Below are 72,089 nucleotides of genomic sequence, written 5' to 3' on the forward strand. Positions count from 1 at the left end.
AGTTCAAATTCTAGCTCTGCCATTTACTAGTTCTGTGACCATAAACATTTATTTAACCATTTTGTACCTCAGTTTCCTCATTTGTAAAGTGGGGGCAATAATACTACTTTATGGAATTGTGAGAAATCAAAGAATCACTTAAAACGATGCCTGATATAAAGCAGTCATTTGGTAAATGTAAAATACTGTTATTACTTTTTGGACATATGTTTCACTCCACAGTTCATAGCTATAGTTTTAACTAATGACATACATTCTTTTCATCTGTTTTTCCTGAGCATATTAATCATACTTATTTTAAGTATTTTTTGATAACTAAAATATCTGGATCCATGTGTCTATTTCCAACTTTTTTCTTTATGGTCTTTAGCAACTGTTTCTCTGTCCTGGAATGCCTGCTAAGTATTGATCCAATTTGATCCAGACGTTGTATTTCAAAAATTAGAGAGCTCTGGGGTGAAATCTTCCACAAAGAGAGGCCTTACCTTTTCTACTAGAGAACTGATCACTTTAATCCAATCGAAGGTAGAACCAACTGCAGGCTGCATTACACGTTTTTATTTTTAGAGCTGTTTTTAGTTCACAGAAAAACTGAGAAGAAAGTACTAAGTTCCCATTTGCTTCTTGCCCTCACCCTTGCATAGCCCCCTCCATTATCAACATCCCTCACCAGAATGGTACGTTTTAAAAATAATTTTTTTACTTAAGTACAGTTGACTTATAGTATTGTATTAATTTCTACTGTAGAGTAAACTGATTTAGTTTTATATATACATATATATACACATATATATATGTGTGTGTGTGTATATATACATATATATATGTATGTATATATACATTCTTTTTCAATTTCTTTTCTGTTATGATTTATCCCAGGATATTGAAAATAGTTTCCTGTGCTATATAGTATGACCTTGTTGTTTTTCCATTTGGTACATAATAGTTTGTATCTGCTAATCTCAGACTGCCAATCCATCCCTCCCCTAGCTTGCCCCCTTGTCTGTAAGTCTGTTTCATAGATAAGTTCATTTTTGCCATATTTTAGATTCCATATAGAAGTGATATCATATGGCATTTGACTTTCTTTTTCATACTTCACTTAATATGATCATCTCTAGGTCCACTCATGTTGCTGAAAATGCCATTATTTCATCTCTTTTCTCATGATTGAGTACATTCCATTGTGTGTATGTACCACATCTTCTTTATCCCAGAATGGGACTTTTTTTAACCAGGGATGACTCTCCATTGACACAGCTTTAATCACAAAGTCCACAGTTTACATTATGGTCCATTCTTGGTGTTGTACCTTCTACAGGCTTTAACAAATGTATAACAACATATATTCATCATTATAGTATCGTACAGAGTAGTTTCACTGCCCTAAAAAATCCCTTTTGTTCCATCTATTCTTTCCTCCCTATCCTTAACCCATGGAAACTACTGATTTTTTTTTTTTTTTGTCTTTTTAGCTTTGCCTTTTCCAGAATGACATATAATGCATCATAGTTTTGTGAGGCTTTGTTCCATCTCTATAGTCCATGGGGTCGCAGAGAGTCAGACGCAACTGAGCTTCTAAGCACAGTGATCACTTCGGAGCACCACGATTCCATCTCTGATCCATCTCTGTTCCCAGGCAGTAGCCCTCTGCTGTAGACCGGATGTTTATGTTCCCCTCAAAATTCATACGTTAAGATATATTTTGTGTGTGTGTTAGTTGCTCATTCATGTCCAGCTCTTTGCGACCCATGGACTGTAGCCTGCCAGTCTCCTCTGTCCATGGGAGTCTCAGGCAAGAATATTTGAGCAGGTTGCCAAAGTCCCTTCTCCAGGGGATCTTCCCTACCCAAGGATTGAACCCAGGTCTCCTGCCTGCAGGTGAATTCTTTTCTGTCTGAGCCACCAGGGAAGCCCATTATGTTGAAATCCTAACGCCCAAATGTGGTGGTATCAGGAGGTGCAGCCTTGAGAGGTGACTGGGTCGTGACAGAGGAGCCCTCATGAATATGATTAGTGCCCATATAAAAGAGGCCCTGTAGAGTTCATCCCCTCTAACATCTGAGGAAACAGCAAGAAGATGGTCGTCTGTGAACCAAGCAGTTGGCCCTGACCAGACACTGAATCTGCCAGACTCTTGATCTTGGACCTTCTACCCTCCAGAACTATGAGAAATAAATGTTTAAATCACACAGCCATAGTGTTTTTGGTATACCCATCCCACCCAACTAAAACACCTCCTGGGGTTCCACCTGGGTACTTGGTTCTCACTGTGTCCCTGTCCTCCTGGTGAGTCTTTTGAGTTTTCCAAATCTCTGCTCTACTTTACAGAGACCTTCTGCTTAGTTTAGCTTGATCCATGCAGCATTGGAACCTGGGAAAACAGGGTAAGTGTTAGACTCGTTTTTGTAATGACCCTTCTCACTGGCATCCCTGCCTCAGAAAATTCCAATTTTTCTCTCTAGCTCCCCAGACTGCTAAGAATTCTGCTGCCTTCTCTGCCCTTGGTGACCTCCTGCCCAAATCTCTTGCCTGGATTCCTGGCCTCTTGCCAGGTACTCAGAATTGGCAAGTGCCCGAAAGGAAAAATCAATTGAAGAATGTCAGCATTCCTCTCCAAGTCTCGTCCTTCTCCAGAATCTGATTGCTCAAGTCTGAGTTTCCCCTGCAGTTCTTCTTTGCCTTCAAACAGGTGCTGTTTTGTATATTTTACGTAGCTTCTCTAGTCATTCTCAGTGGGAGCATTGGCCTTCATCTCAGCTGAAAGCAGAAGTCCTGACATACATTCCTGACATGCGTATCCATATTTTCTCATTTATTCTACTATTAGCAAATATATTATTTAAGAATTATATCTTGTTTTTAATCATATAAATTATTATGTAAATTATATAAATATATATAATTTGTCTCATAATTATAATTTATTCTACTATTTGTTATTATTAACAAATAATAGACTTTAGCCAAGCAATCTACCTACATGCTTGATTTTATGGGTGATTTGTCTTTCACAAGTATGAATTTGTACTTTAATTTAGAATGTCACTATATTAACATCTTTGATCATCTGTTATGTAAATACTTACGGAAGTTTTCATGAATTTATTTAAAAATGAATATTTAATGGTCATAATCACCATATTTTATGTACTGTACATGAATTTTAACAGAGCAACAGAATATATTGGGGAAATATAATTTTTTAAACTGAAGTATAGTTGATTTACAATTTTGTGTTAGTTTCTGGTGTACAGATACATTTTTTTTAATAACTAAAGTTAATTTCAATCTTGAGCTTCCATTTTACTTGGGTGGCATAACCTTAATCTCAGTCGATTTGAGGATCTCCCTAGGGTTGTGTTTAAATAATGAGAGGCTTACATAGTGTCAAGGATGTCATGGTGTCATAGATCCCTCAGGGATGGGAGGGATCTCAGTGTCATCTGTCCATGAAGTATCTGCCCACATGGGCATCACCTGTCCATGATGCCCTGATCCCAGAGTCCATGATCTCTGACATGACGCCATCCTGTCTCCCCATTCAGTGGTCCAGCCTGGCATTTCTTGACCTTCATTCTTATCTGTGAAGTACCCTTTAGGTCCACTGGCTTTCTCTGTCTACTTTGTTTTCACCCTTGAATGCAAAGGAAACTTTCTGGGGATCCTAAGCCAGCCCAGAGGGAAGAAATGATCCCCACTGCCTGGGCATGCTATTTATTTTTTCTGTAGGGCTTTGGTGCCTCCCTAGAACTAGGATCTGACTATCTTTTGGATCGATTTTCAGTTTTAAAGGCGAGATAGAGGTATACTTCACAACTTTCTGTCCCAATATTTTGTTTATGCCATGAGTGCTTTGAATTTTCCTAAAGACATAAATATTTGAAATTCAAAATCCAGGCAGAATTTTCTTTCTGTTGTCCTATGCATTCCCTGGAACCTAGATAACATATTGACCTAGCTGAAAAGGGGAAAATGAAATACTAGAGAGAAAAACAAAGCAAAACATTGGTTACTATTTCAAGAAAGTTACCATGTTACCTGTGTATTCACTTAATAGACTCTTACTTTCTTATTGAACTTCTATTTTATGCCAGGCAATAGGCTAGACTCCAGACTGTCATGATAAATGAGCTGCAGTCCTCAGCACACAAGAAAGAAGCAATTTCAAGATTTCTGGTTAAAATATGGCAGAGTAACCACATGTTTTCTCTCTCCCCAAATTACATAAAATTAACGGTAAAGAGCTTTTTCTTTATTAATAAAAGCCATGAACTTATGAAGGCAAAAAATGAAATAGTTGTAAACAGAGGATATGACAGCAATGGAATGTTGGAAACTAAAGTAGGTGGACCAGTGGGAAAACTGACTTAACAATTGAGCCAAAGCTGGCAGTAAGGAAAGCGAAGAAGGCTGATGTGAACTACAGAATCCCAGGAATACTTACAACTATTAGAATAAGGGTGTAGGAGGTGATGACAATAGGAGGATTAGTTGCAGGCAGGTCTGTAAAAGAAGTTAATTAGCAGCCCAACTTTTACTTTCTTGGTGAGAGTGTGGTTGAGTCCTCTGTGGGAAGCCAGACGAAAATAAAAGCAAAGAAACAGTGAAAAGATGGGAGGTGGGAAGGAGGTTCAAGAGGGAAGGGACATATATATACACCTATGACTGATTCATGTTGTTGTATGTCAGAAACCAACACAACACTGTAAGGAAATTATCCTGCAATTAATCATAAATAAATTTTTTAGAAATTAAAAAATAAATAAAAGAAACAATGAAAAACCAAATCAGATTGCCATACAGGTATGGATAGTCTATTCCAGGCAGTTTTTAAAAATTGTTTTATTTTTAAATATGAGCAGACGGCAGTGTTGCTCAAAATTCTCCAAGCCAAGCTTCAATAGTACATGAACCGTGAACTTCTAGCTGTTCAAGTTGGTTTTAGAAAAGGCAGAGGAACTGGAGATCAAATTGCTAACATCTGCTAAATTATTGAAAAAGCGAGAGAGTTCCAGAAAAACTTCTACTTCTACTTTAATGACTATGCCAAAGACTTTGACGGTGTGGATCACAGCAAACTGTGGAAAATTCCTAAAGAGATGCGAATACCAGACCACCTGACCTGCCTCTTGAGAAATCTGTATGCAGGTCAGGAAGCAACAGTTAGAACTGGACATAAAACAACAAACTGGTTCCAAATAGGGAAAGAAGTACATTAAGGCTGTATATTGTCACCCTGCTTATTTAACTTATATGCAGAGTACACCATGAGAAATGCTGGGCTAGATGAAGCACAAGCTGGGATCAAAATTGCTGGGAGAAATATCAATAACCTCAGATATGCAGATGATACCACCCTTATGGCAGAAAGTGAAGAACTCAAGAGCCTCTTGATGAAAGTGAAGGAAGAGAGTGAAAAAGTTGGCTTAAAGCTCAACATTCAGAAAACTAAGATTGTGGCATCTGATCCCATCATTTAATGGCAAATATATGGGAAAACAGTGTCAGACTTTATTTTGGGGGGCTCCAAAATCATTGCAGATGGTGAATGCAGCCATGAAATTAAAAGACAATTGCTCCTTAGAAGAAAAGCTATGACCAACCTAGACAGCATATTAAAAAGCAGAGACATTACTTTGCCAACAAAGGTCCATCTAGTCAAGCCTATGGTTTTTCCAGCAATCATGTATGGATGTGAGAGTTGGACTGTGAAGAAAGCTGAGCACCAAAGAATTTTGATGCTTTTGAACTGTGGTGTTGGAGAAGACTCTTGAGGTCCCTTGGACTGCAAGGAGATCCAACCAGTCCATCCTATAGGAGATCAGTCCTGGGTGCTCATTGAAAGGACTGATGTTGAAGCTTAAACTTCAATACTTTGGCCACCTGATGAGAAGAGCTGACTCATTGGAAAAGATCTTGATGCTGGATTAAAGGTGGGAGGAGAAGGGGACAACCAAGCATGAGATAGTTGGATGGCATCACCAATTTGATGGACATGAGTTTGAGTAAGCTCCAGGAGTTGGTGATGGACAGGGAGGCCTGGCGTGTTGCAGTCCATGGGGTCGCAAAGAGTTGGACACGACTGAGTGACTGAACTGAACTGAAGCAAGTTAGGGACATTTGTAGTATATGTGAAGGCTTCCCAGGTGGCGCTAATGGCAAAGAATCTGCCTACCAATGCAGGAGACATAAGAGATACCAGTTTAATCCATGGGTGGGGAAGATCTCCTGGGAAGGCATGGCAACCTACTCCAGTATTCTTGCCTGGAAAATCTCATGGACAGAGGAGCCTGGTGGATTACAGTTCTTGGGGTTGCAAGAGTCCAGACAGACTTAGGGAGGAAACCACCACCACGACCACCACCAGTTTCTTAAAAAGAGGTTTTCCCGTAACGTGGTCCTTTTCTGCCTTGGCAAGCTTCCTGTTTTTGCCTTTTCCTGCCTTCCAGCATAGAGCGGAGCGAGGTGCCCTTGTTCCTAATTGCTCCCCTGAAGGCCCAGCTCTCCCGAGTCTGGGCTCAGCGTCCAGTGCTCAGTTCCTCTTCCATAGCCATCCCACCTGTCTCTCAGGCAGCCCCAGTCCGCAACTGTGAAGCCCTTGTCAATATATTTTCCTTCTTCGTCTCTTTTCTCTGCCCAAAGCCCTCCTCCTCCATCCTTAAGGGATTCCTGCACGATGAGTCACACATGGCGCCCTGCCCTCTACCCTAACTACTTTGTTCTGCCTCCAGTTTTTTTTCTGGGGTTTTCTGCTGCGTGGAGCGTCCCTGTCTTGCAGAGTGCTATTAATATTTGGACAGAGCCTGTCCAAAGTGAAGAGAGTTGAATGCTGATTTCCCCACCCAACTCAGCTGAGAACCAGTGGGTATTTATCGTGGCTCAGGGGCTGGGGTTTCCTTTTCTCAAAGGTAGTATTTGGGAAAATATTTGGAAATATTTACTTTGTTCCACTTGCGTGATGTGAAAGCTCTTCATATTTGGTTTCTGAATTCCCAGTTTTCTCCTTCTGCAAGAGAGGTTATCCTTTCAAAAGGGAAACATGATTTGTTTTGGTGTTATGCACTATTTTTTTTAACATCTTTTTAAGATTGAGCTAAAGATGACATACAGTAAAATGAACATAAGTAAATTGTGATTTTTGATAAGTATTTGCACCCATGTAATTATAATAAAATCAAGATACAGAACCTTTCGGTCCTTTCCAGATTTTTTTTTTTTCCTCTTTCAGTTGTTAATAGCTTCAATCCTACAGAAAACTACTCTTGATTTCTATCACCTTAGCTTAGTTTTCATGTTCCCAAACTTCATATAAGTGGGATCAGATAGAATCTTTCTTTTGTTTTGCCTCTTTTTCTTTTGCTCAACACATATTTGAGACTATTCCCTGTTGTTGTGTTCTTTTTTTTACTGCTGAATACCATCCTATTATATGAATATACCACAGTTTATTTATTTATTCTCATTTTGATGATCATTTCAGTTGTTCCTACACACCAGTCTTTAAAATGCAAACTAATTGTATAGAAAGAGTGTTACAGTGGAGTGTGTTCTTCATGAAATCAAAGTTACATCCCTAACTCAGAACAGACTGGTGGTGACCAGTGACAAGAGGAAGTGGGGAGGGGCGAGCAGGGAGGGGATTAGAGATGCAAGCTATTCTGTGTAAAATAAGCTATAAGGGCATGTTATATAACATGTGGAATATAACCAATATATTAATTATACATGGAATATAACCCTTAAAAATTATGAATCACTATATTGTACACCAATATTGTATGCCAGTATTATACTGTACAGCACCTATACATCAATTTTTTAAAATTACATCCCTAGCTGATTATCTAAAATACGGGAATTAGATTCTCTGTATCCTATAGAATCTGATTACTGAAAATAGATGCTTGAATGTCAAACAAGAATGTCCTGGGAATTCCCTGCTGGTCTACAGGTTAGAACACCGCACTCTCACAGCCAACAGCCCGGGTTCCATCCCTGGTTGAAGAACTAAGATCCTGCAAGCCAAGTGGTGTGGCCAAAAAAGAAAAGAAAAACAAAATATATTAATGTTCTCTTAATTTCCATCCTGAGTCTTTAAGGACATATTAAATAATAATAATAGAATTTTGAACTCTTACTTTGCATATTACTGTATGAGCATTAAGTAGTTAATCCACTACTAACCCATAATTAGTTTTACTATGTTTCAAAAAGAAACTGGAGAAATAAAAGGCGGTTGGTTGGTATTGTTTAGACCCCTGAGGACTGAGTTAGGAAGACCAAGCCCCTGCACTTGAAACTTGGGTCTAGAATTTCATTCATGTCGACCTCTGCAAGTAAACTGTTTCAGTTGGTTTTCTATTGCTCTGTCACAAATTATCCCGAAACAACCTTGCTGGCTTACAGCAGTAAATGCTTTTTATTTCCTCATTTCTGTCGGTCAGGAATTCAGGAGCAGCTTAGCCAGATGAGGCTCATTGTCTGTTGTGAGGTTGCCATCAAGGTGTTGGGACACAGGGCCAGAGAAGTCTTTTATTTGTTTGTGGCTTTACTTGGTCTTCGTCGCTGTGCTCGGGCTTTCTCTAGCTGTGGCCCGTTGAGGTGCGCTCTAGTCGTGGTGCGCAGGCTTCTCACTGCGGTGGCTGCTCTTGCTGCCTAGCACAGACTCCAGGTGCACAGGTTTCAGTGGCTGCAGCGTGTGGGCTCAGCAGCTGCAGTTCCCGGCTCTGGAGCACAGGCTCAGGAGTTGCGGTCCACAGGCTTAGTTGGGACTCCCTGATAGCTCAGTTGGTAAAGAATCCACCTGCAATGCAAGACATCCTGGTTCGATTCCTGGGTCGGGAAGATCTACTTGCGAAGGGATAGGCTACCCACTCCAGTAGTCTTGGGCTTCCCTTGTAGCTCAGCTGGTAAAGAATCCGTCCACAATGCTGGAGACCTGGGTTCAATCCCTGGACTGGGAAGATCCCCTGGAGAAGAGAAAGACTACCCATTCCAGTATTCTGGCCTGGAGAATTCCATGGACTGTATAGTCCATGGGGTTGCAAAGAGTCAGACTCAACTTTCACTTTCACAGGCTTAGTTGCTCCATGATGTGTGGGGTCTTCCCCGATCAGAGATAGAACCCATGTCTCCTGCACTGACAGGTGAATTCTTTACCACTGAGCCACCAGGGAAGCCCGTAAGAAGAGTCTTAAGAGAAAAAATTGAGAAGATGCTCAACAGTGGGCCCTGAGGAGGAATAGGAACTCACCAGGAGAGCTAAGAGAATGTAAGGGAGTGTGTTTGAAGCAGGCAGAGGAGGTAAATGCAAAAGATGGAGTTTTAAGTAGTTCATTAGCAAAAAAAATAGAGAGTGTCAGTAAAGTTGGAGAAAAATTTCTGGAAGGCCTTTGTACTTCCTGCTAGAGAATTCGGAATGTTTCCTAGAAGGAATTTGGATTTGCAAAGAATCTATTGATTTTCGGCATGGAGTAACACAATCAGATTTGCATTTAGAAGACAAATTAGAGAGAAGAGAAACTAAGAGGTCAGTAGAAAATGATTGCTGTAGCAAATGAGTAGAAGTGAGCCAGGGCAAGACAGGAAGGGCGTTATTAGAATCTACCACCTTAAATGTGGTGGTGGCAGGGCTGGTTAGGGAAAGTGAAGAACCCAGAAGCATTGCCTGGATTCATCACGAGTGACTGGTTAACAGGGGATTCTTTAACCAGAACAGGGAATGTGAAAAAATCTTGGAGGAAAAATGATGAATTTGGTTTGGATGTGTTGGTTTTATCTATGGCCCATCCTGGCTGAAACATGAGAAGCAAGCAAGTAGCTATGTGAGCCTAGAGCACAGGAGAGAGGTCTGAGCTGCAGATGAAGATGTGGAAGGGTACTTTGGTATGGCTACTATTCCTGACAGAGGAGCCTGGCGGGCTACAATCCATGGGATCGCAGAGTTGTGACTGAGCAGGCACACACACACACACACACACACACACACACACACACACGGAGCAAGTAAAGAGAACACCGGAAGATCTCTCCAAAGCAGCGAAGCAGTGTTTCCTTAAACAGCAAGATTGGGGAAATTTTAAGCTAAGGTTACATACATAGTCATGAACGGGCTTGAGCAGAGGAGAATTCAGCATAGAATTGGGGCATAGGTCAACAGAGGCCAAGCTTTAGTAGATTGAAGTCAGCAAAGGAAGTCAGGAGCCTCCTTCTATCCTCCTCTTGGGTGGGGCTTTATTTCCTGCAGATCTCAAAGATATGTAGCAGATTGTTGTGTGTTCCTTGAGGAGGAGCTAGGGCTCTGTTTAATGCTGAACTATTATTTCTTGTAGCCATATTTTGCCACAAAAACAAAGCTGGTCTCTGAGACAGGAAAATGAAACAGAGAGAGCTAAGAATGTGTGATCAGTCATACTTTTCCTTTACTGACATTTCTTCTTCATCTTTCTTTTTTTTTTTTTTTTTTCTGTTTTAACTTCTATGAATTGATGTGGGAAGGAAGGAAGGATACTGATTCCATAAAGTTGAAACTTGCACTCACTTCCCAAAACCTTGAAGTATGACTAATGACAAGTTCTTAGCTCTCTGCCTTTTTACCTAAACTAGCTTGAGTTGGACCCCACTCTAGTACTGTTGCCCGGAAAATCCCATGGAGGGAGGAGCCTGGTAGGCTGCAGTCCATGCGGTGGCTAAGAGTCAGACACGACTGAGCGACTTCACTTTCACTTTTCACTTGCATGCATTGGAGAAGGAAATGGCAACCCACTCCAGTGTTCTTGCCTGGAGAATCCCATAGACGGAGAAGCCTGGTGGGCTGCCGTCTATGGGGTTACACAGAGTCGGACACGACTGAGCAACTTAGTAGTAATAGTAGTAGTAGCTTGACTTGGATTTCTGTCAATTGCAACTAAGAGAGTCCTGATTTAAACAGCTTTGTTAATTTAGCCTGAGAAGAAGCTAGTGAAAGGAAAAGATTTAAATATAGGTGGGAATAAGATCACAGTCCTGGAGAATGAACTTTAAATCTTAGAACAAATAGGAAGAGGGTCCTCTCACCCGTGAATGAGGAGGTAAGAATGGGTATGGGCCAAGATGCGTTTGTAGGTGTAGGGTGAGAATTTAGGGCAAGTAGACTTGCAGAGTAGGAATTAAGATCATCTGCTGGGAGAAAGGGTGAGGGCGAGGGTGTAAAGGAGAGCACTGAAGATCAAATATGATGCGGGATGGTAAGAGAGAGGCCCAAGCAGGGACATGTTAAAGCTGAGGGCCCAGTTGAGACTGATGCCTCCAAACTGGTTTTTTCGCTGATCTATTGTGTGATTTTGTTGTGTCTAACTGTGCTCAGCAGCATGCATATAGTGATACCCTGTGGGGCTCCTGGGCGGGGCCTTTGTGTCTCCCATTTCTTTGATTATGGGAAACAGCCTTCATGCAGTCTTCATGACCTTCCCTGAGTTCCAATGGGCAGATTCAAGTAGTTGTTCATTAGGGAAGGGAGAGAATGAGAGGGCAAGGAGAAACAGTCAAGAGCAACGGGGGCAAGGTCCTATTTCCCCATCAGTGGAGACACACAGTATCTCTGAGCTATTTTGCAGATATTTAAACCCTCTCCAGGTAGAAGAAGTTAATGATTCATGATGCTATGCTGCCACAAGCATGTGAAACCCCAGACTAGTTGGACCTGAAGGTTGATGATGTGGGCTCCTACTTACCACCTCATTCTTCTGAAGAATGTTCACATGGGCTTCCTTGGTGCTCTAGTGGTTAAGAATCTACCTGCCAACTCACGGGACATGGGTTCCATCCCTGATCCTGGAAGACTGCACATGCCACAGAGTGGCTAAGCCCCTACTCCACAACTACTGAGCCCACGCACCTAGAGCCTATGTCCTGCAACGGGAGGGGCAGCCATAATGGGAAGACTGCCCTCTGCAACTAGATGGTAGTCCCTGCTCACCGCAACTAGAGAAGGCCCACAGGGAGCACTGAAGACCGAGCATAGCCATATAGCAATACATTTAAAAAATGCCCATGAGCTGATCACGCCCTCTTTGAACAATTACTATAAAAGTTGGCACTATTTTCCCCAAACATATGGTTTTGAGAGCAGGAGCCTGCTATGTCCCCCTTTGCCTCGGGAGGCAATAGATCTATCTTTTTCTACTTCACCCAAAGGTCTGTCTAGTCAAAGCTATGGTTTTACCAGTAGTCATGTATGGATGTGACAGTTGGACCATAAAGAAGGCTGAGTACCAAAGAATTGATGCTTTTGAACTGTGGTGTTGAAGAGGACTCTTGAGAGTCCCTTGGAAGAAGATCCAACCAGTCCATCCTAAAGGAAATCAATCCTGAATATTCATAGGAAAGACTGATCCTGAAGCTGAAACTCCAATACTTTGGCCACCTGATGCAAAGAACTGACTCAGTGGAAAAGACCCTGATGCTGGGAAAGATTAAAGGTGGGAGGAGAAGGGGACAACAAAGGATGAGATGGTTGGATGGCATTACCGACTCGATGGACTTGGGTTTGGGTGGACTCCAGGACCTGGTGATGGACAGGGAGGCCTGGCGTGCTACAGTCTTTGGGGTCGCAAAGAGTTAGACACAACTGAGTGACTGAACTGAACTGAACTTCACCCAAAACTCTGTCTCTGAGATTTGATTTGGCACTGGTGTACAGAGAAGCTGAGCTTTCAGCGTTGATAGGGGCGTATGACGGTGGGATAGTGGTCAGCAGGACGTGTGAAGAGAGTAGGCAGACTGAAGGAAAGTGACAAGATGGTGGGGGGGCAGTCAACAGGCCGTAGGTAGAATGGAGAAGAAACAAAGCAGGAGAAAGGATGGACAGCAGCCTGGGTGGAAAGAGAGGCTAGCGGTGGGTGAAGCCTGAGAACACTAGCAGATTTATGATTGGAATGGTAAGAAAACGTGGAGGACAGGAGGGAGCCGCTGGGGTGAGAAATAGTAAGTAAGGTATTAGAGGAGGAACCGTGGAGAGGATAGCAGTGTTCGGGGTGTGACACAGTGAGCCCTCATGCCCATCTCATCCAAATAGTCAGACTGCATGAAGGGGAAAGAAGGAACTCTGCTTCCATCCATCATGTGCCTTAATATCTCTGTTAGGCTGACTTCTGGGAAGGACAACCCCCTCAGCCCCCTAATCACACAAACATACCCACCTTGCAAAGCTTTCCTTGTTTCAAGCCTACTTTCTTCTCTTGCCTCCTACCCTAAAGTTAACAAGATTCTGCTGTGTCATCTCCATTTAATGTTAGACGGAGCACTATAATTAGATTCTTTTTTTTTTTTTTCCAATGTAAATTACTGTATCCTTAGTGCCAATGACAGGATGTAACACAAAATAAAGTCATTGAATGAATGAAGATAAAGTTCAGATAAAGAAACCAGTGCTGAGAGGACTTAACACTGACCCTAGAAGTGGGGGTGGGCTGGGTATAGGGGGCCAGTGCTGAGAAGCTGTCTGTTGATAGGTAAAGCCTGCCTCAGTGGAGCAGTGGATTCATAGGGATTTAATTTGGGATTCTGAGGGAGACGGGTAGGGACTGAATCATCAGCATGGAATAGATGAGGGTGGGGTTTAGTGGTAAGAGGTTTTGGAAGGAGGAAGAGTAATCAGAAGTTGAAACCAGCACTTCTGTTATTTTTAAACTTTAAAAAAGTTAACACATGTGATCCTAACCACCACTCCAAATTAGGAAAAATCAAATCATTGTCTGAAGCCACACATGAATAAGATCATGAAACAAAACTTCACCCACCCGGAGATGAGTCCTCTCCAGAATTCAGAATCCCAGTCTGACAATATATTTATTCCACTGGCAAAATTCTCACTTACAAGGTTTCCTTTTAACTTTTTTCCTTGTTTTCCTCATCTTTCTGAATATCACCAGCTTGCAGTTAATAACCAACACCACAGTGGATTCATTCAGCCATTCACTCATTTATTCGAAACATTCACCAAACTGTCACTCAGTAGGTACTAAGTGCTAAGGGCACTGTGCTAGGTGCTGGGGATTTAGCAATGAGCAAGAGGGACAGGATGCTTGTCCATTTATAAATATGCTGAGTACTTCTGTGGTTCTTTTTACTAATTTCTCTGAAGATTTAACCAGGCTTAATTACACATTCTGCCTGAAAGATTCCTTTAAGAATCTTTTTTACATAATTATTTACCTAAGACCTACATTCCAGTCTCCTGCTAAGGAAATTGACTTAGCTTTTACTGAATAAACACAAATATTGTTTTGAATAAAAGCAGTGGAAGGACTTCTGAAGCTAAAAATCTCCCGAGGAGTCTCTGCTTTTAGTTTTTGGTGAGCATGTGGATCTCAATAAGAGGAAAATGAAGAAGTCTCCTAATAATTTCACATTGTTGGCTCAGGATGTTTCTCTGGACCTGTTTCCCCAGGAGACGTTACAACCACTTCAAATATAAAGGGAAAGATTGGGGAGCCACTAGAATGCTGGCTATGTTCAGTATCACTTCTGGGAGAGAAAAGTGATGGTGAAAATGGATGGGGTAGAATCTGCAGAACAATGTGCCCTCCCCTCCTCTCTCACCCAGAAAGTTCAGGGATGGACAAGATGAGGCCAGGCAGGGGGCTTGAGTTCAGGTTGAGATGTTGCTTCTGATGCCTTTGGCCCCAGCACATGGGGCCTGCGGGGGCCTGCATATTGAGAGGAGGGTAGAGCGTGGGAGTCTCCTATAGCTGTATGTGATGGAGGCCACTGGTGGGAGACTCCAGTGCAGAAGGGTAGGAGGGAACCAGGAAGCATCAGGTTAGCCCTGGAGAGTTGGGGCCTGTCAGGTCTGAGGGATCATCTGCAGATAGGATGGGTCATGCTGCAGGGGAGCAGTAGGACCATCAGAGATTCATTTGTTATAAATGCGAAGGGGGGCATCTGAACCATCAGGTTAGGGGCTGAGAATTACCCGGTTTTTCAAAGGAGGAACACCTTTGCTAGGCATTTTTACAGATTCAGTTCAGTTCAGTTCAATTCAGTCGCTCAGTTGTGTCCGACTCTTTGCGACTCCATGAACCGCAGCATGCCAGGGCTCCCTGTCCATCACCAACTCCCAGAGCCTACCCAAACCCATGTCCATTGTGTCAGTGATGCCATCCAACCATCTCATCCTCTGTCATCCCCTTCTCCTCCTGCCCTCAATTTTACCCAGCATCAGGGTCTTTTCAAATGAGTCAGCTCTTCCCATCAGGTGGCCAAAGTATTTCCGTTTCAGCTTCAACATCAGTCCCTCCAGTGAACACCCAGGACTGATCTCCTTTAGAATGGACTGGTTGGATCTCCTTGCAGTTCAAGGGACTCTCAAGAGTCTTCTCCAACACCACAGTTCAAAAGCATCAATTCTGTGGTGCTCAACTTTATAGTCCAAGTCTCACATCCATACATGACTACTGGAAAAACATAGGTTTGACTAGAGGGACCTTTGTTGGCAAAGTAATGTCTTTGCTTTTTAATGTGCTGTCTAGGTTGGTCGTAACTTTTCTTCCAAGGAGTAAGCGTCTTTTAATTTCATGGCTACAGTCACTATCTACAGTGATTTTGGAGCCCCCCAAAAGAAAGTCAGCCACTATTTCCACTGTTTCCCCATCTATTTGCCATGAAATGATGGGACCAGATGCCACGATCTTAGTTTGAATGTTGAGCTTTAAGCCAACTTTTTCACTCTCCTCTTTCACTTTCATCAAGAGGCTCTTTTTAGTTCTTCTTCACTTTCTGCCATAAGGGTGGTGTCATCTGCATATCTGAGGTTATTGATATTTCTCCCGGCAATCTTGATTCTAGCTTGTACTTCTTCTAGCCCAGCGTTTCTCATGATGTGCTCTGCATAGAAGTTAAATAAGCAGGGTGACAATATACAGCCTTGATGTACTCCTTTCCCTGTTTGGAACTAGTCTGTTGTTCCATGTCCAGTTCTAACTGTTGCTTCTTGACCTACATACAGATTTCTCAAGAGGCAGGTCAGGCGGTCTGGTATTCCCATCTCTTTCAGAATTTTCCACAGTTTGTGGTGATTCACATAGTCAAAGGCTTTGGCATAGTCAATAAAGCAGAAATAGATGTTCTTCTGGAAGTCTCTTGCTTTTTTGATAATAGAGTGGATGTTGGCAATTTGATCTCTGGTTCCTCTGCCTTTTCTAAAACCAGCTTGAACAGCTGGAAGTTCACATTTCATGTACTGTTGAAGCCTGGTTTGGAGAATTTTGAGCATTACTTTGTTAGCGTGTGAGATGAGTACAATTGTGCAGTAGTTTGAGCTTTTACCACACAGAGTCGGACATGACTGAGTGACTGAACCGGACTTCTGACACCAACTGCATTTTGATTGTGCTTTATATATCTCTTAAAATTTAGTTTGTTGTTCCATTGTAGTATCTGTATTCATGCTCTGTCTATAATACTAAGGGCTAGATTCTTATGTAGACCTTTTCTACAGATGCCTAGTAAATTGTTGTCAAATATGATATCAATCCAGGTTTCTTGTCAAGTCTCTCAGAAACTCCTCAGATCACCTTTGCAAAACAATGCTCCCTTCAGCCTGATTCCCCAGCCCCACTTTATTTTCCTTATAGAAAACTTCATACTGGACATAAGTATTATTTTATCGTCTGTCTCCTGCACAGAATGTATGACCTGTGAGGGCAGGCACTTTGTTTCATTTATTGCATCATCCTACCCCCAGTGCCTAGGACTATGCCTGATCCAGAGTAGGAGTTGAATAGATACACGTGGCCGAAAGTGAAAGAAATACCAACTGAGTATATATATCAAAATACTGTTTAATAATTCACTGACTCTATCATTATTTAGCTGCAGGACACAGAGCAAATTGTTAACCTACAATAGGCATCATTCTATAAAATCAACAACATTGTTAAGAACAGAATCACTGAGGTCTGGTGGCATTCCATTATTTTCACAGTAGAAAGTGAGAAAGACCATAAGGAAAAGGACTTTAAATAAGTGAATGTGTGAGAAGAGAATGCTGCAGGCCTCGCTGAAGGAGCTCCTCTTGGTGAAGTTCAGTAAAATGAAAAGCATTACTGCGGAGATATAGATGCAGAACGCAGGGCTGCCTTCACACTCCTGCACCTGTCTACAGTGCTCAGGGAGAGGTTCAAATTAGGCAGCGTGAGGCCACTGTAGAGACGCTGGGCTGCCTGAGAAGAGGCTTCCAGGGAAGAGGAAAGGCAAGCTGAAAGAGGAGAGGGAGAGAGAGAGAGAGAGAGAGAGAAGTTTTATCCATACAAAGAACCACACTAGTTCTACATTTATTAATAATTTATGAGAAAAACCTCTTTATTCCCCAAAGCAGACTAGCTTCTTATCTATCTTGTATCGCCACAGGACTTTGCTCTTCTGATCCTAGAACACATTACTGTGTCTAGAGTTGCAAGCTCTGTGCTCTTGCCTCCTGGAGCCCACTCCAGTGTCTCCCCTCCCCGAGGCCTGCGAGTCTGAGAAAGGCACGGTCTTGGTGTCTGCCTTCTCTGCATCAGCCTACTACAGTATCCTTTCGTGTCTGTCTTTGTCTCTGTCCACCACCGCCCCCAACAGATATTCATATATTTTACGTTTAATTAATAATAGGAAATAGCCCAAATTTAAGTTATTTGAAGGTTCTAGGCTGGTTCTCGAAGGCAATGGCACCCCACTCCAGTACTCTTGCCTGGAAAATCCCATGGGCGGAGGAGCCTGGTGGGCTGCAGTCCATGGGGGTCGCTAAGAGCCGGACAGGACTGAGCGATTTCACTTTCACTTTCCTGCATTGGAGAAGGAAATGGCAACCCACTCCAGTGTTCTTGCCTGGAGAATCCCAGGGATGACGGAGCCTGGTGGGCTGCCGTCTGTGGGGTCGCACAGAGTCGGACACGGCTGAAGCGACGTAGCAGCAGCAGCAGCAGGCTGGTTCTGAGTATAGAAACTGACCCCAGGCGGAGGTTTTGAAATTTCCCAAGTAAGACACCAAATAAAAGACATGGCTATCTAACAAGCAAGCAGTGACACTTTTTATGTTTTTTTAAACAAAAATAAACTTGGGAATTTTAGACCGTGGTCAAAGACGCAATCTTCTAGACGGCAGTGACTGTCTGGTCTTCCAAAAAGATGCGCATGCACCGTGACGTCCGAGCACTGGGTGAGGCCCACGTTCCTGCGGCCACGGAGCGGAGGAACATCCCCCACGCCAAACTCGGAGTCCTACACTGTTCCCGACGGCCTCCTCGCTGCACGAAGGCCAGACTTTCCCCGGTGCCCTGCGGAGCCGAGCCCCCTCCGGGTTTCAAAGCAGCGGCGGCCGGGCTCCACCCAGGCTGTGAGGACTGGGAGCAGCCGCGCCCCACGCAGGCGCACTGAGGCCCGAGGCGGTCGGGGGCGCGCAGGGGCGGTGCGGGGAGCGCCCGGCAGGGCTGGGCTGGGCCGGGCGGGGCCCGACCGAGCCGCTGTGTTTCCGTTGCCTGGAGCCGCCAGCAAGCAGCTGCCGCGGCGTCCTCCGCTCACCCTCGCCGACTCTGCGCGCCCCGTCGCTCTCCCCGCAGTTCGGGTCTGGGTGAGTGAACGCTCGCCGCGCCCGCAGAGGGAGCGGGGGCGCCGGACGGGCGCGGCCGCTGGGCCGACAGCGGTCTCCGGTTGTGGGGAGGACGGGGCGCCGGGGGGCTGTCTAGGCGCCTCGAGGAGGTGTCTGGCCCGCTGAAGCCGCGGTCTTTTTCTTCTGTTGCAGTCCTGTGTCGCTCACCTTCTCCTGACCTGGGCAGGCGCCATGGCACAGGTAAGGGCCGTGCGTCCCCGCGCAGCGCTCGGATTTACCAACTTTGTAAACTGCTCAGGAGTTCCAGAATTTGTTGGAAAGTCAGAAAAGTTTAGGAGTAAACTGAATCTGCCTGCGGGAAATCTTCTATTCCCGTTTCGTTCCCCCTTTGCTCCCCTGACTGGGAAAAGTCCACCGGAACCTGCTCCCACCCGGCGCTGCAGCCCGCGGGCGCAGCCGCCGGTGACGTGGCCGGATTTTTGTGCGCTTTTTTTTCGTGAGTAAATGTGTGAAAGGGAGCCTTTCAGAAAGCTCAGAGTTGCTGAAGTTAGAACCAAAGCAAATGCAGCTCACTGGCCATGTGATGCGAACGCATTTCTTTTTTCTTTTGACTTTATTTTCTGTAACTTTTTTGTACTTCAATACTAGGGGTGGGCGTTGGCTTTTTCTAGTAGAGTTGTAGTGGAGCTTTTTCCTATTGCTCAACCTAGCCTCACCCAAAGGAACTGATTCCACCCGGCCCCATGCCAAAAGATTAAACCAAAGAGCTGCTTTTCCTAAGTAACGAACTCGTGCAACGAGTTCTGAATTGAATCTGCCTTGGGACTGTTTCAGAATTTGATTACCTAATAATATTGCTTTCTTTGCTGTGCATACATTTATCAAAAGTGTAGGGAAGAGAAAGTCGTCTAAAGACTGTGTCATACAGTCTTCAATATACAGTGAATAAAAAAATCGATACTTAAGACAGCTCCACCCCGAAACTAATTTCACAGAGCTCATCGATCTAACTGGCTTGTTAAGAGTCCAGAAACTTTTATTTAAACAAGTGTTTAAACTGCTCAAACAATGCCCTCTTTCATGTATAGTTCACTTAAAAAAAAAATCAGATCGACTTACCAAAATTGAAAGTTTTCATAGTCTTCTCCAAGAGAAAATGGGAGGATTAAAAGAAGTTAGTAATTTTATTAAATTTATACAGTACTTCCATTCTTCCTCTTTTGCACTTAAGAATTACAGCAAACCAATTCTCATATTACTTCAAGTGGAAACTTTGGTTTAGATTCTTAACCATATAGAGGATACTTTTATATGGGATTAACTTCGCTGAGAATTATTTTTCCTATCTTGATATGCTGGTGTCGATGTAAATGATGATTTCGCAAGCATCAGAGAATAATTCTCTTTATTTTAGCTCATTCGGCTGTTTCTCTTATCTCTTTTGTAAGATTACCCAGTGATTCCTGAAGTTTTCCAATCAATGCCTTTAATTATGTAGACTCCTTACCCAAAATAGCATAAATGAACATATTTTTCCAAATGTGGATATTAATAATTGCAAAGAATATTATTGTAATTACATTAATTAAAAATAATGTAAAAATAATGTAAAAGCCTTTGTATATGCAAAACCTGGGAGATTGGTGACTTGTATTATAGAATTTTGTTATGTGATCTCTATTACAATATAACAGGACTGTTTTCTAGCCAAGTCAGTGTTTAGTTATCATAAAAGTTACAAGTAATGTTAAGAAATACAGTGTTGAATTTTACAGTAACTTTGTTACTATCCTTGGAAACCATGGAAGTGAAATAGTTTGTTAGAATATTTAAGATGGGAGTTTTGTTGGCTTTGTACTTAACATTTGATGATGTGCAGAATGTGCACATTATGGTATTGCACTTTGCTGCTGCTGCTGCTGCTAAGTCGCTTCAGTCGTGTCTGACTCTGTGCGACCCCATAGACAGCAGCCCACCAGGCTCCCCCATCCCTGGGATTCTCCAGGCAAGAACACTGGAGTGGGTTGCCATTGCCTTCTCTGGGAATTGCACTTTAACTGTCTAAAATTTCCTTTGGGCTCTGACGTAATTGTAGGAAAGCTGAAGTACTTCAGTGTTAGGTTTCAAACAGTTTCCATGGTAGTTCCATTTGTTGATGTGTGATTTGGGAACCAGAGGCCTCCACTCTGTGGCCATCTGTAGAGTAATGGAATCATGCCTGAGTTGAGGAGGTGCACATTCTGGCAATTTAAAATGTATTATTAAATGTGAGTGTCTCTTATTTACTGAAAAATGAAAATTCATCCTCCCACAGTAGTAATGCTTCACGGTTATGAACTAAATCTTCCATACCAATGGTTTTCTCTTTTTACTTAATATTGAGACCACCCTGCAGATAACAGCAGATACCCAGGAATCAGTTATCACATACATAAATGAATGTCATGACTGTTTTATTAAGAAAAACAGTATTGATAGATCTTTGACAGATAGTATTGATGAGTCTTTGACAGATACCCTGGAGTTTCTTTTTTTATGTAAACAAATACTAGGGATATTTTATACTCTTGTGTATATTTATATTAATAACATTAATATAATTCATATCAATGCCCCCCTTTTAGTTAAATTTTACCCTAATGATGTCAGTGTAGGGAGACAGAGCTGTAGCAAATGTTGGAAACTACTTAAAAAATGACATGATGTATACACAGTGGAATACTACTCGGCCATGAAAAGGAACACATTTGAGTCAGTTCTAATGAGGTGGATGAACCTAGAGCTTATTATACAGAGTGAAGTAAATCAGAAAGAGAAAGATAAATATTGCATGCTAATACATATATATGGAATCTGGAAAGATGTCTGATGAGTTTATTTGCAGGGCAGCCGTAGAGACGCAGACATAGAGAATAGAGCTGTGGACACAGGGACAGGGGAGGGGAGGGTGAGACGTGTGGAGAGCGTCATGGAAGCTTATATTACCATGTGTAAAATAGGCAGCCAATGGGAATTGCTGTATGGCTCTGTATCAACCTAGAGGGTGGGCTGATACAGAGCATATGTATACCTGTGGCTGATTCATGTTGAGGTTTGACAGAAAACAACAAAAAGCAATTATCCTTCAATTAAAAAATAAATAAAAATTTTAAAAAGTGACGTGATGTTAGATAAATGCATGTGGAGTTAGAGGCATTTGTGGGGCAGCTACTACTACTACTACCTCTTTCTGGTCCTAATCCTTGTCCGTTAGTATTGAAATATTTGAGATTCAGCCGTTTAACTGTTACAGGCGAGAAGTGGTCTGTCCTGAGGCTTCCCAGTTTTTCTCAAAGAGAGCACACTGGATAACTGTAAACTTCTCATGACATACAAGACGAATATAAATTACAAATGTGCCTGTGTGTAAACAATACCTGGGTAATATTTACTTTTTCTTTTTTATGTTTGAAACTATTCATTTGGATGGTTTTATATTTATATGGTTTGAAACCACAGCATTCGTGTTATTTTCACATAAAGTGCCAAATGAATAATAAATTATGATTATTGGATCAGTCACATAATCTACTGTGTTAACTTTGGGTACAAGCTGGTTGAAGACATTTACTTAGGAATAACCAAAGAGCTGTTAAAATTGCCTGAATTACTGTATATAGTAAGTATTTTTTAATGTTTTCTCACCTTTTTTCCTCTCAACCATCAACTTCTGATTATAAAAGTGAATTTTTCATTATGTTTTAGGGTCATCTCTTTAATCTGATATGCCATATTTTGGGTTGGATTTCTTAAATAGAGTCCTGACCTATTTCTTTCCTCTGGCTTTACTTGCTTACACAAGTTTTTTTAAATCTTGGTATTTAGCTAGAACCAAATTCCTTCATAGATATTCTAATTTATTTAAGTATTTAAAATTACACTGTGTACTTCTGTGTCCTTGGTTTGGAAAATCAAGAGTTGGCTCTATTTCATAGACAAATGATCCATACAATACATTTTAATTCAACTTAAGCTTTTTATGTCATTTAGCTATCTTTTAAGATAATGAAACTTTAAAAAGTTAGATTTTTGACTGTCTAAACTTAGTTTTATTTATACTGTTGTTTACAAAGAGTTAATATCTTCAGGGCATTAGGAATATCATGAAGCAAAAGGAGGCTGTATACTTTTTGGCTGGAAGCTTCATGAACATCATAGTTATCAGCCTGATTCACGTTTAAGCTCTCCAAGATTTGAATAAGAAATTGTTTTGGTTGGCTTGACATCTTTGCTCAGTGATAGTTGACAAAGGCCCTGTGCAGAGCAAGCACTATCAATGGAAATGGAGAAATTTGAAATGACCTTCATTCCAGAGGAGCTGGCTGGATTTTGAGTGCCTTTTTTCATGCCATTCACTTTAAGGTCAAATCTCTCTGTAGTTACTCCCTTGGTGGTTCTTAGGCTAGCTTACCTGTTTACCCATAGCCTCTGCTGCTTTGGGTTAGTCTCTCTCAGTTCCTAATTCCTTTGACTCTGGTCTTCATTTTGGATGCTGAGAAAGAACTCAATCCCAAGCTGTTTGACAGCTTTGCAAGCCACTAAGCAAGTCATTTTTGTTGTTCAGTTGCTAAGTTATGTCCGACTCTGTGACTCTATGGACTGCAGCATGCCAGGCCTCCCTGTCCTTCACTATTTACTGGAGTTTGGTCAAACTCATGTCCGTTGAGTTGGTGATGCCATCCAACCATCTCATTCTCTGTCACCCCTTCTCCTCCTGCCCTCAGTCTTTCCCAGCATCAAGGTCTTTTCCAGTGAGTCAGCTCTTCACATCAGGTGGCTCAAGTATTGGAGCTTCAGCTTCTGTATCAGTCCTTCCAATGAATATTCAGAGTTGATCTCCTTTAGGATTGACTGGTTTGATCTCCTTGCAGTCCAAGGGACTCTCAAGAGTCTTCTGTAGCACCTCAGTTCAAAAGCAGCACTTCTTCAGCACTCAGCCTTCTTTATGGTCCAACTCTCACATCCATACATGACCACTGGAAAAACCATAGCTTGACTATACCGACCTTTGTTGGCAAAGCAATTTGTTGTTTGTTGTTCAGTAAACCTAATTCTCTTATGTTGAACTAGTGTCCCTTTGACACAGGTGGCAAGTTAGAGTTCTAGTTCTGAAATAAAATTTATTCATATAACCTATGTACTATTCTAAAACTTCACAAATATATCCGTTGATTTTTTTAAAACACAAATTAGTGCTCCTAACACCTTTGCTTTGTGTTTTATGGACACGTCTATTGGTTTGTAGAATATGTAAATCTATAAGCAGTTGATTATTTGAAAGGAGTGCATATTCCAGTCGGTGTTGTTTTCTTTGGACTCCAGTTCCTAACTGTTGTCTTTACTTTGCCATTCATGCATATATTTGTGAACATTTGAAGCTTTTGAGTTCCTCCTCTGTGCCTATTCTTAGAAGCGGGATATATAAAGAATGGAACTGAGATTTATTGATACAAAGCTGCCATTGTCCTTTGTGTTTGGTGCTCACTGTACAGTTTTGGAAATAAGTATTACTGTTTCCGTTTCACAGAAGAGGAAACGGAGGTTCCTTAGCTGGTGTGAGTCATAGGGGACAAAAGAGGAAAGGCATGATACCTTGAGGCAATAAGAGCAAAAGCACATGCTCAGGGCTGTGGAGGAGTTTGGGAGGCAGGGCCCAGCGCTGCAGGCAGTCTGGTTCTGCTGGATTGAAGGGGCAGGCAGGTGGGGTGATGGAGCCTGCCTTGGGAAAGGGTACTGGAGAGGCTGTCCAGGAGCCAGAGTTAACATGGGCCATTCTGTAGGGAGTAGGGGGCTCTCGTAGAGTCAGAGGCTGGGCTGTGCCACGGTCAGGTTTGAATTAACGAAGATGGCCCCCAGGGTCATGCCCGGATGGTGGTGTGGGAGTTGAGGAGGGGAGGGGAGGCTGGACGGCTACTTGGGGATCTGTTGCTGTAACCACTGTGAAATTTTAAGATTTTAACCTAGGCAGTAGCTGGGACTTTGGGTAGGAGGGGACTGTAGGAGAGAGTGGGCAAATCAGATGCATGAATGAATGGGGGTTAGTGAAGGGCCACCACCCTTCAAGATGAGTGGCTTGCTTGATGAAGTGGTAGATTGTGTTTTTCTTCTGAGAAAGGAATGCAGGTTTGAGGTGAGAGAAAAACTTCATAGATTTGTTTACCTTGAGTTCTTTATAAAATATTTAGGTTGTGTAGTGGGTGTATATGATTTTACCCTCTTTCATCTCTATAGGTCATCCGTTTGTTTATGTGTAAGGGCTTCCCTGATAGTTTATCTGTTAAAGAATCCACCTGCAGTGCAGGAGACCCGGGTTTGATTCCTGAGTCCGGAAGATCTGCTGGAGAACAGATAAGCTACCCACTCTAGTGTTTTTGGGCATCCCTTGTGGCTCAGCTGATAGAGAATCCCTCCTGCAATGTGGGAGACCTGGGTTCCGTCCCTGGGTTGGGAAGATCCCCCGGAGAAGAGAAAAACTACCCACTCAGTATTCTGGCCTGGAGAATTCCGTGGACTATAATCTTTCATCTCTATAGGTCATCCCTTTGTTTATGTATTATTTATCTCTTCTTGCAACTAAAGATTTGAAGCTTATTTTCTACCTCTGTTTTCTGTCTCTTGTTTCACTGCAAAAGGAAGTTGTGAATCCATGTACACTCTTCTCTAATATGAGAAATCTATAAACTTGATTATTTTCCGAAGCTTTGGTGAGAATGAATTGGTTAGTAAAATAGGTATTCATGTGCTGTGTGCAAAATGGCCCATTGAACAACTAGATATAATAGCCCCTTCATCAGAGGTTAATGAATTTGCTCACTTAACTGATTCAAACGTATCACCATTATTCATAGACAGTTAAACTTTCCGTTTTATTAGTATTTGCCAAGGGAAGGCATTCGTATAATTAGCAAGGTGGTAGCCATAGGTGCATTAAAGAAATACAACAGAAGTCTGACTTATATTGACAAAATCTTTATTAAGTTACTAAACCTTTTCTTCTCCTGTGTGTGCATGTGGGCCCAGTTGCTTCAGTTGTGCCTGACTCTTGGCAGTCCCATGGACTGTAGGTCGCCAGCTCTTCTGTCCATGGGATTCTCTAGGCAAGAATACTGGGGTGGGTTGTCATGCCCGCCTCAGGCGTCTTCCCAACCCAGGTATCAAACCTGCACCTCCTCCATTTCAGGCGGATTCTTTACCGCTGAGTGTAAACTACTTTATAGAGATGCTTTTTTTACTTACACTTAACATTCAAAGCGGAGAAGGCACTGGCACCCCACTCCAGTACTCTTGCCTGGAAAATCCCATGGATGGAGGAGTCTAGTAGGCTGCAGTCCATGGGGTCACTAAGAGTCGTGTCACTTTCCCTTTTCCCTTTCATGCATTGGAGAAGGAAATGGCAACCCACTCCAGTGTTCTTGCCTGGAGAATCCCAGGGACGGAGGAGCCTGGTGGGCTGCTGTCTGTGGGGTCGCACAGAGTCGGACACGACTGAAGCGACTTAGCAGCAGCAGCAGCAGCAACATTCAAAGGTCAAAGGTAGTTGAAAAACTAGACAAAATGGAAGGAAACAAAAAGGAGCATGAAAGGGAAAGGAAGCTACATGAAACTTAACAGTGGCGATAGTTTGAATTTGAGACTTTGAATTGTAGTTTTTACCTGTTTTGATGGCATTGCGTAATGGCGAAGATAAGGGCTTGGTATCTTGTTTCTGAGCCCTCGTGATAGGTGTTTGTCCTGTACCTCTCACTACTCTTGGAGATTCTGCTTTTTTCTGGTATTAATTTATTTTGTGTCTCAAATCATGATCATGCTGCCGTGGCTTTTCCCTCTTTTCTTGCTTATCTCATTTCTTTCCCAGTACAGTAATTTTCAGTTTTTTTTCCCTCTGCTGATCTCTGAGTCCCATTATCACAGGAAATATTAATGGGCCTACTCTGTACTTTGTCCGTTAGATGAGACCTAAGCTGCTCTGACTCGAGAGGAAAGGCAGGACTCTGCCCTTGGCCTTCCACCCTTGCCCTTTCTTGGTGGCCTCCAGAAGGCTTTTTGCAAAACCTGAGCCTCAGAAGAACCATACTTAAAACCCACTGTACAGCTGCTCAGCTACAGGGCTTTGCTTAATGATTTCTGGCTCAATGAATACTACGTGGAATGGTTGGTAGGTGTGTAGGTATTGATTTCATAGAACTAGATGACAGACTTGAAGAGAGTTTAGTTCTCCTCTGTGCCTTCAGTTTAAAGTGTTCCAGACCCAGCTGAATGTTTTCTCATCTTTAAATTTGAAGGGGTATTTCTGTATTATTTTCTTGTGTCTTAAATTCTAGAAAAGCAACCCTCCACTTGTGTTTTGGTTTAATTTTATTCATTTTATTTTGCATACCTACACTTTGAAGGTAAAGAACTTTTTGATTTAGAGCAAACAAAAAACAAAGCCCACAAAATTATAGACCTAGAAGAATGGGTAATTTTGAAGTTTAGAGTTAGCAGAGTGAATTACATGTTTTGGCCACCTATTGTCTAAGCATATATGATAATTCCCTTGGTTATGGCACTGGTGGCAGAGAATCAGGGTAAATGAGGTGAACTGAGGACAGGTACAGGGAACAGTGGCTGCTTGCCCTTGGAATTCATCTGGGGAAGGTGTGCGTCTGGAACTTGAGGCTAGCAGCAGTGCTAGGAAGCAGGGTAAGCCCTCTATGAGTCACTCAGAGTCCCGTTGGCCCAACATAGACGGTTTGGTGTGGGCGAGGGTGGGGATGGAGCTGGTCACGACTGTCCAAGCAAGGGTTCTGTCTGTGTGACTCATGTCCTGTGATTCACAGCTGGCCCCTTACTACTGCTGCGTGGCTTTCACGATGACTGATCAAGTGGAATGTAGCAAGAGTGTTCTACAAAACTCTCAGAAATACCACCAGCAGTTATTTCTCCTTCACAGTAGCTAAGACGTGAGGAAACACCCCTGTCTCTTTTTTCTATTCTTCACCTCATTTTCTTCAGGATCATGGGTCAAATGTCTGTCTTTTTTAAGGCAAACCCCTCCTGTCTCCTGTTCTTAATCTCTTCTGTATTTTTAACTTCCCTTTCTACTGGCAGCTTCTTCAGAGCCTGTAAACTGGATAAAGTACTTTTTAAAGTGTTTTTTAAAAATACATATATATTAAAAAAAACCCCACCTGTTTGTAGGATGGGAGTTCACAGAGATGCTCTGCCTCTCAATTCAGTCATCGGTGTCCTTCAGCCAGACTTTCACCACCACCAGAGACCTCCTGGTTGCCAGACCCAGTGGACCCTTTCCGACCTTCTCTCTCACGTGGCTCACACCCTGTTTGCACACTGCCTTTTCTTCCTTTCCTTGCTTTGGCTTCTCTTCCATCACCTTTGGATTTTATCTTTTTGCCTTTGGGAGGCTGAGTAGCATCCTAGTCAAGAGCCCACAGTCCCATGGCCTGTGTTCCATCCCAGCTCTGCTGCTTGTTTGCTTGCCGGTCACTTGAGTGACCTGCCAAATCCTTCTAAGCCAGCGTGTTTCTTCATATGTGAAATGGGGTTTCACTGAGAGGACCCCGTGAAGCTCTGAGCTCATTGCTGCTCTCGCTGATATTATCTGCTCTTCTGATTGTCGATGACTTTCCCCTGTCCTCTGGCTCTTCTTTCCATTCCATTAGTATTGTCTTTGGTGACAGGCGCCACACACAGCTCCAGTTACTGCTGATGTGCCCCAGCAACTGACAAGCCTGCCTTTGGTTCAGTTTGTGGAGAAAGGCAGGACCAGCCATCCTCTTCCCTTTTCAAAAAGCAAGTCATCCCAAATGGTTTCCTTCTCCTTTTTCCTGGCCCAGCTGCCGTTTCCTTTCCATCTCCCCTGCTCCTGACTTCAGTCAGGTCTGTTTAAGCTTCTTCTGTTTAGTCATTTTTAAGCCAGTCCTTCTGTCTCCACTCTTGCACAGTTCTGTCCTGTTCTCCCGGCTGCTGCCCTGCGGAGTCAACTTTGTTCTTCCTTGGTTGCTGAAATGCCCTCCAGGGGCTTCCCTCCCCAGGGAATTCTGGCTCAGTGGCTTCCAGCCTTCCTTTCCCCCGTGGTGACGACCTTTCCCTTCTTTGTGTTTCTCTCCAGTCTTCCTGCTTGCTCCAGTCTGTTGAAATGCTTAACCCCTTGTCCAAAGTGCCACGTTGGTTCCTCTCTCACATCGGTATGCCCCTTGAAATACCTGCCTGCCCTTCTCTGCTTTCCTGAGCCTGCCTGGCAAAGTCACAGGCATCTCTTCAGACACTGGGCGGAAGTTTTTCTTTCTTTCTTTTATTTTTGACATGTTTCAACTTTTTATTTTATATTGGGATATAGCCAATTAAGAATGTTGTGATAATTTCAGGTAAACAGTGAAGGGGCTCAGCCATACATATACATGTATCCATTCTCTCCCCAGTTCCCCTCCCATCCAGGCTGCCACATAAAATTGAGCAGTTTGCTGTGCTATATAGTAGGTTGATCCGTTTTAAATATAGCAACGTGCACACGTCTATCCCAAACTCCTTAGCTGTCCCTTGCTATGGGGAAGGTTTTCTAATTTCTTTTCTTCCCACTTTTCCCATCTTAGTCCCTCCTTTATGTGCTCACATCACCCTGATGGAACTTCTGTGTGAATATACTCTATTGCACTTGATTATTTACATGTCTATCATTTTCTCTTAGGGGATCATGACTTTTCCCTAGTGATAAGTACAGTACTTGGCATGAGGAAGCCATTCATAAAATGGTTTTGAATGAATAAATAAGCAGACAGGTGAACTAAGTCATTCAAGTTCTCACATTGAGAAAATCCATGGTATTTATTCGTTTTTGTGATGATATTGATGGTATCTTTCTCACCGATTTGAAGTGGTCTTACTAAACAGAAATTGCAGTTGGACTTGAGAGAAATAACTTTCCTAACCCATACTAATTTTGAAGGGCTGTTTCCTCAAATTTTACCAGTTTTTCTCCCAACCTAATGCCTAATTTTTTTTTTTTTAATTACATTGAACCATTTGAAACTTCCTATATCCAGCCATTTCAGATGTTAGTTCCAAGTCCAGACTGTCACCTGTGCTTCCAACTGACTACCTATAGATTGGAGTTTCCAGTGACCGCATCATTGGCTTATAGAACTCAGAGAAACATTTTACTTACTAGATCACTGGTTTATTATAAAAGGATACAACTCAGGAACAGCCAGATGAAGAGATACATCGGGCAAGGTATCTAGGAAAGAAAGCATCGTGTGTCATTTATGGGGTCTGAAGAGCTCGGGTACCGTAGTCCTTTATGTCTCAGTGCAGAAGAGAGTTCAGTGAGAGGTAAAGTGATAGATAAGTGATTTATTAGAATAGGACGCTTGTGAGGCTTCCAAGTGGATGGGGGAGAGGTGCCATGCCAAGAATTTACTGGGCTGCAGTTTTATAATCAAAGGAAAAGTGGGGAGACGGAGAAGACTTCTTTGTCTTCCTTGAGTAGACATCATATTTCCGTCATCAGCTTCTCCTCCAGGGCAGGGGGGTTTTCACGTCACTATGTGGTCAGGCTAGGTCCACACATGATTGTTTTCCACGTGTGAGGAGAGGGTAGGGGTGGGGATGAAAGTTGCTACCAGTCAATAGTCTGGGTTGGGAGATCAAACTGGGAAACATCTCTTCCCTGGGATTATATACTTTTGGCCACATCTTTATAGCACTAAGGTCTTCCTGTAGGTTCTCTCAATGCTAACTCTGTTTAGAGGAAAGAAGAATCTTTCTTCTTTCTTTGAATGAGAGAAAACTACTGTTAAAAAATTATTCTCACAGTTGTTAAAATGCAAGGAATACTTTCAAGACTGTGGCAGTAAGGGTCATGACTGTTTCAGTAGAAGAGAGAGATTGGGTTCAAGTGCACATATAGCAAAGGCAGCTGGGGATGTATAACCAGTGAGCAGACTGAGGGTGCCAGTGGGTGGGAAGTTACTAAGAGGAGACATCAAGGGCAGAGGGGTTCTTTCTGAACTGGCCTAATAGGATACTTGCTAAAGGCAGCCCACAGATTCATACATCAAAGGTGGAAGCGGAGGAACTTGAACAGTTACTAAGTATCAGGGGGATTCTCTGTAAACTGACTCAGCAAGATTCTTGTGCAGCTGGGCTTGGCAGGCTGATGCCAGCACTTGTCAAAAAGAAGGCTTTGAGGTTTCTGTCTAAAGTTTGGTCAAGGAGAGAATCTGTCTCCTGAATCTCAAGTGCTACTTCAGGAGGTGTAATTCAGTGCACTGAAGAGAGGTCACTGAGCTGACCCCTGGTGCTGTGTCCCATGGAAGTTCTTCCCCAAGGATAGTGCTCTTTTTTCTGTCACCTTTTTTTTGGTTGGTTGGTTGGTTGGTGTTATGATATTGTTGGCAAATGCAGCAATTGGATGTTAAGGTAGAAGAGAAATTTTTTTCCTTGTAGGAGATTGCGCTTCCATGCCTTCATAATAAAACACAAGTGATTATGAACCAGACAAGTATTCTCAACCTCCATTCCTTGTAACTGTTTATTTCTCAGTTTTAGATGGAACCTTGCCAGGAATTGTGAGGTACTTCAGGGACATTTATTGGTAAAAATAAATCCTGGGAGCCTCCTTTTATCACAAGATAAAAATTTATGGCTCAGGATTAGTAAAGCCTTTGGATTCTAAAGATCTAATGATATTATAAACATTTTTAAAAATATTAAAATACTTGGATGATTAAAAGTACTATATATGATAAAATAGGAAACCTTATAAATAGAATATTCTAATAATTCTAATATATCTTTATAAAACTCTAAATTCAGAAATTTGTATTCTTCAGGCACATGAGCAACCGAGTATCTCTTCAGGTTTTGCCGAATCTTCAAATCCCTAAGAGATAGGACTAGATGTGTTAAGAGCATCGCTTAGAGTTGAGTGCTTAGGGTAAGCTGAGCATGCATGCAGATCAAAGTGATGAGAGACTGAATGGGAAAGAAGCCTGTAGGGAAGCGCCCTTCGTGAACCAGGAGGTGCTGGTGGGGCTTGCTCACTGGGGCGGTGCCTGCAGGCGGGACACCAGCCTTCCCACTCCTGGGAGTTCAGGTGGGCCTGGAGAACCCATGTGCTGAATCAGTGCACTGCCGATCCACGTTGTAATGGTGTATTTCCCATTTCAAATGAAGCTATGTATCTTACCAAATTAATGTAAAGTCTGAACATGATACAGAGGAAATTTATGCTGTTTGTGGTCTTAGTCATGCCGTTAATAATAAAAAATGTTCCCTCACCAGGTTCTCAGAGGCACCGTGGCTGACTTCCCTGGATTCGATGAGCGGGCCGATGCAGAAACCCTTCGGAAGGCCATGAAAGGCCTGGGTAAATTCAGCCTTCTTTTTGTTCTAAAAAAAATGTGACACTTGTTTTTCTGAACAAAAAATCTTGTTTTACAGTAAGACTAATTTTAGAATATTTTGAGCTGAATGTACATAGAAGGAATAGGTAATTAAGAACAAAAATAATGACTAACCATCCCTGGTATTCAGCCTGTAGAACTGGACAGGAGTTAAATCCAGCCTCTTTATTTTTTTAGCTTTTCAACTTTACCTGCACAGTAGCTGATTGAGTAAACAAGCAGACATATCTGAGGGTGATGAGATGTGTAGCCCTTTTGCTCTCAGTGTCCGATCAGATATCTGGTTCTGTAAGTGTCTTACATCCCACTGTCTTCTCTTTTGCTGTGTGTGTGTGTGTGTGTGTGTTTTCTTTTTCTTTTTTTGCCCTTTTGGAAACCTCGCACCATGGGAATTCCCACAGATAACTGCTTCCCTCGTCCTCAGGCTCCTACTACACTAATTCCATGTGAAGGGCTCCATCTTTCTCAGTCCTGATGCTCTGACCCCAGCACTCTGCGTTCTGAACGTCTTGTGAGGTCTCCTGCTGTAGCAGGGTCAGGTGCAGGCCTTCCAGCCTTGCACGGCCTTCCCTGGCGTTCCAGCCCACTTTCTCCGCCAGCTCGCCAGCTCACATCACCGCCTGGTGTGTCCCCTGATCCAGCTGCTCTCTGGTGATGAGGAAAGATCTGCATCTTCCTACTGCTGAGCTTTCCCTGAATTCTAAAAGCCAGTTTCCCTTCTTTATATCACTGCCTGTCAAAATCTTTTCATCCTTTAAGGCTCTTTTGGGTGGGATTTACCTTTTCCAAGAAGCTTTCCCCAAAACTGTCTTCCACTACTTGTCAGCTTAGAGAACCTCCTCTGAACCCCCGTGTAACACCTGGACCTCTCCTAAGGTCCTTGTCACATTCTACCTTGCTGCTGCTAAGTCACTTCAGTCGTGTCCGACTCTTCGAGACCCCATAGACGGCAGCCCACCAGGCTCCCCAGTCCCTGGGATTCTCCAGGCAAGAACACTGGAGTGGGTTGCCATTTCCTTCTCCAATGCATGCAAGTGAAAAGTGAAAGTGAAGTCGCTCAGTCATGCCCGACTCTTAGCGACCCCATGGACTGCAGCCCACCAGGCTCCTCCATCCATGGGATTTTCCAGGCAAGAGTACCGGAGTGGGGTGCCATTGCCTTCTCCGACATTCTACCTTAGCTTGTGATTATTTGTATTTTTTTTCCCTACATTGTTTGTAACTTGAAACCAGGGTCTGTATCTTTTCTCCTTTCTCAATATCCTGTAACTCCCAACATGTTGTGCCTTGTGAAGAAGTGTTATTTGAATAACTTTCGTTTCAAGAAAAAATAGGTGCACTAGTTTTTAAAAAGTGAGGAGGATTTTTGCATCTACTTTATCATGTTTAGGGGTAGTATGCATTGTTGGAAATAGTAACATTTTCATATTGTAAATTTTGCATTTTAATAAATGGTTTAATAAAATATTTTTTATGAGGCAAGGAATTGAAGTGACTGGGGATCTGGTTACAAAGGTTTTTGAGAGAGGGGGCATAGGAGCCAAGGTGTAATGGTTTGAACATAATTGCAGGCACGGATGAGGAGACCATCCTGACTCTGTTGACATCCCGCAGTAATGCTCAGCGCCAGGAGATTGCTGTGGCTTTTAAAACTCTGTTTGGCAGGGTAAGACCATACTTCCTCCCAAGGTAGAACTGTGAGAGCAGTTTATCTTTTAAGACTGGTTTGAAAATCTACTGATATTCTTTTGTAAATATCATTTATTTTATGATCCTGACATCCTGTTCCCCCTTTTTTTCTTTTCTAGTTTCTTAGTTATGAGCTGTTGGTTAAGATGCTCACCCAGCTTACCTTCATGTGATTGATTTTCCTTGTTTGACACCATAAGTCGCTGAAAGATCTCATGGTGCTAACAGCCCTCTTCCCTTCTGTGTTTCACACTCAGGATTGTTGTATTATCTCCCAGGTGTAAACCTGTATTGCAGCGTGTTTTGTTATGACGCAGTCAGTCTGGTTCCGTTGGAGTGATGTTTTAATAAATGATTTTTAATTCATTGGTTTAAATATTCTTATTTGATTAACAACTCAAAGTAAAAACTAAATTTGTTACTAAGTGAATTAGTACAGACATGAAAAGCTGAATGTACTTTTGTTATTCTGACAATTTTTGTTCATTATTTCAAGAAACAAATAAAAAGGGGAAAAAAAAGAAAGTATTTTAAACACAAGTTCTGGTTGCCTGTGTACTGAAACTGAAATGGATGCAAAATACTGCTTTTATCTTCGAAATTACACAGACAAGTTCCCCATAATAGCAACTGTCCTGCAGTAGTCAGGGGCATAGTAATGAACATATCTGTTATGTCCTGGAATACATAATCTGTTGTGTTTTAGAATGTATTCTGTATTAGAACACAGTATGTTTTGTATTATACTATTATTGATATGGAGAGAAGAGAAAACATTGTTTTGTTTAGATTCGATAGGCCAAATTTTGTTCCTTGTAAAAATGCATTTATGATTTTTTGGGGGGGTATTTTTTTTTTTTGCAATAGACATGCTTCTCAGAACAGTATTTTTAAAATATTTTTAGCTTACTTTAAAAATAGTCAGTTTTTAAAATCTCTGAAAGTAAGAAAAACATCTTAAAAACAAATACCTTGACACATGAGTGTCTTTACTTTGCCCAAGTGGTAGGTTAGATTTCAAAAGTACAGCTGGCAAAGCTATAGGGTATTGTTTAGCTCATGCATCTTACTTGGAGATAGCAACATAAAGAATTCATTAGCACAAAGGGTTGTTGTTCCTGTTTAAGAAGAATCTCCTTAAAGTTTCTACCTGGTTCACAACTTTATATTTTCTATCTACTAGGACCTTCTGGATGACCTGAAATCAGAACTGACTGGAAAATTTGAAAAATTAATCGTGGCTCTGATGAAACCCTCTCGGCTTTATGATGCCTATGAACTGAAGCATGCTCTTAAGGTAAAAAGATGAGTGCAAGGAATATTCTTGTCATGAATAATATTATTTTGTGTTGGTAATTACTTGATGGTGTTTTTTATATTAAACTGATTTCACTGAGGGTTTCTTGAAGGACAGAATTGTAGGAGGCAATAAGAAAAGGAGGGAAAACAATGATAAGTGTGTTATTTAACCCTTTTGTATAGTTAACTCAATAAGTGTTTTTTTTTTTAAATTTTTAATATATTTTACAGACTTTTATGTTTTATTTCATGCTTGTTTCCTAATTTTGAGATATGTTTTGAAAACGTTACAGATTAGTTATTCAGTCCTTTAGTTTGGAAAGTTACCTGATTAGGAAACAATATTGTCAATAGTTTTAGCTAAGATGAAGTTTTGAAGAGAACTTTGGAACTTTGAGATAAGAAAGATTTTCTAGTACCCTTTTGTACTTTTCTGTACTTCTGAATACTAAAGTGAAGCAGCTGGTAAGCTTGATATAATTTCATTGTAGCAAGTAACTTTTTAAATGTATATTCCCTTGCCTGGTGTTTGGAATGTTGTATAAAATATGACTACATTGAATAATTTGTTTAGGTTTATGGGACTGGAAGTAACTCAGCCCTTAGTGTCTAGGTTTTGCATGAGCAAACTGAAATTAACAACTAGATCATCATGTAGCTCAGGTGGAGGGAAGAGAGGGCTTGTCAAGTTAGAACATTTCTATGCTGCTTCATTTTCTTACAGTGATTCTCTGGAATAAAGAAAATCTTTTTTCAGCCTTCTGAAATGTTAGTAGTAGCTAAAATTTTGCCAGAACATAAACGTAGTTTTTTTTCAGTGTTTCATTTTTGGTAAAGAAACAGAAATATAAAGAAATCAAGTCTTCAGTATGTTACCTTTTAAAATTAAGTTCAGCTGTGTCATTGCTTGTATCTTCTAGTTTAGCAATGTAGATAAGACTTTTGTCAGGAAGGAAAACAAACTACAATTACTTTTCAAAACTACAGACAGCAAGTGCCACTTCCTTTATAGTGACCCAATAACTGATTCCTAATAACTAAGCCATGCTACATTTATTGTTACTTTCATTATAGAGTTTCCCTGTGATCCATAGAGCACTTAATTTGAGGGCAGAGTTGCTTATCTTTTGAGGTACATATGATATAAGTATCAGTGTTCGTCTGTGTAAATTTATGTAAATTTTTCATTTTAATATTTTACTATTTTTATTATTTCCTGTTTCATTAAAATGTTTCATTTTTAAACTATTTAGAATTAAACTGATAAAATTACAAATTTATGTGATCTGTTGTATATTAGGTATAAACATAACATACAGTAAACATTTTTTATTAGACAAAAAATGATAAAATTGTCTTTAGAAAGAAAATATGAAATTTTGTATTTCTATAACTAATAGAACTCATATACAAGAAGTGAATGTTATATTGGATAATATTTCTGTATATTTGAAATTTTAATAACAGCTATTCTAAGAAAATCCTTTTCTTTTTAATCTTATTAGCATTTTTTTTTTCTATAAAAAAATAAATCTCCAAACAGGGAGCTGGGACAGATGAAAAAGTCCTGACAGAAATTATTGCGTCAAGGACACCTGAAGAACTGAGAGCCATAGAACAAGTGTATGAAGAAGGTAAATGTTTCGAATTATATTTCCCTTCATTTCTACTGTCACTGTTCCATTTCTCTAAAGTGAATGCAGTTCTTTAGCGTTCCAGGAGGTAGACCATGCACAAATGGATGAGTGAGTGAATGAGTAAACAGATAAGCAACAGTTCAGAGTGGTTTCTTTTTCAGGAGGAAAAGACTGCCTTTTTTCTGTACCTGTAACTATTCTAGTATTTGTAAGAACCTTCTGATGAGGATGGAGCTTATTTTCACACAGGATTTACAGTCAGTGTAGGAATATACAGGTTGTCTCTTTTACACTAAATTTAAGCTGTAAGTGGTCCTTCTTCCTTAAAAATATTGCTTTATGTTAGTAGAAGTTATGGAGAAGGCAAGGCACCCCACTCCAGTACTCTTGCCTGGAAAATCCTATGGGTGGAGGAGCCTGGTAGGCTGCAGTCCACGTGGTCGCTAAGAGTCAGACACAACTGAGCGACTTCACTTTCAGTTTTCACTTTCATGCATTGGAGAAGGAAATGGCAACCCACTCCAGTGTTCTTGCCTGGAGAATCCCAGGGACGCAGGAGCCTGGTGGGCTGGTGTCTATGGGGTCGCACAGAGTTGGACACGACTGAAGCGACTTAGTAGTAGTAGTAGAAGTTAAAAGTTACTGAAAAGGAAACCTCGCCCAAATCAGAGGTGATAATGTCTGAGTACATGAACGTTGTTTTAGCTAAGCACAGTACTTGACTACTCTGCATTTTGACTTTTCTTTTTGGTGTATTTTTTTTTTAAATAAATTTTTGGGTGTGTGTTGAAAAAAAAAAATCTTTGATTTGATCTGAAGCATATCCTGTTAATGGAACCAAAAGAATGTAATGAAAGGTAGAAGTAGAGAGTTCTTTTCTCATCAGATTTTCCGTAGAGGACTCTGCCCTCTGCCTGGCTGAGGAGGATCAGACCATCCAGGCTGTCAGCTCAGTCAGTAGGCCGCCAAGCCTAGTGCCTGCAGCTTGGAAAACAGGTCCCTGTCTCACCATTAGTTTGTTCATCTTAGAAATGACACTGGAACCCAGCTAATTAGAACTGTGAAATCTGTGGCAACTAAATAATGACCTTTTGAAGTGCTGGGTCTTTCTTTCCTGTTCCTGTTTTTATCGTTGGATAGGTCCAAGCCACTAAAGCAAAGGGGCTATATGTATCTCAGCTGCAGCTGATCACTGTTGATTCTTACCTGGTATAATATTCAGATATCTCTTTGCGGGATGTTGACACTGGTGAGTGAGCCTTTGTACTGCTGGATGGCAGATGCGGTGCCCTAAGAGCATAGTAACTGTGTGTGGTCTGTCCATTCTCTGTGTTCGTATGCACTAGCTCTGTGTCCAGCAGTGTACTGGCTGTCATGAAGGATGCAAAAGATGCTCCTGTCCTCAAGAAGTTTGCAGTCTGTTTAGGGGTTAGAAAAACTTCAAGAGTTACAGGCTAGTAAAGTTCAAAATGTGTTGAATGCAAGAATTCACTCAGAGAAGAGAAGTCATTGTGGCTTTGGGTGTTAAGGGAGGTTTCACGGTGCAGTCGGACACTGAGCCAGGGTTTGCAGGCGGGATAGGCTTTGCGTGGGTGAAGTGGGCATTTTCGGTCCCGTGCACCCTCTGAGTGCTGTGCTGTGCTGTGGAGACAGGGTTGAGGGACAGAGAGAACCTGACTGGTGGGGGGATATGTACGTCCACTGTGGAGATAGGCTAAACGGAACAGCTGCAGTCAGCCTCTGTTACAGGTGTTCTCGTACGGCTAGAGTAGAAGCTTGAGCTTGCTTCAAAGGCGCTGTAAGCTCCTGAGTGGATGGTGGGGTGACAAAAGGGACAATTGAGGGAGGGGGGAGACTTAAGAGACTGATTAGGTAGCCGTATTAGGGGAGGTAAGCTGGCCAGTTGTGGCTCAGCCTAGGTTGGTGGGAGGTATGAGGCAAATACATCGAAAGAGGAGAAATATTTAAAAGCATCTGATGGTTGATTATATATGTATAGGTGTTGGAGTAAAGGAAGGAATAAAAAATTCCTTCAAAGTTTTTGTATTTGAGCAACTGATTGAAATAGATATATATCTCTTTTGTACTTCTAGAAGTAGAAGTTTCAAGCTTTTAAAGTTTGTCTCCTTTCAAATAATGAAGTATTTAAATGCCTTGGAGTAACACCTTCAGTGGGCTCAGTGGTAAAGCATCTGCCTGCCAATGCAGGAGATGCAGGTCTGATCCCTGGGTTGGGAAGATCCCCCGGAGAAGGAAGTGGCAACCTACTCCAGTATTCTTGCCTGGAGAATTCCATGGACAGAGGAGCCTGGTGCGGTATCGTCCATGAGATCACGGAAGACACCATTAGCGACAGACTTTCACTTCAGTACCTTCAGTAGCTGTTCCTTTAATAGTAGCTGGTAGAGAGACAGTGAAAGGTGCCTCTAGACTTGTGCAAATCCTGGTTCTCCCCTTTGCTGTGGTTTTATGTTGAACAGCTGGAAATAGAGGGGGGAAAGACATGTTTAAAAATATCCCTGCTGTCTCTAAGAAATAACTCTGTTGTAGAGGAGAAATATCTTGTTAGGAAAAGGCCATTCCCCAAAGGAAAAAAACTCAGAATATTAGAGTTTATTAGACCTTAGGAGATGAATCATGTAAAATATTTGAAAGGAAAGCAAAGCAAAAATTTGAAGTTAAGATTGATTATATTTTAGAGGCTTTCCAGCACCATCTGGTATCTACAGATGAATAACTGCATTGGTTGAGAGCATTTCTTAAAAGACTAAGTCATGATTTAGGTTTGAACCAAATGCTTTTGGGAGACTGTTTTCATCCAGCCTCTCACTCAAAGCATTTACCCTTCAGTCTATAGAGCACTCAGAGAAGGATAAACTATTACGCTAATCAAATGTTTCTTCTTCCATGTCTCTTCCATTTGATTCACGTGGCAAGATACCCTTTTCTAGTTGACAGAAGCTGTAAATAAGTGACATTATTCTGTTGCAGAGTATGGCTCGAGCCTGGAAGATGATGTGGTGGGGGATACTTCAGGGTACTACCAGAGGATGTTGGTGGTCCTCCTTCAGGTATTGGCTAGAGACTGTTTGTGGTTTGACTAAAAATCTAAAGCTGGACCAGTCAGAAACTGGTTAAGTAAGGCCACTTAAAATTCTTGTAATTATTTCTGGTACTTGCTTGATTCTGGCTGTGTGGTGCCAGTGTGTGTTTGTGTTTCAGCATATCTGACCTGAATTCTTAATAGCTAACTCATAGTTGCTCCTTTTTTTTTTAATACCACTATCCTCTTTTATTCATAGATTTTAAAACCAAAAGGGTTAGGTTGGTTTTGAACAGTGCTTGTGTGATAACCTAAAATATTGCAGAATTGGTAAGATCTTAATAAAAGCATATTATTCCTAAGAGAAAAAGCTTTATGTGCATAACTCTCTGGTGGAACTGTTGTTTTTTTTGAATGAAAATGCTCACGTTATCCAATAATGTGACATATCTCTTCTAGGCTAATAGAGACCCTGACGCTAGAATTGATGAAGCACAGGTTGAACAAGATGCTCAGGTAAGTGGGACTTAGGTGATGACTTTACTATGACAGAAATGAAAAGAAAACCATGCTAATGGAAAACCATGACATCTTATAATAGCATCTAAAAGTAACCTAATGGGTTATTTACAAATCACAAGACACATGTAAGTCAATGTCGCTCATTTTGATCTGGACAACAAGATATTTTATCCCAAAGCTGAAACAGAAAAAAATAAATTGCATATAAATATTGAATTCCACCTGGATGTGTTACTTTTCTTTAGATTATGGAACACACCCCAAATAGAGAATTTTACAGGAAAACCAGGTGTTATGAATGCTACTGGCAATGTGGCAGTCAGTTTCTTGGCAGGAAAAGACAAAGAAAAAATAAAGTATTTTAGTAATACATGGTGTTTTATTACATAAGAAATGACACATTATTGTAGTATTTGAAGATTCCATCTCCTTTTCCTTGATAGAATTATAAATAGAATTGTCCTTTTGTCAGTTGCTCTTCAGCAACTCCCTAATGACATTTTTGTAGCTAAGTTGCTTTTAAATCCCATTATAGTCTGAATGTGGTTTGTAAAGTAGTCAAATGTAGGAAATAAGTGTTGCGAAATTTGAAACATGAGACCTGAAAACTGGAAAATGTTAACAAAGGAATTACTTGGGTTCCCAGAGGCAGATACCCTAGTCCTGTCTCTCCGGTCACGTTTCCCACATAGGCTAACCTCGGAGATAGTGTGGGTTTGGTTCTGGACCACCACCCGAAAGTGACTATCAGAATAAAGCAAGTGACAGAAATTGTCCTGGTTTCTCAGTGCATATAAAAGTTATGTTTACACGATACTTCAGTAACTGTGCAGTAGCATTATATCTAAAAACAGTGTATCTCCCTTAAATGAACAGTGCTTGAGCTCAGTTGCAAAGTTGTGTCCAGCTCGTTTCAAACCGATGGACTGTAGCCCACCAGGCTCCTCTGTCCATGGGATTCTCCAGACAAAAATACTGGAGTGGGTTGCCGTTCCCTTCTCCAGGGGATCTTCTCAACCCAGGGATTGAATCTGTGTTTCCTGCATTGGTAGGCAGATTCTTTACCACTGTGCCACCTGGGAAGCCCTAAATAAAAATACTTCATTGCTAAAAAAATGCCAAAACAACTACATAGTAACATCAAAGATCACTGATCACACATCACCATTACAAACATAATAATAATGAAAAGTTTTGAAATGTTGTGAGAATTACCACAATGTATGTGACCCAGAGAGACAAAAGTGGGCAAACATTGTTGGAAAAATGGTTCTGGTAAACCTGCCTGACTCAGGGTTGTTTACAAACCTTCAGTTTGTGAAAAATGAAATATCTGTAAAGCATGCAATAAAGAGGTATGCCTGTAATAAAATATAAAATTTTGATTGTTATTCACCATTGAAAGAGAAAAGGCTATATTCACTCCTCCAGTTGACGGTTCTCTGTGAAGCAGCCTTTGGATGTGTGATCTGACTTTGTTAATAGAAAAGAGGAGAATGTTATTCTAATCTAAATTGGGTTGATATCGTTATGGTGTTAGGATGCTATCATCTGTGTGTGGCTGGAGAAGGAAAAGGAAATGAATGTGTGCGGGGGGCTGTTTGAAGTATTTGACGTTTTCCTCATTATCCCTTATAAAATGCAAACCTGCTGTGTCCCATCTCTGTTTAAAACCTTAAAAACCTTCAGTGGAGCCGAGTGTCTGCAGGATAAAGTTCAGGCCCCTAAATGTGGTTTTATCATCTCTCGCTTTCTTACGCCTCCAGCTTTCTCCTCCCGCCCTGCCTCCGCTCCGTCACCTCTTCCTCCTCAGGGCTCAGCCCTCCTGTTGGCTCCTTGCAGGTCGCCCTGCCCGACGCCCACGTGTGCTGGGTGCTCCTTGCAGGGGAGATGGGAGCATCTCAAGCTTCCTGTTACCGCCGTGCCACCTGACCTGGAAGGTGCCAGTTGACCTGAGTGCCCACCCAGGGCATACGATTAGCACTCAGTAAAGAACTAATGCGTGAACCAGTGCATAACTCTAACATAGAGGGCATCCTTTCCATTCTATAAATGAGGAAGCTGAAGCTCAGGGGTTTGAGAAACAAGCCCGTGGCCCCCACTGAGTCACAATGGAGCTGGAATTTCCACCTGGGCTTATCTGCCTCTGAAGCCCTTCCTCTCACACTAGACCACAGTCTTGCTGTTCTTCCCTGTTAGTTCCTCTCTCTTATTTCTCCCTCTCCAAAATGTGCTTATTAAAATAGATTGGAAGGAAAGATACAGCTTCGCCTTGGCCTTGAGGGAACAAAGCTGACGCAGCCTGCACACTCGTACTCCCCGACGTTAGGGCTTTGAGCGTGGTTGAGATGAGCCCTGTGCCTTCTGGGCGGGCGTTGTGTGCGCTTCCGTAGGAGCCGTGCTGGTCCTCACACTCTTGAGTCTCAGGAGTGGAATCCTGGCTGCTTCTCAGGGGCCGTGGGCACCGTGAGAGGAGCAGCTTCAGCCGTCTCTGGTGCCCGCAGCGAGGCCTGCGTTAGTGGGCGGGGGGCTGCTGGTGTGATGGGAGCCCTGCTGCAGGGTGAGGCCATGGAGTGCGAATGGGACATTCTCACCTCCGTTTCACTGATTCCTCTGCTCGGAGCACGCACTGTAAAGACGTGCTTCTCAGGCTTGCAGTGTGCCTGTAAATCCCTTGAAAGTGAAAACTCACTCAGTCAGTGTCTGACTCTGTACGACCCCATGGATGGTAGCCCACCAGGCTCCTCTGTCCATGAGATTTTCCAGGCAGGAACACTGGAGTGGGTTGCTGTTTCCTCCTCCAGAGGATCTTGCCAACCCAGGGATTGAACCCCGGTCACCTGCATTGCAGGCAGATTCTTTACTATCTGAGCCACAGGGAAGCCCCAGTGAGAATTTCAGATTTCGTAATTCAGAGTAGTCCAAGACAACTAAAGGGCCCTTTCATAAGCTTTTGAATTTTTTTTCTCTGCTGATACCTGGCACCAAGACGATTCTTATTATTTCAGGGATTTGGTAAGCCTTAGTGAGTCATTCACCTGGCAATTGAACATTCTGTAGATAATTCACTTGTTTAAAAAACATTTTTAGTGTGTTGATCTGATTTTACTTCTTCCCGCACCAAATCTTTGTTTTATACTTTCTGTGGAGAGAAAGTTGAGCTCTTAAAGGAAGGAGGGACAAGGGAATCAATATTTATTCAATTCCTTCTATTGATTGCCTAACACTGTTCCATGAATTCATCATGTGAGCTATAGAATCCCCATCAGTAACTATAGAAACAGTATTCCTGTGTAGTATTCACTGAGGCTTAAGAAGCGATTAAGAATTCATCTAAGATAAATAAATACAAACACAGATAAATACAAGGCCCAGGTAAATGGCACCCCACTCCAATACTCTTGCCTGGAAAATCCCATGGATGGAGGAGCCTGGTGGGCTGCAGTCCATGGGGTCGCTAAGAGTCGGACACGACTGAGCGACTTCACTTTCACTTTTCACTTGCATGCATTGGAGAAGGAAATGGCAACCCACTCCAGTGTTCTTGCCTGGAGAATCCCAGGAACAGGGGAGCCTGGTGGGCTGCCATCTATGGGGTCGCACAGTGTCGGACACGACTGAAGCAACTTAGCAGCAGCAGCAGGTCTTTTTTTGATTCCTAAACCTCTGTATTCTTCATGGGAATCGGAGGTTATCACACTGCTTGGGGGAACTGAAAAGCCCCTTCTTAGAGAAGCGGGAGAGTGAGGAAGTGTGACGATCCCTCAGCTAAAACAGCTCCATGGATATTGGGCCATTTTAACCCTTACCTTAAGATAAAATAAAAACTTTAAAATATTGCTCTGATGGTGCCATCATTATTATTGCATATGATTTATTTAGTATTAGGTTTTTTTCTTAATACTTTGGATGTGCTGGGTAGCTTGTGGGTTCCTAGTTTCCTGACGAGGTATGGACCCCATACCCCCTGCTATGGAAGTGCCAAGTCAACCCCTGGGCCACCAGGTTCCCTAGGAGTAGTTTTAGACTAGATAATGATCCCAAACATAATTCTTACAAGAAAATTAGGGGACTGTAGTTAAAAATAGCCATCTCACCAGTTAATTCCATGCAAGCTATAGCTACTAGAGAATAACCCTAGAAATATAAAACAATTGATAAGAAAGGAGAGCTTCAGCAGTGCATGCATTATTGTACAGGGTGAGTAATTCCCCACTTTTAAGTGTTAATGTATGTGTATATCTTATGTATATGTGAGAACATTCTAGAGGTAGTAGCCAGTATCTTCAGAAAGTTGATCATTCTTGGTAATTTAAATTTCCTTATTTACATTTTTTCTCTGTTTTATAAAATTTATCAATGAATGTGTTATTTTATAATTAGATTAAAAAAGTTACCTTAAGAGGTCTGTACCATCCTGATATGGTTCTAAAGTTTAGATACTTGCAAGACTCTTGTAATAACTTTTTAGTTTTGAAGAACATGCTCACATGACCAGGATTGATACTGTTTATTTTAATCATTAAGTTAATTTCGATATGGGGTGTGAATATGTTTTTCCGGAAGTGTAAAAGAAAATAGATCGAGCAGTAGTATCACCTGTATTCTCAAACATACTGTGACCAAAAATTCTGCATCCAAACACGTGCTTTGATCACCTCCTGTCATTTGTTCGCCTCCTGTGGGCATAAGGACAGCTCAGTAGTAGTCTCAGCAATTGCATTTGGCTTGCTGTAATAGTATACTTACCTTGAAATGATTAAAATGGTAGTATAGACATTATAGGAGAAGGTAATGGCACCCCACTCCAGTACTCTAGCTTGGAAAATCCCATGGGCGGAGAAGCCTGGTAGGCGGCAGTCCATGGGGTCTCGAAGAGTCAGACACGACTGAGCGACTTCACTTTCACTTTTCACTTTCCTGCATTGGAGAAGGAAATGGCAACCCATTCCAGTGTTCTTGCCTGGAGAATCCCAGGGACGGGGGAGCCTGGTGGGTTGCCGTGTATGGGGTCGCACAGAGTCAGACACGACTGAAGCAACTTAGCAGCAGTAGCAGCATAGACATTATAAAGATTGATTCTTTGACTTTTAATGAATTACCGACGTCTCAATATGTGGACTCAGGTTTAATGATGATGTTTGTGAATAATTCTTTCAGCAATGATAAGAATATTGGAGAGTATATTCTTTTGCATGCAAAAAAGTAAAGATAGACACTCAAACTATTCAACAAATGTATGTTAAGTGCCTGCTGTATGCCAGGCACTGTGCTATAGTCACAGCCTTTAAAAAAATTCATGTAATCTCTTAGAAATGGGAAAACTTTTTGTAGCTAGCATTTGATAAATTTCAGTTGTAAAGAGACTATGGAGTTTCATCATATATTATTGAACATCTGCAGAGCAAGCATAACACACGTCACAGACCCCTTCCTGGTCTGTGAATGGGTGGTGTATGAGCAGCGAGGTAATCAGGACTCTCCACCACACATGTCATTACTCTTGAATGATTACAAGTCACGGTAGACGCTTTGGAAGCATTTAACCGAGCACTGTTCTGCTTTACTGTTTTGACCCTTTAATTTTCTGCGGCAGAGTTCAGTGGTGAGCTTTGAAGTGGCTCCAAACTTAGTGAACTGAGTTTCAGAGAAGGAAATATTAGAATTGAAATATAAATAGGAGTCAGGCAAATTAATATTCAGGGAATACAGCACATGTGTGATTAAGAACCTGGAAATGAGATGGGGGAACAATTTATTTGAATTTTTTTTTATAGGCTTTGTTCCAGGCTGGAGAACTGAAATGGGGAACAGATGAAGAAAAGTTTATTACCATCTTTGGAACACGAAGTGTGTCTCACTTGAGAAGAGGTGAGTGAGAAAAATGTGTATGATACAGGTACTTTGATTAATTTTGAAAGTAAAGAGCCAGTATGCCAAAATACCTGATGCATAACAGGCTTTTACTGAATGAATCTGGTTTGTTTTTTTCTTCCTTTGGTGACCTTGGGAAATCTCATCATTCTTTTTACTGCCATTGTAGGTTTTACAAAACTCGAGACCCTTATTCACTCTTTGCTGTCAGGGTAACGAGGGAGATAGGCCACTAGATTGTTATTCACAGTCACACATCACGGAGCTGTAGGTGGTACCTCAGAGCTCTGCTCTGGATTTTCATCGGTCCTTCTAGCGGGTGGTAGTTCAGTTGTGAGTAACAGGGAACCCTGCTGAGAGTGGCTTTAGGGTGGGGCTCTCTGTCGGGCGTTGCTTGGGTGGTTTGGCAGACCCAGGCTCTTTCTGCTTGCTGCTCGGCTGTTCTCTGCTCTGGTTCTTTCTCATGCTCCGTACCTCATTGTCACGAGATGGCTGATGTTGCTCCAAACGTACGAGCTGTTTTCACAGCAAGAAGACAAGGGTGAACTAATCCTATTCGTCCATTACTTTTAGTTAGTAAGGAAAGAGAAAGATTTTTCAGAATCCTCTCCAGCAAATTTACCTTTGGGTCTTATTGGTTATAACTGGTAAGGAGGGGCTGGGAAATGAGTGAACAACGAACATTTATAATCTGTTGTTTTGAGCTTGGCACATTGAGACTCTGAGCAAAATCAAGGTTTGTCAGCAAGGATCAAGGGGAAATTTGTGTTTGGTCAGACAGTACTTGGTTAGAGTAAATGTCTTCTTTCTGGAAAGAGTGGTTCCTATGTGATTAAGAAACTGTCTTCATGTTTTCTAGTGTTTGACAAATACATGACTATATCCGGGTTTCAAATTGAAGAAACCATTGACCGGGAGACTTCTGGCAATTTGGAACAGCTTCTCCTTGCTGTTGGTAAGTAATTTTATAATGTATATAATATTCATTGTGTTAAGAGCTAAAGTATTTTATTCTGTTGAAGCTATATGTAAAAATAACCATCAATTTCTTTATATAAAAAGAGAACTTAATCATGACATACGGGTGAAGAAAACTCCTTGATTTCCAATTCAGAATCTGTTTTGATGTTGCAAAAAAGTGAAATATCTGGTTATTTCATTTTATCTTATGGAAACACTAAGAGAATTTTTTTTAAGAAATCACTTTGAAGTGGCATTAAAAATATTACTATTTCATTGTGAACTTGAAGTATGGGCATTGTTATCTCAAGAGGTAAACATTTTTCTTGTAAATGTTATTTCTGATTCCCATGGAGTTTTTTCTTTAGAATACCATTGTCACAGTTTTGAAGCACACTGAGAAGTTGGGATCTGATTTAGAAAAAGTATCTTTGCTATAATGGAAAATGTGATAGTGGTTATTAACCTGAGTAAGTAGTTTAGAATTTTATTTTAGCTAAATATTTTCAATAACGTGGAAAATTGGAGGCCCAAGTTTGTGCATTTTGCTGTAGTATTATTACATACTCTCCAGATCCAGGGAAAATCTAGTTTGTAAGTTTTCTGTAGTACCAGTTTTTATATGGGTTTGGAGTGAACCTCTGTCTGCTGTTTGTTCCAAGTATATGGTCTTGAGCTGAAGTTTTTGTGCTGTCTGTCTTCTGAAAAATAAGCTCAATGTGTGCACGAACCAGCAGTAACAGTAGCCTTTCATTTCAATCTGTAGTTAATGAATTTTAATAGAAGTCTTTTAGATGGTCCGTTCAAAATAGAATGCACAGAAAAGTTATGACAGTTTTAGTTACCAGTAGCTGTTTTTCTTAAGTATTGGAAAAGAGAAAATACAGCCTCCAATCAGCGATTTGTTATTTTTGTGTATTAAGTGTTCCTGTTCTTTTTTTGGCCATACCATGCAGCTTATGGGATCTTAGTTCCCCAACCAGGGACTGAACCCAAGCCTTTGGCAGTGAGAGCACAGGGTCTTAACCACTGGACCACTGGGGAATTCCCTGTTTTTGAATATTAAGGAACTTTATGTGATAGTTTCTGAAGCTAGTGGACTTGCGTTCTGAGGAGTCCTAACATAACAGTAGATGTGTACACGTTCAGGGAAGGTGCTCTTCTGTTTGTCTGGGTGTTTCTACCAAAATGGGCAAGTCTCACACGGCTCTGTGTGAATCATGGATGTTATAGAATACAGAGGGAATACCTAGATTAAGATTACAGGCAGATAGTCTGAGGTTGGCAGATTACATAGGGTCATGGTGTACATTGTTTGCTTGAATATATTGAAATGAAAACTCCTAGGAGATCTGTATAATTCGTGGGGATGAAGAAGGTTGTGGCTTAACGGCGCAGGCTGCCAAAACTTCGGCAGAAAGGTGGTCATAGCAGAAAGGGGGTGACAGCCGTGCAGCAGCCCCTGTGCCACGTGCCTTTCTGTGTAGACTTCAGAACTCTGAGGAGAACTCAGGCCACCGTCTGTGGAGATGCTCTGTAGCAAGGAAATCAGAGCAGCTTGTGAATGAGCAGCTCTTTGACCTGCGTTACTTTCATACTTGTGTTTAAGAAGAGCCATAGGCATGGGGCACCTTTGATTTTAATTACTTAATCCTTTTCACATGAGAATAGCCTGTGACCATTATATTTATTTTCTTAGTGAAATCCATTCGCAGTATACCTGCCTACCTTGCAGAAACCCTCTACTATGCTATGAAGGTAAGTGCATGCCTTGAATCTTCTATCTAAATTATCTCTCTAATATGTTTTAGAGAACAGACCTTGAGGTTTGTTTTCCCCTCCTTAAAACAGGTGGTTGAATTCTACTACTTGCTTTACTTTATTGACTCACCCAACTCAGGAGAGTTTGATGCTATAATTGATATTTTTAAACAATGTGTGTCTCTCTTTTTCTTTTTCAAAGGGAGCTGGAACAGATGATCATACCCTCATCAGAGTTGTGGTTTCCAGAAGTGAGATTGATCTGTATAACATCAGGAAGGAGTTTAGGAAGAATTTTGGCACCTCTCTTTATTCCATGATTAAGGTAGTAAAACCTTTCTTTAAATTATGTTTGGAAATCCTCAGCAGGACAATAAATAACGTGGAAGATATGGATGGGAGAACCCGATTCTTCTGTCAACTTTAAAATTCTAGTGTTGTGATTAGAGCTCTGAGGTACAGAATTTGGCATAGTGTCTCCTGAAGTGCAGATGCTGGCTCCCGGGTGAAGGGTTGGCTCCTGGTGAGGCTGAGGCTCCAGGTGAGCTTAGGAGCGTTATTTAGTAGTGGTGACAGATGACTCACTAAATCCAGTCTTGTCCACAGTAATGTTTGTTCTTTTTGCCTTTTATCAGTTCCAGCTGTCTTTATCAGTTTCTCCTTTCTTTTATTAATGTATCGGTCTTTTCTTTCTTGTCTGTTATCACCTGGTTTCTGGTATTGGTTCATAGTTCAGCAAAGAACCAAACAGGTCATATTAGGTATAAGTAAAGAGCTTAAGTATTGCTATCATTTTTGTTCTTTTAAAAGCAAGGGACACTGGTTTGTGATTAAATTTGGCTTAAAGCCTTCTGAGTTTTTCTTCTTCCTTCCTCCCCCTACCACCGCCACCCCCTCCCCGCCGCCTTTGTTCCTTCCCTCCTTCCTTCCTGTCTCTGTCTTTATGTTTGATAAAGGGGTATGTGGGTTGTGTGCAGAGCAGCGTTTCAGTTGAGCAAGCTTTTTCCTTGCGTGCGTGTGTGAGATGTGGCTCGGCTGATGGGCACTACAGAGTCCTCCCGGTGACTCAAAGCTTGAAACATAACCAATCACACATATCTGTGCATGGGACAAGCAGAGGCAAAATGTACCTTGCCCTCCTGTCTGAGGCAAAGCCATACAGCCAGGCAGTCCCGGTGTGGCCCACCCACCATGGCCAGACATATACCGTGTGACAGAGACTTAAGTTTGTTCAGAAAGCTTGAGTTGAACATGGTATAAAAGCTTACCTGTTCGCTGTGTTACTGGAGGGGAAAACACACTTAACTTAGACAGGACTGAGCTTTTAAGGGGTAAAATTAAAAGGTAAACATCAGTCTTATCAGTAGGATACTCTCTGTAATATCCCTGATGTAAAATCACTTGGAGAAAAGTCGTATGAATAAAACATGTTACCAGATCTGTCTTAATGTTTTCTTTTCTGTGGCTTCTGTGAGTTATGAAGGTTAACGGAGTGCATTTGGGTTTCAGGGGGACACGTCTGGGGACTATAAGAAAGCCCTCCTGCTGCTCTGTGGAGGTGAAGATGACTGACGGGAGCCTGGGGAGCTGCCCCTCGCCTTGTCCGCCCGGCACCACTGCCTTCCTGCAGCGTAGCTCACCGCACTCTGCACGCCAGTGCTGAGCACACTGCCTTCCTCACGCTAGCATGCTGTGGCCAAAACATAAATGTTGTAGAAGAATGTAGCGGTGCTCCTTTCTGATCTTTAGTTAAGATCTTTCTCTTTAACTGTTGTAGCACTAAAGTGTACTTATGTTATTAGGACTAAAGTCTGGATCATTTATATTTTCCTGTAAGAGGCAGACTGCTTTCACCCTTTTTAAAAAGCTTCATTTATATTAAATTGATAACCATATTACCTTAATCGGAACCTTAGCCTTGAAATTGTGAACTCCTAGAAGTGTTATTAATCAAGTTTGCTACCAAGTTAAACCAAAAAAATTATAATGGTTGTAATCAAAAGATTAATGAATAATAAACATATCTGTCTTCCTGAATTTCTCATGGGTGTATGTCTAGAAAACTTACTTGATTTACGTATTGAACAAGAATATATTTTTTTCAGGCCAATCAGTTGACAGTGTTATCAGTTGACAACTGAATTGTCAAAAGTTATTAAAAGTTGACTTTTGGTTGAAAAGCATGAAATAACAACACTGCAGAATGAATTTCCTGTGCGTAGGGGATGAGGGAGGAGTTGAAGCTGGGGGGCTTCCCTGGTAACTCAGACGGTAAAGCACCCGCCTGCTGATTCGGGAGACTTAAGAGATGCTGGAGTGGGGAAGATCCTCTGGGAAACACAGTGGCTTCCCACTCCAGTATTCTTGCCTGGAGAATCCCCTGGACTCTCAGAGGAGCCTGGTGGGCTACAGTCCATGGGGTTGCAGAGTCAGACACAAATTACCAACTAAGCACATACATAGCATGTAATAAGCCATTAAGCGTTCTCATTTATTGGTAGCATATTTATGTGGGCTAACACTAGTTGCTTATTGGAAAAGTTGATTTAAAAACCTAAACTAAAAAATAAAACCCAAACATTCCTGATGTGAAAGTCACTCGGAGAAAAGTCATATGAATAAAACATGTTACCAGATCTGTCTTAATGTTTTCTTTTCTGCGGCTTCTATGAGTCATGAAGGTTAACGGAGTGCATTTGGGTTTCAGGGGGACACGTCTGGGGACAGCCCTCCCTCCGCTCTGTGGAGGCGAAGATGACTCATGTGAGCCTGGGGAGACGCCCCACACCATGTATATCTTGTCCATCTGTATATCTTAAGTAGAAAAATGTCTGTTCAGATCCTCTGCCCATTTTTAAATCAGATTATTTTTTGTTGTTACTGTTATTTGAGCTCTTCATATATTTTGGATATTACCCGCCAATATTTTGGATATTAGCCCCTTTTCAGACATAGGATTTGCAAATATTTTCTCCCATTTGTAGGTTGCCTCTTAATTTTGTTGATGGTTTCCTTTGCGGTGCAGAAGCTTTTCGACTGATGTAACCCCATATGTTTATATTTGCTTTTGGTGTCCAGAAAATCATCACCAAGATTGATGTCAAGGAGGTGGCCATCCATGTTTTTCTTCTGGGAGTCTTGTGGTTTCAGGTCTTGCATTCACAACTTCAGTCCGTTCTGAGTTAAGTCCTATATATGGTGTAGGCCCAGTTCTACTCTTCTACGTGTGGCGTCCAGTTTTCCCAGCACTGTATCCTGGAGAGACTATTCTTTTCCTATTATATATCCTTGGCTCCTTTGTCGAACATTAATTGACCATATATATCCCTGGGTTTATCTCCGGGCTTTCTAGTCTGCTGTGTTGATCTGTATAAACTATATGTCTGTTTTTATGCCAATAGTTGGTGTTAGTCACTCAGTCGTGTCCAACTCTTTGTGACCCCATGGACTATACATCAGGCTCCTCTGTCTATGGAATTCTCCAGGCCAGAATTCTGGAGTGGGTTGCCATTCCCTTCTCCAGGGGATCTTCCCAACCCAGGGATTGAACCCAGGTCTCCTGCGTTGCATGCAGATTCTTTACCATCTGAGCCACTAGGGAAGCCCTTTAAGCCAATGCCTTACTGTTTTGGTACCATAGCTGTATAATATGGTTGAAAATAAGGAAGCATGTTGTCTCCAACTTTGTTTTTCTTTCTCAAGATTTCTCTAGCCATTTGGAGTCTTGTGGTTACATAAAAATTAGGATTGTTTGTTTTATTTCTGTGAAAAATGCTATTGAGATTTTGATAGGGATTGCATTGAATCTGTAGATTGCTTTGTGTCACATGGACATTTTAACAGTGTTAATTATTCAGTCCATAAGTATGGAATATATATCTTTCCATTTATTTGTGTCTTCTTGAACTTCTTTCATTAGTTTCTTAGAATTTTCACCTCCTTGGTTAAGTTTATCCCTAAATATTTTATTTTATTTTTTTTGATGCGGTAGTAAAGGATTGTTTTTTTAATCTCTGGTAGTTTGTTATAGTGTATAGAAATGCAGGGGCATTTTGTATATTTTTTTTTTATCCTGTAGCTTTACTGAATTTGTTTATTCTAGTAGTTTTTGGTAGTGTCTTTAGGGTTTTCTTTTTAGTATCATGTCACCTGTAAATAATGACAGTTTTACTTCTTTCAAGCTGCTGTCCCTGAGCAGGGGCAACCAGTCAAGGATTGATTGTAACATTCCTGTGGGACATTTGCGTGCAAGCCCCAGTGGCCACCAGAGCCAGGCAATCAGGAGGTGTCTCGTGAGTAGCAGCTTCTGTGACTGCTGTGCCAGACCAAGTGTGCAAGCAATCCTGGGAGATCCTGGCAGTCTGGGGCAAGGCGGAGTGAGTGTGTGTGCAAACAGTCCTGGGAGATCCTGGCAGACTGGGGCTAGGGGGAGTGAATGTGCAAGCAATCCTGGGAGATCCTGGCAGTCTGGGGCAAGGTGGAGTGAGTGTGTGTGCAAGCAGTCCTGGGAGATCCTGGCAGTCTGGGGCAAGGCGGAGTGAGTGTGCTGGGGTGAGGTTTATGGTGAGACTGTGTCTCAGTCTCTCCTCCCAGCTTCAGTGTAGGTTTTTCCTCATTTGTCTGATGCATAGGAGTTACTTAGCTAGGTGTTTTTTTTTTTTTTTTTTCTTTTTCATCTCCCATAGAGGAAAATTTTCCCTTCTGAGCTATAGATTTAGTGTCCATTAGAGAAGATAAATTCAAGATCCTTCTATGTCGCCATTTTGAACCAGACTCTTGGTTTTTCTTCTTTTTCTGTTGATAAGGTGAATTACATCAACTGATGTTGTTGACTTAAAAAAGATACACAGCGTGAGAGATGGGAGTTAAGTTTTATTTGGAGCAAAATGAGGACTGCCACCCTGGAGACGGCACCTCAGATGGTTCTGAGAGACTGCTCCAAAGAGGTGGGGTGCTGGGGAAGGTCAGTTTATGTGATTCGGTGAAGGGAGAGTTCATGCAGTCAGGCACTTACTGCACAAAATGTTTTCTACTAGTGATGAGGAGGTGATGTCACCATAAACAGATTTAGTACTTTTATTGGATATGAAGAGATGCAAGCATTGGGCTCATAAAATCAATTCCTGAAAATAACTGGTACACCAGTTTTCCTGGAGCACAGAGCACCTCATTCCTGTTGTCCACCCTGAACTCTTTTCAGGCATGTCAAAGGTCGACAGCTGCAGCGCAAGGACTCAGTCCCCACGGAGGTAGATGGCAAATGTCCTTGGCGAGCTCCAGATTTTTGTCGACAGTTTTCAAATCTTGAACGATCTTGCATTCCCAGGATGGAACTGCACTTTGTCAACAATGCTTTATCGTTTTTATGTATTGCTGGGTTTTTTTTCTAGTACTTGTTTGAGGATTTTTCTGTGTTCATGTGGGATACGGGACTGTAGTTTTCTTGAAATACTTTTTTGTCTAGTTTTGATATCACAGTAAACCTGTCCTCATAAAATGAATTGAGAAGTATTTCTAATCTATCTTGTGTGGGTTTGTGTAGAGCTGGTATGAAAAATTTCCTGTTTCCTTTTATGTTTGGTGTTTAGTGGGTTTGCCATTGAAGCCTGTCATGAGCTTTCTATTTTGGGGAGAAGGGTAGTTTTAAACTACAAATTAAAATATCTATTGTCAACTTGAAAAAATACGCACAAGCTGAAAGTTGAGAGTTACGTTTTCTTTGGCAGGAATTTTTAGGACCTCAGGCCTGGGTGATAGCATCTCACAGAACCCTGAGAGAACTGTTCCAGGGTGTCAAGGCAGCTGGCGGGGAGCCAGGTTATATAGAAGTCTAGCAACAACGGGCAGGTAGTCTGAATGTCAAAGGATCATTGTTAAAGAAAACCAAATACCTCAAGAAATTTGGCACTTTTCTCTGTACAGGAAGATGCAGGAGTCTGGGCTCATTGAGATCACCCCTTGGATATGCACCCCAGCTCTCTGGGGCCAGCGCCTCCTGTTCTCACACCCTGAGCTTTCTTGGTGCACACGGCAGGGAGCAGCTGTGGTCTGTACCTGTTGGATGGCAGGGCTCCCTCTCCTTCCTGGGTTTCCCTGGGGTCTCAAAGGCTCCCGTTGAAGGGCCGTGGTCACTGATGACTATGACATCCTTTGTCTTATATGGCAGGAAATATTCCATTTCTCATCCATCTGATTTTTAATATATAGACATCAGATATCATGAAGTTGTTCAGTCAGTTCAGTCGTTCAGTCATGTCTGACTCTTTGTGACCCCATGAACCATAGCACGCCAGGCCTCGCTGTCCATCGCCAACTCCCAGAGTTTACCCAAACTCACGTCCGTTGAGTTGGTGATGCCATCCAACCATCTCATCCTCTGTCATCCCTTCTCTTCCCGCCTTCAATCTTTCCCAGGATCAGGGTTTTCCATTGAATCAGTTCTTCACATCAGGTGGCCGGAATATTGGCGTTTCAGCTTCAGCATCAGTCATTCCAATGCATATTCAGGACTGATTTCCTTTAGGATGGACTGGTTGAATCTCCTTGCAGTCCAAGGGACTCTCAGGAGTCTTCTCCAACACCACAGTTCAGAAGCATCAATTCTTTGGCACTCAGCTTTCTTTATAATCATGAAGTTAGTGGCTTAAAATAACACAAATTACTATCTTAAGAGTTTGAGAGGTTAGAGTTCAAAATCATTCTCACTGGGCTAAAATCAAGGTGTCAGTAGGACTGTGTCCTGGAAGCTCTGGGGAGAATCCATCCTGTCCCAGCTTCTAGAGGATACCTGGATTCCTCCACGTTGGGGCCTTCCTCCATCTTCAAAACAGCAATCAGTTCACTCCAGTTTCTGCTTCCTGACCTCTCATCTCCTTCTCTGTCTCTGACTCCCTCCCCAGCCCCTTTTTAAGGACTTCTGTTGTTAATACTGGGCTCGGCTGGGTAGTCTAGGCCCTCTTTCCATTTCAAAGTCACATCTGCAAATACGTTTTTGCCACATGAGATCATGTATTCACAGATTCCAGGAATTAAGACATTGACTTTTTTTTTTTTTTGCTGGGAGTGGGGACATTTTTTCTGCCAACCACAGATGGTTTCCAAAAAAATGCTTTGTGGTACACACAGTATTTTCTCTTTGTTAGGGTAGAAATGATGTTCTATATCCCAAGTATGAGTGAAACTTCCAAATCATATACATACCCTTAGCTAATTTAGCTGACATAGATGGGGGAAAAATATTTTATCGCTGGATTTTGAATATATACCTAAGATCAAAAATCTCTGTGGGTATTTTTTCCCCTCTAATGTGTGTGTGTGTGTGTGTGTGTGTGTGTGTGTGTGTGTGTGTGTGTGTGTGTACACATGCACACTTTGAAGACTCTCATACCACGTCTGTGACAGTCATCTTGTGCCCAGTAGGTGGTGCTGTTGGCATAAATTTACAAACTGCACTTCTACATCAACTGAGCTTGTTCATTTTTCAGCAACAGAAGATACTCCTACACATCTTTCTCACCTCAACCCTCAGACAAAAAGTGAATTTAAAATTTAATTCCCTTCTAGGTTACTCATCTGTAGCTTGGTGGCTTAGAATCATCTTGCTTTCCCTGGTTTAGGCAAGTCAGTGTTGTTTTCTGAAGCACTGATTTGTTTTTCTCCCAGGATGTTTGGTAGTTAATTTAGTCTCACCTTCTCTCCTGCTCCCAACCCTGCAATGGAGCATGGAGGACTGTCACCTTTTCCTACAGTCTTTGGATATTTTCTATGCATGATATATATTTCTCTTCATTTTTCAGTGGATATTTTCTATGCATGATATATAGTTCTTTTCATTTTTCAACCTGACAGCGTTTGAAGATACAGCCGGAGGTACACATAGAGAAAATGTGCACCTTCTACAAAAGGAATTTGTCTTCTGGGTTTTGATATTTGAAATGGAGAAATATTTTAAAAATTTAAATTCACCTTTTAAAACGTTGGCTTTTATACACAAATGTCTGAATCTATATTCATCACACGTCCCACAGACGAGTTTGCCCTCCCAAATTCCCTATTTGTGATAGTGGCTCTAAAATTCTTTTAATTATTCAGTCTCAAAATTTTGGAAATATTTTTATATCCTCTCTTTCTTTGTGTTTCATGTTAACTAATTATCAAGTCCAAATAATACTTCCTTCAATATGTTTGTCACATCTGCCCCCTCCTTTCTATTCCTGCTACTTCCCTATTTCTGGAACTAACTAGCTTATTGCAGCATGAAGTAACTTATTAAAGAAAAATTTCTTTGTTTTTTAATAAAGCAATAAATGGAACAATTAAAAAAGGGTGGAACTAACTATAAGGAAGAAGCCTTTATCCTTTCACTTCCCAGCCCATTCCATTCCCCATTGGGGTGGGTATCAAAAGCCTTAAACATTTTTATCATTTTTCATTTAAATTTTTCCAGGAAACTTTATCCATATTTCAGATATATAGATAGATAGATAGATAGATAGATAGATAGATATACACACACACATATATATATGTGTGTTCTGGTCCATTAAAGGACCCCAACACCATCTCTTTAAGAATTTCCATTTGTTGTGATCTACACAGTCAAAGGCTTTAGCATAGTCAGTGAAGCAGAAGTAGAATGTATGTGTGTGTGTATATATATATACACACACACACACATTGTGCCTTTTCCAGATATTCAAGCTGGTTTTAGAAAAGGCAGAGGAACCAGAGATTAACTTGGTTTTATATATATATATATATATATATATATATATATATATATATATATACACACACATTTATATATACATACACACATAGGAAATGGCAACCCACTCCAGTACTCTTGCCTGGAAAATCCCATGGACAGAGGAGCCTGGTAGGCTACAGTCCATAAGGTTGCAAAGAGTCAGACACGACTGAGCGACTTGTCAAACACACATATATGGATATATATCTCTATATATGTAAGAGACATGGATCAGTTCAGTCGTTCAGTCGTGTCTGGCTCTTTGCAACCCTATGCACTGCAGCACGCCAGGCCTCCCTGTCCATCACCAATCCTGGAGTTTACGCAAACTCATGTCCATTGAATCAGTGATGCTATCCAACCAATTCATCCTCTGTCATCCCCTTCTCCTCCTGCCCTCAATCTTTCTCAGTATCAGGGTCTTTTCAAATGAGTCAGCTCTTCCCATCAGGTGGCCAAAGTATTGGAGTTTCAGCTTCAACATCAGTCCCTCCAATGAACATCCAGGACTGATCTCCTTTAGGATGGACTGGTTGGATCTCCTTGCAGTCTAAGGGACTCTCAAGAGTGTTCTCCAACACAACAGTTCAAAAGCAGCAATTCTTAAGCACTCAGCTTTCTTTTTTTTTTTTTAATTTATTTTATTTTATTTATTTATTTATTTACTTTACAATATTGTATTGGTTTTGCCATACATCAACATGCATCCGCCACGGGTGCAGCTTTCTTTATAGTCCAATTCTCACATCAATACATGACTATTGGAAAAACCATAGCCTTGACTAGATGGACCTTTGTTGACAAAGTAATGTCTCTGCTTTTTAATATACTGTCTAGGTTGGTCATAACTTTCCTTCCAAGGACTAAGTGTCTTTTAATTTCATGGTTGCAGTCACCATATGCAGAGAATTTGGAGCCCCAAAAACTAAAGTCAGCCACTGCTTCCACTGTTTCCCCATTTATTTCCCATGAAGTGATGGGGCCAGATGCCATGATCTTAGTCTTATGAATGTTGAGCTTTAAACCAACTTTTTCACTCTCCTCTTTCACTTTCATCAAGAGGCTCTTTAGTTCTTCACTTTCTGCCATAAGGGTGGTGTCATCTGCATATCTGAGGTTATTGATATTTCTCCCAGCAGTCTTGATTCCAGCTTGTGCTTCATCCAGCCCAGTGTTTTTCATGATGTACTCTGCATAGAAGTTAAATAAGCAGGGTGACAATATACAGCCTTGACGTACTCCTTTCCTGATTTGGAACCAGTCTGTTGTTCCATGTCCAGTTCTAATTGTTGCTTCCTGACCTGCATACAGGTTTCTCAAGAGGCAGGTCAGGTGGTCTACTATTCCCATCTCTTTCAGAATTTTCCACAGTTTGTTGTGATCCATGCAGTCAAAGGTTTTGGCATAGTCAATAAAGCAGAAATAGATGTTCTTCTGGAACTCTCTTGCTTTTTTGATAATCCAGTAGATATTGGCAATTTGATCTCTGGTTCCTCTGCCTTTTCTAAAACCAGCTTGAATATCACGCTAAAGCCTTTGACTGTGTGGATCACAAGAAATGGAAATTCTTAAAGAGATGGTGTTGGGGTCCTTTAATGGACCAGAACCTGTGGTCTGGAGTCGACGATAAGAAAGTGAAAGAACCAGAGGGAGGGAGGGAGGGAGAGAGAGAGTGGGGGAAGAAAGAAAGACACGGAGACCTATGCTCTGATGGAGCAAAAGTGCTTTAGTGATCTTTCTGTGAGTATATATAGGCTGTTGTACAAGAAATTTCTTTTGACAGTGATAAAGATCAGAAAAGCAAATGTACAGCAACCGTTACCAAGGGAACAAGGGATTAAAAATGGTCACAAGTTCAGGAGACAATCCATATCTCAAGAAAGAGGATCGAGACTAAGCAGTTTTGTCATAAGGAGAATGTTTACTGAAGGAGATTCAAGCCTGTCTCTTCCTATGACCTCAGTCCTGGGAGCAGCATGCCACTCCACTGGTTTCTGGTAACAGAAACTAATAAAGAACAGAGGATTTATGAGAAACAGCATGTAGGAATCCTCCTGTTAAACATTCCCTGATAATTCCCCCTTATTTATTCATAATATTTGTAAAAAGGGTTTTGACCATTTGAGTTTGTTTAGTTTTAACAATTTTTGCATGAAGGCAACTGTAAATGACAAATATAATTGTCAAGATAATCACCAAAATTACAGTTTTAGACACGAAGCTGTGAGTAATGCTTTGAAACCATCCGAGTGGGTCTAGCCCAGATAATTGATCAGCTAGTTGTTCAGCTAAAGTTTTCAAAGTAGTGGAAGAGGACAGATTTTTATAAAAGGTTTCAAAGATTTTTTTGTAATAATTGTACATTTAGAGAGGCATTATCATGTATGTTTTGTAAATGAAATTTGATTTGTTCCCAGTTGTAGGCACTGTTATTGAATTGAACAGGAGTAACACAAAATTGCAGAGAAGGCAATGGCACCCCACTCCAGTACTCTTGCCTGGAAAATCCCATGGACGGAGGAGCCTGGTAGGCTGCAGTCCATGGGGTCCCGAAGAGTCGGACACTCTGAGCGACTTCACTTTCACGCATTGGAGAAGGAAATGGCACCCCACTCCAGTGTTCTTGCCTGGAGAATCCCAGGGATGGGGGAGCCTGGTGGGCTGCCATCTATGGGGTCGCACAGAGTTGGACACAACTGAAGCGACTTAGCAGCAGCAGCAGCAACACAAAATTGAGTAGAATTCCAATCACATTTTAGCATCACCTGTTTTTGTACATCTATTAATTGATCTCCAACCCATTTGACAGCTGTTTTTAGTTCTTGTATTTCATCTTGAATATCTTCATCTATCTGAGCCTGAGTGGCCCACATAGTATAAGCATCTTTAGTCCAATTTTGGATAAAATTGTGTGTTTGAATTGAGGTTTGTAAAGCAACACCAGTGATGGCAGCAGAGGTGCAAATAGCTATTAATCCCAACATGCCAAAAATCAGCCATCCAATGAATTGTTTAGATTGCCAGAGCAGTTTAGTAAGTAACCAGGAAGCAAAATCATGCTGCGGGACCATCTTCCCAGGTCCACTGAAGGTTTATTGGTAACCACAGACTACATCGAGATTGAAGAATCAAAAGGGATTCATTTCTTAAGGAAACAGAAGAGTTAAGTATATAATTTGCAATTTATACAAGTTATAGAACGGAAAGTCTTATTGAATTATAAATTTCCTATAGCTAGAACAAAAGGAAGGGGAACACAAGCTTGTATGAAATGTGATTGATTATAACAAAAGAAATAGTTTCTATGACTACGATTGGTCCCTGTGAAATGTCTAGTCCAAGTCCCAAGTTCTTTGGTGATCTCAGGAAGTTTCCAGATGTCCCATTGTTCAGGCCCAATCTGTTTATTGAGAAAGATTTGAGGATGAAGGGGGGCCATTCCACCCTCAAGCCACCCAAGAAGTCCTTTGTCATGGTAATGCTCCATTGTAGTGTTAGTAACCTTCTATGCTACTTGAGTAGCATAGTCATACAAAGTGCTATTAATACCATCTGAGCAGTTAGATACCCACATACCATGGGGTCCCCAGTCAACAATGGTGTAATTGGCCATAAACATTAATTTCCCTGATTTAGCTTGACATTTATCTCAATAAACAGGAGTATATTTAAAGTCTTTATAAGTAAACCCCTTATATTTTAACTTTTGTCTTTTTCCTAGAGTTTTGGTAGTATTGTCATGGTTTTTATAAAAGGACAGGGCAGTAAACAGTCCAAGCAATGTGTAGAAGTTCCTTTTTGGAGGCAGGATGAAAGCCCATGTTTGTTGACACATTAATACATAATTTTGTTTGGCCCATGCATAAAGGAAGGATTTCATAGCCTAGAGAAATGTTAATTAGTCTTCCTTCTTCCTCAGGATGAGAGGGCCCCTCCAAGCTCCAAGGAGGGGGCATATGTGTTGAATCATTAGTGGATACGATTGGTCCTGTATATGTCCATTCTATAACCTACAATAAAAGGGGGGGTTAGGTATATAAGCCCAATAAGTGTAATCAATCAAGTCAGCCTGAGCGGGGGGAAGCAAAAGCAAGCAAAGCAAGCATAACGACAAAAATATTTTTAGGATTCTGAGGCATTCCCTGGTGAGAAATCAGATTTTCAGCTCGATTAGGAAGGGTTTTTAATCTGTCTCCAAGTAGGGAAATCATGAGGTCGATGACATCAAGTACAGCGTTTTTTGGAAATTTTTAAAGCTGCCATGGCTTGTATTAGAATTTCTTTTCCTTGGGGTTTTTGCTGTTTTGTCTCTAGTTTGAATGTTGGGGGCCCCCTGAGGTCAAATCCTCCCAAGAGGAGGCCATGTGAGTTCACTGGATCTACTGGATAAATAGAAGCTACCTCTTTCCCTGTAAGATTAGTTTTCTAGATTTTCATTGATAGTTAACCCGTCTACATACCAAATGGGCAAAGAAAGGGAGGTGTATTTCAATGTCTCAAAATGTTTTTTTTGCTTTTGTCAAAATATCTCTTTGCAGTAAGTTTAAAAATTTAAAACAAAACTATATTAACAATAGTTATAGAAAGAAAGGAAAGTGATAATGATGAAAACATATCTGGGAAATATTTCAGTCCAAAAACAATTATCTAGAGATCTGTTTGGGGACTGGTTGATAATGTCCCCCAAGAGGACACCGAGAAGCTGTTATTTTAAACTGAACTTGACTCTTGACTACCTAAGCCTTTTTTCCTGAATGTTGTTTCCATGAATTTGTTTACTTCTGTGTCTCATGTATGAGCCACCATCTTGCTCAGCCAATGTTATTGTTTTTCTTTGTCACATATATAAATCAAACAGACCCAATTTTGGCTTTAAGTTAACTTCTTGGTCTTTGGGTATCTTGGCACTGACAACACTGATATTGTTAGAGGCAGGTTTTTCTGGTTGATACAGTTTATGCCTTACGTTTAACAGATGGGACAGTCACTGGCCTAACAAGCCTAACACTGGACAAATAAGCCTTTGTAGACACATGCACCCATTTCAAAAATATTTTTTCATTAGGCCCAGGTGTCGGTGGCACATTCTGTCTAAAGTAGAGTTCATCAGCTTCAACCAAGCAACGTGTCAGTAAGCAAGCCTGTCCTAACTCCCATGAGGCACCACAGTCTTGCTGTCATCATTGACTAACCATGAAAATTTGGCTGTGGTTTTGAAATAATGGGTTGATTTTCTCCTCATTTAGTACATACTTTTTTTTTTTTTTTTTAACATAAAAAGAAATGGGATCTGTGTTTTAAGTGGTTTGTGTTATTTGGGGCAAAGGATTAGTAGCAAACACTCAAACATTTTTTTTTAAGTGAAATTACTGAAAAGCTGATGCAGAACAACTTGACAAATGAAACATTGCTCACATTCAAATACCTGACCTTGTCTCTGGGAAAGAAATGCAGCCTGGCAATTGTTGAATCTCTCTGTTCAGTGTGTCAAGGGAGATGATTATATTTTCAAGACAGACCTGAAAAGAAGGTGAATATTTTGCACTTTTGATACTCTTAGGAAAAAATAACTTATTTGGCAAATAGTGTCTTTTTTATGTTGTTTTTGTTTTGTATTGTGAAATAGGCACTGAAGCTGATGTTATTTTGTTTTAAGAATCTTACAGACTGGAAACAGGAATAAAGCTATATTAACAATAGTTATAGGCTTAAAGGATATATTGCATTGGAATCTAGTAAAGTGTGTTCTGGATAAGGAAGATAAAAGTATTTCTGTGTATTCCCCCTTATTTAATTTTTTATTTGTAGTTTCAGTGTCTAATGTGCTTGTTTCATTATGTCTTGTGTTTGTGGATTATAAAGAATGTCTGTAATCTGTTTAATAGAGAATGAATGTAAGAATTGTTTGAACTGTTTAGAAATATAAGCAGGGCCATTGTCTGTTTTTATAGAATTAGGTGTTTTCATTATTGCAAAGTAAGCTATCAGGTGGGTTATAACATGTCATGTAGTTTCACCTCGGAGAGGTGTGGTCCATGTAAGAGAAGAGTTTGTATCGATCGAGACACATAAGAAGGAAGAGGAAGAAAGTTCAGGGAAATGAGTTACATCCATTTAACATAAAATTTTCTTTCATTGTCATAAGCCTTTTTTATATTTTCATATTCATCATTTTGCCATTTCTTATATCTTTTTATTAAAAGCATACATATTATTTTTTTTAGCAACTATGAAGTGTCTTGTATATTAGCATTTTATAGATGGGTGAATACATTTATTATATTATAATATATATTTATTTTATATAAATATATATATTTATTAATAGTCTAAAATCTCTTTAGTTTTTCTGTAACTTTTTGTAAGAGGAAGTTAGTGTTCAGTAACTAATGTTTTAAAATCTTACTTTATTTGGAAATAACCTAGCTATTTAATAAACTTTTATCATTTAATTTAGTACAATTCTAGAAATTTAAGTTACCCCAATCTTAAGAGATTATTTTAAATAGACATTTTTTAAACTATAATTATTTTTAATAGAGTTTATCTAAAAGTTTTCATCTTATTTATATATTTATATATATATAAAGAGTTAGTTTTTTGTTGACAAATTTAGTTTTACCTTAAACCTAGGCATAATAAAAGTATTATACAATGTTGATGACTTAAGATATGTCTTAATTAGATTAGCAAACAATTATATTTAAATTATATATTTATATTTAAATAAACATTATATTTAATATTGAATATTTTTCAGTTCACATGAACTTGAATTTAAATAGACCTCATTAACTTCATATTATCCAAAAACAAAGACATAGATTGAGACATAGATAATTTTAGATAGACAGACAGACATAGTTTTCCGCTTGAAATTTAAAATATCTTTTTGTCCTTTTTTTTTTTTTTTTGATTTTCACCAATTTGTTTATGGCTGGAGTCCCAGATAGAGTGGGCTGTGTATCCCAAGGACATGATAAGAGTTAACTTTAGGTTTTTTCTTAGGCCTATTTTTATTTTCCAGGCAGAATTGGAGTTCCAAAAAAGTATTTTAACAAGTTAACCTTTTTCTAACTGCATGTGTAAGAAGAATCAGTTTTGTAATTTCAAAAAAGATTTTATTTTAATCAGTTTTCTCTGGAGTCTAAAGAATATCATGGCCATTCAGTGTGAAAAATATCATTTCTCCTTTTTGTAGTTATAGTATCTTATTAATGATATATGCATCAGGGAATTGTTGTCACATTGGATGTAAAGTCTTGGCTACAGAATTTTGACAAATAGTAGAACTGTTAAGCATACCTTGAGGTAATACAGTCTATTGAAATCTTTTATGAGGCCCGATATGATTAGGATAAGGGAGAGAGAAAGTGAATATCTCCCAAAGGGTGTAAAAGTATATTAAAAAGGAAATCTTGTAAATCAGTAATAATAATGTGCCAATTTTGAGGAATAGTAGTAGGTTATGGGATCCCTGGTTGTAATGCACCCATAGGTTTCATAGATGCATTAACTTATATACCAGACTACCTTACCTGCCTCCTGAGAAACCTGTACGGATGCAGGTCAAGAAGCAACAGTTAGAACCAGATATGGAACAATAAACTGGTTCCAAATTGGGAAAGGAGTGTGTCAAGGCTGTATATTTTCACCCTGCTTATTTAACTTATATGCAGAGTACATCATGCGAATTGCTGGGCTGGAGGAAGCACAAGCTGGAATCAAGATTACCAGGAGAAATATCAATAACCTCAGATATGTAGATGGCACCACCCTTATAGCAGAAAGTGAAGAAGAACTAAAGAGCCTCTTGATGAAAGTGAAAGAGGAGAGTGCAAAAGCTGGCTTAAAGCTCAACATTCATAAAACTAAGATCATGGCATCTGGTCCCATCACTTCATGGCAAGTAGATGGGGAAACAATGGAAACAGTGATAAACTTTATTTTCTTGGGCTCCAAAATTGCTGCAGATGGCAACTGCAGCCATGAAATTAAAAGACACTTGTCCTTGGAAGAAAATCTGTGACAAAGCTAGACAACATATTAAAAAGCAGAGACATCACTTTGTTGACAAAGGTACATCTAGTCAAAGCTATGGTTTTTCCAGTAGTCATGTATGAATGTGAGAGTTGGACCATAAAGAAGGCTGAATGCCAAAGAATTGATGCTTTTGGAATGTTAAGAGCATCAAGAGACTGTGTTGGAGAAGACTCTTGAGAGTCCCTTGGACTGCAAGGAGATGAAACCAGTCAATCCTAGAGGAAATGAGTCCTGAATATTCATTGGAAGGCCTGATGCTGAAGCTGAAGCTCCAATACTTTGGCCACCTGATGTGAAGAGCTGACTCATTAGAAAAGACCCTGATGCTGGGAAAGATTGAGGGCAAGAGAAGAAGGGGACCGCAGAGGATGAGATGCTTGGATGGCATCACTGACTCACTCGATGGACACGAGTTTGAGCAAGCTCCGGGAGATGGTGAAGGACAGGGAAGCCTGGAGTGCTGCAGTCCATGGGGTCACAAAAGTTGGACACGACTGAGCAACTGAACAACAACAAAACCTATATATCTATCTATATCTGAGATAGAGATATGTATATTTGTAATACTTATACTACTACTATGTATATATAGACTATTTCCTCATTTATTCATATCAAGACCTGCTCTTGGTTCTGTGATTTAATAGATGGTAATACTTACCCTACTTTCCTCACATCTTCCCTCTCCTCTCAGTGTAGTTATGTTGCTCTTAGTTCTTCTCAGGTTACCTATGTATCATTAAAAGATACAATGGGAAGAATCTCTAGACCCCTTGCTTGGAAGGCAAGGGTACATGAGACTCTTCACAAGTTCTCTCCTTTGTCCATCTGCCACCTCTCGTCAACTGTCATTTTACTTTTTAAATGGTCAGGATTCATCCTATATACACCCTGGTCAATGATCCCAATTAAGTCTTTTGTCAGTTTATCGATCCTACAATTTGAAATAGAAAAGTTGAAAGTATTGACGAATCTTTAACCTGGCTGTGTTCTGTGATTTTATTTCCGTCCTGGTGTACTTTTATCTCCCATCCTCGGGCTGTCTGCCTTTGTTGTTTCTTAAGCGTTGGTAATATTGTTGCAAGTGTATGGCACCTTGACCACGTTTTTCCTCCTGGGATTTCTGTCCTGAAGCTGATTTCTCTCTAGAGGTGCTGCACAGTGGGCACCTCTAAATACCAGCACATGTGTGGCTTAACCACAAGGATGGCCGTACTCACTCACTGATCTGGTTCTCCTTAGACATACCCTGCAGGACTCTGGACTCTCTGCTCCATTGTGCTCCGCTCCTTTCCCCTCTCTTCCCGTTCCTCACTGCCCAATCCTCCTTCCCTCATTCCCTTCATTCCTTCCTTTCTTAGGTTTCTTGAGCTCCAGTGTTTTGTGTGTGTAGGAGGTTTGTTTCAAAGACAGATTTTCAATTAATTCTTCTGTTTTAGGTCCTACATGCCATTCTCATGTCCATGCTCCTTAATACCTGTGAGTCAAAAGCTTTTTCTGCGGTACCATGGGGAAGACTGTCTGTCATCACTGTCATCATCTGCAGCCTCTTTTCTGTGTATTTTTGACTCGTGAAACATCACTTCTCCTTCCCGTCTTCCAGTTCCCAGACATTTGATGACCTTTCCCTCGTGCTGATGACTTCCCTCCCAGTCTCACTTTTGTGAGATTTTTAGCATCTGAATTTTTTTTTTTAGAGTCCAGGTTTCATAACTGCTCAGACTTTCACCTAATTAATCTAATGAAATATAGTAAAAAACAAAAAAACAAAAAAGGGCTCTACTTCCTGGGGAAATTAGATGTAAAGAATATATATTCAGTTTTAAGTTGTTGAAAATCCATGCAATGTTCTAAATAATAGCAAATATTAGTTGAGGTAATTTTCATGGTTTGGTTATTCAGCTTAGATTTGAACTATGGCTTATTTTACACATGTGTTGATGTAAATTATTTCTAGTTTTCTGTGGTTTAAAAATGCTGTCTTTAAAAGGAATTCAGAAAATCCACCTGATATATATACTTTGACTTCCTAAGGAATTTATATTTGTATCAGTATTGAATTTTAGCCAGTGCTCCAATATAAGGAAGTTACTGTTTTGAAATAAAGCAAACTTTTATTTCCCTTGGGGGGAAAAAAACTGTCCTGAAATGCCCTTTAAGCGGCCCCTGCTGTTGAGAGCCTCTTGGCCTGTGCTGCTGAGTTCCCGGGCCCTCGCTCTATTTCCCTCGGCACCAGCAGCATCGCTCCTTCCCTTGACTCCATTTCTGTTACCAAGCCGATCAGTGTGACATACAGGAAGCAGTACTAAACTGTGTCCCTGCCTGCCTCACGGAGAGTGGTCTCAGGGTGCCCTGCTGCTGACCTCTGGGCTCCAGCTCTGTCCTCCAGACACGGCTTCTGCCCCAGGCCCCCAGCACGTCACTGGCGCCTCCTTGCTCCTCCCGGCACCCTTGTCTCGCGTCAGTCTCTTTCCTGCTGGTGGTCTCGTGAGTCGGCCGCCGCGCAGCACACGTGCAGGGTCGTCATGGCTGCCGGGCTCCGTCGCCCTCTCGGATGCCCTGGTGCCATGCTCCTCTGCCTCCCTCTGCTCCTGGCAATCCAGCTGCAAGCTGCTGCCTCATCGCCCCGAAGTGGCCACCTTCTGAACACCTTGTCCTCCTGGCTCCACGTCCTGCCCTAGGCTCAGTCTGCCGCCAAACTGTGCTCTGACCCAACACGTGTTCTTTCGTTAGGCCCCAGCCTCTCCCCCTCCTCGCTTGCTTGGGTTGCTGCAAGGAACGCAGAAATCCTTTGTATTCCCAGCTGTTGATAAATCACCCTCCAGTTCTATACATCTTACAATCTGTTTATTTTCAGTGGGGGCAATATCACCCCTAAGAGGGTGAAAGTTGATTCTTGGGGGCTGAAAAGAATTTACTCTTTTTGTGTATAAAGCATACATACATATACATAGGTACATAAGCAAATAAGCAGAATACCTGTGGTATTAAAAATTCATGTGGAGTGGTGATTAGCAAAAAAAAAAAAAAAAAATTGTATGAAAGCTGCTTGTGTGTGTGTGTGTTAGGGGATGTTGATGGGAAAAAAAAAAAAAGAAAACACTGGTTTACTTTTGAGGTCTCATATTCATCCTGTTTCTACTTGCCCAGAAGCCTTCAGTAGCTTCTTGCAGGCAACTCTGTAAAACCCGAATCATGTTCTGTAGTTCAAATCTCTTCCTCTTTACCCCCAACCATCTTTGCAGTCCTGGCCCCCACTCTCTGCCCACATAGATAGACTGCTGCCCACAGCCCCATAACCGCAGCCTGTGCTCTCCTGCTTTGCTCTAAACCAGAGTGTCTGGTTGGCCTTCGGCTGAAATCTGGGAACTTAGGTTTTGAGAGGATTCCCATCGTGGCTACAACTGTTAAGAGAGGCTCACTGGGTCTGTGCTGTGCAAACAGTATGGTTCATGCAGAACCCCTGCTTTCCTTCTGGGAGTCTGGAACTCGGGTACATGCCAGGCAGAGTGCCGATGTTACCAGCCCCCAGGGAAAACTTCAGGCAGGGAATCACTAATGAGCGTCCCCGGCACACAACTTTTCATATGTGTTGTTAAAACTCACTGCTAGGATGATTAAGAGTATCCTATGGGGCCCCACAGGGAGGGGACTCTTGGGAGCTTGTGCCTGGTGTTTTTCAGACTTTTCTGCATATGGCTTTTCCATTGCTGAGTTTGTTTTGAATCCTTTCACCGTAATAACTCTTAGCTGTGAATATGATTATATGCTGAGACCAGAGAGTCCTCCTGGAGAATGACTGAGCCTGGGGTGGTCTTGGGAACCCCCGAGATAATGTGACTAGTGGTCTCTGTTATCCCTTGGTTCTCAGCCATTCCTTCAGGAAACAAGAATGATAGGAGTCTCTTTGCCCGGAGATGGACAGCGAGGCTTAACAGCTTTGGAAGGAAGTTGATATGAAGACCATTTGTCCACGGCCCGTGGGGGATTATATTAGGTTCATTTAGCTAAGATGAAATTGTGTTTTCCAGGATTTCCTTTGCTGTGTAATTCCAGGTTAGCGTGGGTCATGAGAGAGATTTTGCATAGGACTTGGAAGGCAGAAGTGGAACGCCAGTGATCTTGCTTTTTAATGCTCTAAAGCTTAGTGAAGCACTGTTACAGCTCGTGTTATGCTGTCATTTATCCACAGGCTCATCTGTTTGGCATGGGACAGCAGCTGGACTTGCGTCAACTGCAGCTCCTGACTTGTCCTCCTTCAGTGCCCTACTCCCCAACTCCTGGCTTAGGTGTGTGTTTAGCTTTATGGTGAAGGGCAGCTGCATCTCCTGCAAAGCTGGAGACCCGGAGATGGTGAGGGACTGAGGCAGGGTCCAGTCCATCCATATGGCTTCAAGCCCAGCCTCCCAGGGGCTGAGGGAAGTAATGCACCACAAGCTGTGAGTATCTGTGGATGTTCCCACTCAGAGTGCCAGGAATACAGGTCTGCCTCTGCCTGGACATTTCTCAGGGTTGTGTTTTCAGCAAGCCACCTTGAGGAAGAGATAATACCTCCATCTGGGACAGAGAACAGTTTGCTTACTGTTTATGATACTTATTTATTTTGGTGAATTTTCTCAACTCAGTGTTTCTCAGCTGGGATGTAAATTCACTGCTGTGCAGCATCCATCGGGGACTCTGCATTGCCCCGCATGGGACTGGGGAACAAGGGGAACCAAAACAAACTTCACATTCATGCTGCTTGCTGTACTGTGAGTAACAACAGGACTTTATCTCATGTCTACTGCCAGAATCCTTGAACAGTAAAAAGCTAATTTAGGAGCTTGTAAGTAGGTTAAAATCTTAGATTCTGATAGCACTTTGTTTCCACCTTCCCTTCCTGTCGGCTCTGTGGTCTTTAGACACCAGACACGCATAGATTGTTTAATCAGATCCCACAAGTGTGTAGGAATAAATCCCCCCCTCCAAATATGAACTACATATATTCTGTAGTGGATCTGCTTCTCTGATCAAATGTGATGGTTATAGTTTCCCTCACAACCTGGCTAATGAGTCTCCTGTTTCAAGTTCTATATAAACATAATATTTAATATAAATATCAGTATTTAATTAAATATTATTTAATGGCAGCAGAATGTTTCACACTGGTTATGTTGGACATAATTTATTGACCTGAATTTTGGGCACAAAAAATATTTGGGCAGTCAGTCTAATTGTTCTAAAAGGAAGAAGGATTTGTGAAATTGAATTAGATTTTGAAAATAACCTTTATTTTTCTTAGTTATTAATTTTGTGTAAGGGTTGGAACACTCTGTTCTATACTATTCTGGTATTTCTTTTCCATTTGTTTAGATCTGTACCACCTCCAGTGCAAGCTGGGGAGAGAGAAAGATCACTGAATCAAAATATTCCAGGTCTTGGGACCAAGTTCTTGTTTGATAAGGGAAGTGGATGCTAAAGGAGAGGGTAATGAAGTCAAGATCAGTTAAGGCCCCCTGTGAACTCTGAACATTTTCATGTACTTACTTGCTGTAAGAGTTAATTTTAAGACATAGTCAACACAGAAACAGCCCTGACTCTTGTATATAAGGTTATATGAAAATGTGATTGGTGACAAATAATATCTGCATCTTTTCCACTTAAAAAGTTCAAATGACTGTGTTCATTAATATGATGTTTAAAGAGGGAGAAAGTCATTATCTGAGTTTCTTAGCAATGAAAATGACTTATTTTGTCCTGTGCATTTCTGCTTCTGTTAAGGGGAAGCAAGAAGTCTTTCATAGAATAATTCTGGCAGCACAGAAGAATTTAACTAAAGTTGCTGGAACATAATAACATTGTTATTTTAAGTGGACAGTAGATATGAGAAGAGTTTCTTGCCTAAAATGTAGTATGAAGAATATGACCCAAGAATGATCTTTTCTACTGGGAAAGGAGCAGAAGTGAAACACCAGGCTGCAAGTTTTTTAAAGGAAGTAATTACAATTATCTGATATACTGCTATAGTCTAAGGGCCCAATGCAGCGCCTGACACAAAGGAGGTGCTTACACATTATTTTTTTAATAAATCAACAAAGAGGAACTCAGAGAGAGACGTGAGTATGCTGCTGCTGCTAAGTCACTTCAGTCGTGTCTGACTGTGTGCGACCCCATAGACGGCAGCCCACCAGGCCCCCCCGTCCCTGGGATTCTCCAGGCAAGAACACTGGAGTGGGTTGCCATTTCCTTCTCCAATGCATGAAAGTGAAAAGTGAAAGTGAAGTCGCTCCGTTGTGTCCGATCCTCAGTGACCCCATGGACTGCAGCCTTCCAGGCTCCTCCGTCCATGGGATTTTCCAGGCAAGAGTACTGGAGTGGGGTGCCATTGCCTTCTCCACGTGAGTATAGATAATTCAACGAAATTTCTGAATTTGGGATTTAATTCCAGCAAGGATTTATTAATCTTATTATATATGATTTCCTGATATTAGTGTTAATTATTTTGACTTGTCTTCTT

General features: G+C 41.2%; 1 protein-coding gene across 2 annotated transcripts; it reads left to right on the forward strand.

The window, feature by feature from the left end:
- The first annotated feature begins 18,195 nt into the window (after positions 1-18,195).
- ANXA5 (annexin A5) lies at positions 18,196-51,437 on the forward strand. 2 transcript variants are annotated; one of them, XM_027543699.1, is made up of 14 exons: positions 18,196-18,592; positions 18,764-18,811; positions 31,444-31,547; positions 31,895-31,979; positions 33,588-33,682; positions 34,889-35,002; positions 36,548-36,638; positions 39,633-39,712; positions 40,144-40,200; positions 45,984-46,077; positions 46,940-47,035; positions 48,740-48,798; positions 49,004-49,126; positions 50,311-51,437. In XM_027543699.1, the coding sequence occupies exons 4-14, from the start codon at positions 31,967-31,969 to the stop codon at positions 50,371-50,373; spliced, it is 885 nt and encodes a 294-aa protein (XP_027399500.1). In that variant the 5' UTR covers positions 18,196-18,592; positions 18,764-18,811; positions 31,444-31,547; positions 31,895-31,966; the 3' UTR covers positions 50,374-51,437. The 2 variants fall into 2 exon arrangements, with proteins under 2 accessions (XP_027399500.1, XP_027399499.1); XM_027543698.1 differs by lacking the exon at positions 31,444-31,547.
- Positions 51,438-72,089: the final 20,652 nt, after the last annotated feature.

Source organism: Bos indicus x Bos taurus, chromosome 6, assembly GCF_003369695.1.
Source record: "Bos indicus x Bos taurus breed Angus x Brahman F1 hybrid chromosome 6, Bos_hybrid_MaternalHap_v2.0, whole genome shotgun sequence".
In the NCBI taxonomy this organism is placed as follows: Eukaryota; Metazoa; Chordata; class Mammalia; order Artiodactyla; family Bovidae; genus Bos; species Bos indicus x Bos taurus.

What these genes read in the sequence shown, in the direction of transcription:
- ANXA5 (XM_027543698.1), top strand. An exon ending in TGTTGGTGGTCCTCCTTCAG is followed by an intron (nt 39,713 to 40,143) that starts GTATTGGCTAGA and finishes TATCTCTTCTAG; the next exon opens with GCTAATAGAGACCCTGACGC. An exon ending in CTCTTTATTCCATGATTAAG is followed by an intron (nt 49,127 to 50,310) that starts GTAGTAAAACCT and finishes TTTGGGTTTCAG; the next exon opens with GGGGACACGTCTGGGGACTA.